Below are 72089 nucleotides of genomic sequence, written 5' to 3' on the forward strand. Positions count from 1 at the left end.
ATCAGGCGATCTTGATTGTGAGCCTAATGACGTCATACCGTGGTTTACGGATGAAATACCTCTCCAATGACAAATTACAATCGTCCCTAACAACGGCCCAGAAAGGAAATAAATAAATCAATGGATCTTAACAATTTATCAAATGGTTTCGTGCTTAAACTAGCGTACGTGATTATTATGACATTGTTTTTCGCAATTAAGGGTAAGTAAGTAAGGTTGGCTGTTAACAAGATGGTCACCAATAGAAACCTGCTGCTGTGTCTGGTGCTTTGCCTGATAGAAAAGATCCAAGGTAGGGGATCAATGCAACGGCATTGCTTTTGAGTGTTTATTGATTGGCTGTTAAGAAAGCTTGCTTTTCAAACGCAAACACAACGATGTCTCAAGAATTTTGTAATGGAATCAACAGAGCGAAGCAAAGAAAGAACAGCAAAACTTGCTGACTCAATGACACTTCGAGGTTTTAAATGTTATAAATCTTCCGGATTAGCTAAAAAAAAAAAAACGGTTGGAAGTGGTCGTAAGATTGTATATACGTATGATTTACTTTTGCTTTCCTCTGAAAAGAGCAGGTCATTGTAATGCGAAAACAAGTTTTCGCCAACCGAATGCAAATTTTATCGCTGTGAACTGCAACATGAAAATTTCTTTTACGGCTGTCGTCACTACCATAAAGCTATATTTCTGTTGCGGTCATAATGTCATTGCTGTTGCAGGATAAGGAAAGATAGGCAAAAGGAAATGCTTTTGTTTTAAATTTGTCTCTCTGATATTGTAACCTTGTCAAAACGAAACATTTAATTAATTTATGGCAGACAAGCATGCTCACATGCAGCACACGCGCAACTGAGTTCAGTAAAATTAAATTCCCCTCAATAATGGCTCCATACCATTCAACTTGTCGAAAGCTCCCTCTTATTAGGTAAACATCAAGAAACTGGGAGGCTCAAAATACGCAGAACAGTAAATAAACTGTTCAATTTTGAAGTCCTTCTTTCTACTTCCCCGGCAAAGTAAACAAGCCGACTACGCGAAATACAAGACGCGAACGACCTCGTACATGCTTAACGACTTGCCAGAAAGCAGGGTAAATGTTTTCAGACCCTCAGATAAAATTTGGAATTGTCTTTATAGATTTTATTATTGTAGACACGATTTGCCGGTATGGAGTCTTTTACCGTTCTTCTCATGGACGGCGATGAAGCATTTAAATTTGAGAAGATGATGCCGTAATAACTTATACAAATGCGGACCTTAAAGTTTCGTTGAAAAATTCATTTGTCATTATATATGAAAAAATGAACTGACTAAGCAGATTCTACTGACGAATATCGAGCTAAATTACTTATGATATGTGTGGTGTGGTAGAAAACTAAATGATCAGCTGATAGGCTGCAAGAAAGACGTAGAACGATAACTGTATTGTTTTCTGTTCATTCTTGTTCAATTTTCTGTGTGTTTTGTAATCGGTTTGGCTTTTACTGAGGCTGGCTTAAGCAGTATAGCGTTTGTGTAAGGAATTTCTAGTTGTTGAATATTGTTATTTGTTTTGGAGTTTGAAAGGTAGTTTTTAATTATTTGTTTTGTTTTCCTTGCTGTTTCTTTTTACTTCTCGCTAGTGGAAGGTTCACGTCTTTGTGAAGGTAAATTTAATTGCTGACCTCAGACCACTTTCTACAATATATAATAAATTATTGAATACTGCTCATTAACTGACACCAGTCGGGAGTTAGGTTTAAGAAGACGAAAACGTAGGTTTCCATAGGGTTGTGTTAAAAAGTGGAATTTGGGTAAACGAGAACATTTACAACTCTGCCCGCCGGGCTGTCTTTTGAGTTTGCAGCTGCTCAGTGGGGAGTTTGCCTGTCAGAGCAAAATGACCGTAAATTCTAAAGCACATATAAAGAGTAAATTCCTGACATGCTGGTCAGTTTTTTAGTGCGCGTACTGATCAATATTATTAATTTTATGACTGCATGAAAATTTGTTAGCCTTATTTTATCTGGAAGAGATTGCTTGAAGATACTATTTGCTGTAATCTTTGCAAGTTTTTTCTTGTGGTAATTAACTCCATTAATAAACATATTAACTTTGTTTCCTACTTTCAGCTCAGGATAATTTTGGATTTGTGGAACCCTTTCCTGAAGATATCTATGCAGTAAAGTTCAGTTCAGCCGAGGTTACATGTGTGGCTTTTGATCCAACCGGAGTAAAGACTCCCGACAGAATACAGTTTATGAGAAAAAGTAACTTTGATATATATAAAAAACTAACAGAGAATGAGAATTTGTACTTTAGCAACCGAACGGAGGAGGTAGACCAAGGTAGGTAAAAAGTTTTTATAAAATGAAACTCAGTATTGGACAGTTTAAATTTGCGATCGGTCGATAAAAAATAAACGATGTATCTGATTTTTGTTCGAGTTTATTTCACTTGAAAAACTGTAATATTGGTTTCGTTGGTGACTGGCCATGACTCGCTAGTTCTTTTACTCCTTATAATCTAGACCCTAGTCAAAAAATTGGCTCCGTTTTGATATTCTTTCCTCTGAATTTATATTAGCCTCACTAGCCTCGTTCACGGTGAAATGTTTATTTGATATTTGGACTCAAGAACGTGGTTAGTGAGGGAAATTTGAATGTATTTAAATGGCAACCATTTTTGCATAGGGTCTATTCTTGTTGGATTCCCAGTATTTCTTCACTTTACATGTCCAGTAAAATTTGATTTAATGCATTCTAAGCTGCATTGAACCAGAAAACGAACAAACAACCAAAGTAAGAATATCAAAAGTCATCAAAATAAAAATGTTTGTAGGGAACTTGACAAGTTTCCCCTCAATAGATTTCTCTCAGTAAGGTAAAAAAAAATAGAAAAAGTTTTCCATATGATACTTGTAGATATTTAACAAATTGAATGTGGTTTAGCGTTGTCTGCACTCTTATCGACAACGATATTTGTCATCATAGTGGTGAAAATGTTTTGGACTCCACAACAAATTTTGACCACTGTGATGACGAATATCGCTGTAGATAAGAGTGCAGCCAACGCTAAACCACATTCGATTTTTTTTTTTACCACAATATCAACGTGACACAGGGAAAGAACAAGCGTTGTCTATAACTATCTCGCAATCTGATTGGTTTACATCCCAAAATGAGCGTTTCTGATTGGTTAATTACAACAAGAGAAAACTATCATAACAATTCTGAATCGAGCAAAACGACTACGCAGTTCAACGTTCATGCATAGAAATACAACTTTTACTGTACTGCAAATATTCAAGCAGAATTATAATGACTCTGCGGCAAAACATACACATTGGCATTTGCAATGGTACAGCCATGGAAAAAGCCATTTGGGAAGGCCATAGCGCTGGCGTTTGTGGCAGAGTCAGCGGGAAATCGAACTCGAAGCTGACGTCACTGGAACGACTGCTGAACTCGCTTGTTTACTGACTAGAGTATTTGAGAGGATATTGGAGCAGTTCTTCAACTGGTTTACAGTTGTTCTGGAGTTATAACTTTAAATGCTTTGCTCGTTTGCATGACCGGAGATAAGCATGATGTGGCGTGAAGGAACGCTGACAGGTTGACACTCTTATCGACAACGGGAAATTGGCCAATCAGATTGCGAGATTAGAAACAATTGTGGTGAAAACATCAATGGAGCAATATTCCGAAAGATGATAAGAGAATCAACCTCTCTTCATAAAATTAGGTTCAGTGCGAAGAGCCTTCTGGCATTTCAAAACTAATATGCGAATGAAACATTTACAGGTGGCAAGATATTGAAGAAGCTCTTTGTTACATTGCACATTCGCAACATAACAGTGGCAGATGATAGCCTTCGTGGTCCACTGGGATTGTACGAGTGTCACGCGTTTGCAGTGAATGATTCTGCAGAAGTACAGAAGCGTAGCTTTGACGTCAATGTCATTTATTGTAAGTGGTCTAATTAATATAAATGGAAATCAAAGCTAACCCAACACGGCGGGAAGATGAGACTTCAAAAGCCTTGATTAAGAGTTTGGCAGTTTTAAATTTGATGGACAAAACAACAACAACAACAGCAACAAAAAAAATGACTTCTCTAAGCTGGTGCGATTTCAAGTATTTTTAGTCAGCATTATGGAAATCATGCGGTTTGTTTACTCCTTTTGTTACTAAAAGCGGCACATCATAGCAGATTAATCAAATTTTCTAAGTGTTATGTCTTTTAAATGGTTTCGCATAATTAAAAAGGTTTTGAGATCTTATCAGTAAGTAAGTCCAATATAAAAGAAATCATTATCAGCTATCCCATGATATGTAGTAATGAATCCACTGTTCTTCGTCTAGTTTGTGACGTTATTTTCCCGTCAAAGGTGCCAGACAATTAATCTCATTTTTATTTTTATTTTTCTGTTTTAGTGTATTACTCAGATTTTCGTCTTATTTTCTGGCAGCTATTCACGCTCAACGTCAAAAACTTAGTCTTCTAAAGGTCTTTGTATAATTGAAGAGTGAAGATGTTAGTGTCTTATTGTCCATTTGTTTTAGAGATACACATCTCTTATGCCTGATGAAATAAACTGTATGAGAATGCATCTTAAAGTTCGTGTGCATTGTAATTCGCTTTCAGGGGGAGAACTTCCAAAAGTATCTGTCTCTAAGCCCACAATTCTGCAAAGGGGTGCTGACTTTACAATCGTCTGCAACTTGACTAAAGCTCAATACTCTTCAGCCACTCTGGAAAGAATTTCGTGGTTTAAAGATGACAGATTAAAACAAAGTGTGCGAAACCCTGACTCGAGTAATCCTGAGAATTCTTTGGGACCTTTGGTTATAAGATACGCTGGTGTCAGAGATGGTGGCAATTACACCTGTCTTCTTCAAGTGCTACTGCGCAATACCAAGCAATATAACGTGTCAGATACCACAGTGATTAGAAGTGAGTGACCAAGGTTGAGGGATGTAACAGTTTATGCTTTTCGAGAACTCACATAATCCAACACCCCCTCCTCCTCTCATAATGATATACACCCTAGTGACATTTGTGGAATTCCAGACTTTTCCGCTTTCGTGAACATTCTCAGAACACACCAATGAAATAAAAAAACAAATTCCCGGAAATTCCCTTGGAGGTAGACAGAACTAGGTTTAGAGTCCTTGGGAACTGGGAAGGAATCTGTTATTGTAACCGAATCCTTTTATACAACAAATGAACATAAAATTTCGAATATTAGACACTAAAAACATAAACCACCAAATCTCAGATGTTAAATACCCTCGGATAATAAGTTCTTCCAAATGTAAACCCCCAGGATATTTTTTTTTGGCGGCGGCGGGAGAATCTTGCTAACGCCTATTTTTGCTCCTGAAAGGTATCTAAATAAAGGGGGGAAGTTAATAAATTTGATGTAGAAAGAAACTCATGCTAGATGATAAATGGGATTAATAGAAAATTTATATGCCCGTTGCCAATATTGAAATTGGACGTTTATCCCTGATAATCAAGATCACGTTACAGTCAAACCAGGAGAAGCGACCCCTCAAGATTACATTATGAATTGATTATTTGAATATTGAACTCGCTAGTCGTTTCAAGAACGCAATAATGAATTGATTATTCGAACATTGAACTTGTTAGTTGTTCCAAGAATACGGCTAACGGGTTCAAAATTAAAAATAATCAATTCATTATTGTATTTTTGAAACGACTAGTGGGTTCAATATTCAAATAATCAATTCATCAACGTAATCTTGAGGGGTACGCTTCACTTCGTTAGACTGTAAAACCTCGTATGATTAAAAAACGATCACCTTATAAGCTTTGGCACATTTTTTTTGCAAATAATCCGTTTGTATTGATGAAAGAGTCAACGTTTGTTTTTTTTTTCTTTCCAAAGTTGCTCCATGGTTTGATGAACCAGAGAGGGATCTTAGGTTCATGAACAAGAGTGTAGGAGACAGCGTTACATTTGTGTGTGGGGCCCAAGGATTTCCGTTGGAGATTGAATGGAAGGTGTCGAAGATTGTTGAGGGCGACATGGTGTTCCCACCGACTTGCATAAGTAAGGGCGGTAAACTTTAATACAATCATTTTTTGAACGAATTTTGTTTACATAATCAGTGAATTTAGGATTTTTTTTGGCCGAAATGCATATTTAAAGGTTGTTGTTTCTAACGAGTGAAAGAACGAGTGAAAGATAGATGGATTGTTTTTTATGTGTTATGGCATTTAGCTAAAAAAATAATTGTGAACGTACCCAACACTGTTAGTTTAAAATATTTCGTTTTAGCTCCAAAACTGGGGTAGTTTTGGCAAGTAAAACAAAATTTTTATTTTGGGGCTCAACTGGCTGTCTTAAATTAGAGCTAAAATAGTTTTAATTTTAAGGGCTGAACTGATGTACAATAGTTTCAGGGTCGGCTGTAAAGGGTTTTGACTGTTCGCCGCTCAGTGCGACCAAATCAGATTTGCATCATTCCTTGGAGAATCAGGGCAAAATAAAATACATAGATTAGGTTTCTATTGTTAGGGCTCTACAAAGTTGAGATCTGTTCTGGATTAAACTCTGTATAAGAAAGACACAAACCATCTTAAATGGAAATTAATCCTTTTGAAAATAACAAATGGTATCATTCCATTCCAATTTGACTGGAGTGAAGTTTTCCTTGCAACTTTGACGAGGCCAAAAAATTAAATAAATAAATAAATGAATAATAATAATAAGAAGAATAACTTCACAACCTATTGTATCAATTGCAACATTAGAACTGCTGTGTTTTATACTATTAACTTCAACTATATCAGTTTCCAAAAAAAAAAATAATAACATATATACATGTATCTCAACGAAAAAGTATCAAAAAGTACAGCTAGAGACATGGACAGTAACTTAAAATGCCAATTCACGTCTAAATTGCAATCATAGAAAAAAAGTCAAAACCGTTAATTTGCTTATTTTAACAGATCAAACAGCAGATGGAAAGTATCACATACAACGAAGCGGAGTTTACAACTATTATATGCTGACGGTATCTAGACTCAAGTACAGTGATAACGGATTTTATTTCTGTTGCCTTCCTACCAACTGCTCGTCATCTTTTTCGAGCGGAGACCAGTGCCAGAGCTTTACTCTCCAAGTTAACGGTTAGAATTATTCCTTTGGCTATGTGATCTCCATCTAATCGTCGCACTCACCTTTGGTACCTAATCTAGATCGGGTTTTATTTCCGACTTTTTATTGGGGGTGGTGATGGGTGTGTGGGGCTAATGCGGAATCCGCTGTCCATAACTCGATAAATGCTAAACACTTAATCTTAGAGGATAAATGCCAAATCAAAAGATGCTCCCGTTGAGGTCGACAATGGGATTTGATGTGAGAAACTGCAAACGTGAAATTCATGTTGACGTTCGTGCCCTTCCCATTTTGGGCAACCTTTTTAATGCTTTATTATAAAATTATCTGTATCATTCGTATCTGTGTGTATTGCCCAATAAAGTTTGATAGAAAAGTCATAATTCTAAAATGTTGTTCGCCAGAAGGCCAGTTTTAATGTAGTGTAAAGGTGTTGCTTCTCACGCCGTATATATTTGCATAAAGCAAAATTTTATATATTCTTTATACTTTAGAATTTCTGTTAAAAAAAACAGTAACTTTCCGAAGTGTTGTTCACTTTCTAGCTGTAGCACTCTTTTGTTGTTAATAATTGTTTAGAATGTTAGCCTTGCAGTGTTCGAAAATAAGATCCGGCCTGATCACAAATAAACTACGCCAATTTCTTCTTTTCGTGCGGAATGTGATTAACTTAATTTACGTGATATTTCGTTTACTCCTTTCAGCTTTGGGTAACTTTAGGATCGTTCAGCCATTTCCTCAGAGCATCTACCCAAATGAGTTCACTTCAGCCCAAGTTACCTGTGTGGCTTTTGATTCATCGGGACAAAACATCCCTGAAAGAATACACTTCATGAGGAAAACGAGATTTGGTGCCTACATAGTGCTAACGGAGAACGACAACTTATACTTTACACATCGAATGGAGGTGGTAGATCAAGGTAGGTGCTTTATTTTCAAGAATAACAATCACCAAAAGAAAAGCTATAAAAACACTACTCCCCGGCTTGAATGGCGTATGTTACGTCAACTGTTGTCTTTGAGGTCAACAAAATGAGATATGAGATCTCATGGGGAGACTGTTTGACGTCATAATTTCTCAACTGCCTGCATCGCAGATTTTAAATCTCTTGAAACCCTTATAATTAACTAAAGATGATAAAAACCAGAAATAAAGCCCCAAAACGACAGAACATTGCAAACGCTAAAATAAGCCATTTAAAACACTCAAATGTCAAAATAGGATAATTACTGAAACTTTAGATTCTGGAAACAACCACAAAGATTTGTGGTCAGTTGTGGTCAAAGTCATTTGATTGATTGCACTTTCCCCCTTTTCCCGCTTGAATAGAAATCATTTCCCCCGGCACTAGAAGAGAGGAAAAAGCCCGGTCTTGATACTGTGGAACCATGTCTTAGTATTACAACCTCGTTAATCCGACCACCCCGTTATTACGACCGCATTTTCGCGGCCCGAAGGTGGTCGTATTAACGTACGGGGTTCCACTGTAGATTTAATGCAACACTTGGGTTAAAACCTGTTTTGCGTCACATCACATTTAGCCGTCCTTGAATAGTTACTTTATGGATCCTATAAACTGTTTAGCAGTGACACTTTTAAACTCTTTTAAACGAGTGAAAAATAGCATGTAACAAAGTAACGTGATAATTAGCTGAGAGTACATGTTCAATGACTTTCTGCAGGTGGCAAGCAACTGAAGAAACTCTCTGTTACTTTGCACATTCGGAACGTAACATGGGAAGATGATAGCCAATTTGGTCCACTGGGAAGGTACGAGTGTCACGCTTTTGCAGTCGGTGACTACAAAGCAAGGATACACGGGTTTAGCATCAATGTCATAAGTAGTAAGTACTCTGAAGTGCAAATTGAATCCAATTTTATAATGTTTACTTAGTTTGTTTTCTGGCTGACATCCATGTCAAACGTTCAGTTTGTAATATTCTTTCAGTTGGTCTCTAGTGTCCCAAATTAGCATTGCAGCATACCTTGACATCCTACAGTCGAACCTGGGGAATTACAAAGTTACTGCCAAATACAGAATGCACAGATACACGTCAAATAGAATAAAAACGCCTTTTAATATAACATTTGATGATTTCGTGTACTGTTTATGCACAAAAGCGCTCGCAAAATCACTTCTTCGGTTAAGAAACCGCAACGATAAAATGGTATGACAAAGATAAACATAGCATAAACTTAAAAAACAATATAAAATTAATAATTTAAAACATACATGCCAAGATCCTAAAGTTTGTTCTTCCCAGGAAAAATCACTTAATATTTTATTCTCAGTGCTCTAAAGGTACCTTGCATGTAAAATGTTTGAGCAGTTTCGACAAAAACACAGAGAAATCTCCGTGACATTGCTCCTTTAAAACAATGGGAACAGCTCAGCGGGAGTTAGTAAAGGGTGATGATGGAGGTCAATATTACAGTATTTAAGGGAAGTAATCATCATCATCATCTATCCTCTAATTGACTATTGTCCCTACCCCACGGTCTCAGTGCGCCAGAGACAAAAAAGTTTGGCTAAGACGGACTAATTGCCCTCAATAGCAGTCTCGTTAATATTGTATCTGAAAACTGAAGTTTGGCGTTCGTTTAATTTGTTTTCAGAGGTAGACATTCCCATCGTATCTGTCACTAAACCCATGATTGTTGAACATGACGTTGGCATAACAATTCATTGCAACGTGACTAAAGGCCTATCACCTAGGACAAAGCGGAAGCGAATATCGTGGTTCAAAGATGGCGTATTAAAACAAAGTGTGGAAAATCCTGATCCAAGCGAGCCTCTAGTTATCAAAAAAGTTAGTGTTCGAGACGGAGGCGTGTACAGTTGTCTCCTTGAAGTGCTGCTACGCAATGTCAAAGGATATCACGTGTCAGATTCAACTGTGTTGAGAGGTAATTTGACATCATAAAACCGTTTAAGTTTTTTTAGGAATTAAGCTTAACCAACAGTTGTGGCGGCAAGCTAATAACTCGGGGGAAAGTTTCCTATGAGCCCGAAATTCCATAGAACACAAGTTGAGGTGAGCCTCGCTCTCACTCAAAGGCCAGGTTATCAAGCACCCCAATATTAATATATGTGACCTGATAAAATAAACTAGAAGAAACAATTTTCAATCACCTAAATTAAAATTTAGCGTTATCAGTGATCAATTTGATCTCGTTCAGACCTCAGACAGGGTTTGTTTGGTCTTCTGGGGCGGACCCCCCTCCATATCTTCGCAACTATAAAAGCTATGACAGTGAGACTTGGAGGATAGATATAGATTCCAATGGTGTCTCCCTTGAGGTTGGGAATGCGAGGTGATGACGCCACATGACGTAATAGTTAGGTCATGATTACCAAATGGCGGTGATCTTTGATCCGCCATCTTGGATTTCTGGGTTTTCCCAAAACTTCAGAATAGCGCCGAAATTGAACGAATTGTAGCATTGAAACCAATAAAGGAACACTAATACGAACTAAAAATATAAAAGTTACGAGAAGAAAAATGGCTTTCCTTCATTTTAAAAAAGATTTTTCTATTTTCTGGAAAAAACTGTCTGTCAAAAATCTGTTTCCATGGAAGCATCAAAATCAATCAACACTAACCGACTGCATCAAATGTTTGCCGGATAAATTTTGTAAAATGTCGTGAAATGTCAAGGTGTTTGCTTAAATATTAAAAAAGCTATTTAGGTTTAAGTAGCGTCAGGCAGAATCTGCCCCACTCCCGACACAAATTTATCAAGTGATAAATGGTTTTCCAATTAAGAGGACTTTTAAACATTAACTTTGACTCTTTCCTTAGTTGCCCCGTGGTTTGAGAAACCCAAAAAGGACCTTTATTTTATAAAGAGAAAAGGAGACAGTGTTTCATTTGTGTGTGGGGCCAGAGGATTTCCGTTGGAGGTTGAATGGAAGGTGTCGAAGATTGATGGAGATGCCATATATCCGCCAACTTGCATTGGTAAGGGCTGCATACCTAAATTCATATTGTGAGGTGGAAATATTTGTATTAATTTTGTTGAATTGAGTGGATTAAGAATAAAATATTTTGTCCACATTCGTTACAAAGACTGATATTTCCTAGTGAATGAATGAACGAAGTAACTGATAGAAGAATTTTTTCAAGTGTCAGGGTATAAAGCCTTTTCATGATAACAAAAACAGTATTTGTGCTTAATCGTTTAAGCTCCTATAATGCCACATTGTTATCACAAGGCCCGTTCGCGATTTTGTCACGCCCAAAATTGCGATAAGAATGGCAAGTATAAACTTGCGGAGTCTTTAACGCAATTTTAGCGCGACTTGTGCGTGTTTTCTGTGATAGGCCACAATTTTTCATAAATTGCCACCAAGTTATGTGAAGGTTGGAACAAAGTACACTTTCGATTTACATCGCAAGGCCGCGAGATAAATTGCACGAAAGTTCACGTGTACTGGGTATCGTTGTGTAACAAATGCGACATCAGAGTGTTGTGTAGTAGTTTAAAAAAGAAATGCTCGGATTCCTGAATATCATAAGCTATATAAACGCCGTTTTATTTAACATGCAGATGGATCAGATGGAAGATACCACATTAAGCGCCGCGGAATTTACGACCCTTATGTGCTGACGATATCTAATCTACAGTACAGTGACGGAAGTTACTACTGTTGCCTCCCTTCCAACTGTTCATCAGATTGGCATCGGGTATTCGACGAGTGTCAGCGCTTTTCGCTCGTGGTATCCCCAACCGGTCAGAAGAAAGGTGGTTTACAACCCAATCCAGACTTTAAAAGTTTCACAGGCTTTTGGTAAAAACTTTTGTTTCTTTCTGTAGATGTATGTACATGTGTTTGTCTACTAACAATAACTTACTCCAAAACAAATCATTTGTTAAGGGATTACTAACTGTTCTCAAAATTACATAAATTATGCCTCTCTAAAGCGTTTAGCTCAAATTCGTGAGCACCAGTTTTTCCCTAGATCACCATGGCGTTATTCAAAGGTTTTTTTTATTGCTATAAAATGCCAATGAAATGAACAAACTCCCAGTAATTTAATGTTTCTAAGTCTTACTTTTTTATTTTGTTCAGCCCAGAACAGGGATGAGAGACAGCCATCTGGGAACATCTTTTCATAAAGATTACTTGTTTGAGAGATTCGAACTAATTATTAATATTTTTCTTTACCATAGTCCAACATGCAAAATATACAAAGGTTATCTGTTTGCGATGTTAGTTCTGAGGTAAGTTAACTTGATCCCATATTTTCTGTGAACAACCTAGTTTTTTGCTTGCCATTTGCACAAACAAACGTGAAAAGCGGGAAATGACGTCATCAATATCCTCACTAGTAAGGATATGGAAAATACGCTACTCGGGTCCCGGATGCAGTCTCGTATGAATTTTACAGTCGTATATTTTCCAGTTAATCACTCCCGTCTATATGATAAACGGGTTAAAGTGTACTGTGAATTTCAAATTTGTTTTTAGACCCAAATTGCCAAATGAATTTAGCTCTGGTGACCTAGGGGCTGATTCACGACCCCACCCCCCGAGGGCCATTTCATAGTTTAGGGAGAAATGGCTACGAAAGATCATTTAGGCCCACTATGGGACTCATTTAAGCCTTTAGGTACATTTCAGCCCTTGCGAGTAGGCTGTTTTGGCCCTTATCGAGGAGAGCCAAATTAGTCCTCAAAATAGTTTTTTTATTACCCGTTTTTAAAGGGGGCTTGAGTCTTTAGTAGTATTGAGTTGAAATTCCTTTTTTCTACATTGCTATAAACAACCCGCTCGGTTGTAACATTATGATTTATATATTTTCTTGCTCTTGAAAACTCTGAAAGCAACCTTACTAGTAGTTTATCGTGTTTCTCTATTTCTTGCCTTTTAGCATGATTGCGATCTATGGAAGAAACGAGCTGTGACCTCAAGATGAAGCAGAAAAGACAGTGGCGCGGCTGATGTCTTATTAGTTAAACATCACGATGCTTGTAGTGTGAAATTTGCTTTTGCCTCATGCTTATGCTGATGATAATGGTAATGAGACAATAATGCTCATTAAAATTAACTCAAAACCAGAATTACTGAACCGGAGAATACATATACATCTTACTAAGCCAGTTCGAGGTCCGTAGTCTAAGTTACGGACCGAGTTTTTTCCCGTTGATTTATGACACGCGCGCTTCGCGCTTGGGCCATAAATCAACAGCAAAAAAACGAGGATCCGTAACTTACAGTACGGACCGAGAAAACGAGGTTAAGATAATTCATTCATTCTTAAGATATTTATTATATCTTTGAGGTTAATCGGGCACGCGGGATAGGAACAACTTTTAAATTTAAAGGCGCATACAGTAAAAAACGGCCGGCAAAATTGACCAATCACACCGCGTGTACTAGAGATAGAATAAATTTGCATATTAAGGCAGTGTGATCACCAAATCCAGATCTGTAGCCATGATTACCCTGTTTACAAGACACCAGGAATAAAATAAACTTAGTCTATTCTATTTGAAATTTACATATTAATTAATAAATTTTAATCCCTAAGTTACATTGATAACAAAATGTTGGAAAAATAATTTTGTAGAAGCTTTTTTTTAAGGAAAAATGTTTGAAAAGCCGGTGTCTACCAGGGTTTTTCAAATGAGTATTGCATCATATTTGGAGTTTTTTGTTGAAAGTAAAAGTTTTATAACAGTTAAGAATAAATGTTGTACTGGCTATCAACAGACGTTTGCAATTATTGCACTTTGAATTTTACCTAATTTCCGAAAGCTTCCTTTTGAGGAAACCGTAGTACTTGCTAAAATCGACCAACATTTTATGTATATTTCTCTTCCTAAAAAAGGACAAGTATAAGCCTAAATCAATTGCTTTATGAGCAACTCCTAAATGTAGGGAGTATATTTTATAAATATATGTGGTCGTTGCATTTGGCCGTCATATGTTGTCTTTGCACTTATTTCTTGTTACAACAAGATTGTTGAACAGAAATTGATAATTGTGAGAAGTCATGGAATTTTTTATGTGGTTGTAACGGTCGATAGCTGTAGGTAAAAGGGCTGTTTAACGAGACAAAGTCTTTTTTATTTTAAAAATATTCTTGTAATAAAAGGTCAATACTCGAAATGAAACAGCTAAGGAATAGAATGACCGCAATTATTGACGGTACAGTTTTACTATCCCCAGTTTCCTGTTTTGGGCGGTAAAATAGTAAGAGAAATTTGAGCTTTATGTTTAAAACAGCGGCATACTCTAGCTCCCCTCCACTCCCGCCATCATCGCTATTTCATTTACATGTATCATGTCTTAGCCAGATTACGATTATGAATATCAAGCAATACCAATTATAGCGCTAAAGGAAGACAACAAAGTGTAGTGTAGTTCCGATGCAAACCCTAGTGCGTTTTTTCTTTGTTTAGCTTTTTCGTAAAGCACCTTCGGTAGAAATATTTAATCAAGAGATAAACAGCTGCAAAACAACACATCAACAGCAAAATGGCCACGGATATGACATCTAAGAGGTAAAGTTGATAGAATGGAAGATCCAGTCCTCGCGGTCTGAGGTGCGCTAAGCCACCTTGAGCCTGCGTGTACTCCACCCAGTCAGCAGCCTGCTGTATAGGGGTGCGAGGATGCAGTCTAATAGACTTGGAAATTCGAGCAGCTGACTCTTGATAACTGAAAATTTTAAGAAGAAGATACATAGATATATCATCCATTAGGATCTGCAGATTTTTCCGTGAATGCCATGTTCATGTTTTGTATAACTAGTGGAGAGAACACTGAAGATGTGTTGTGAAATGCAAATAAATAAATAAATGAATAAATATCAACAGAAATTTTAGTGGAAAAACCTTGGAACCAATGACTAAGTTAACCCACACATGGCGTCCACGGCTTCAACGCAGGTTCACATTAGTAGGAGCCATCCTCGTTCCCACAGCCAACGATCTTTTGGTCAGCGGTTGTATCGTACAACAATTTAAAAGAAACCGTTGGGGCTCTGGGACAAGAATGCGGTGAGAGCCTGAGTGCTCTCACAGGTGCATCCTCCCTGCTTCCCCTAAAGGTGATTATTTGAACTAATGGTCAAACTGGTGCGATCTAATGGAATCGCGTGCCGATTTATTTTTGGAGCAATAGCCATGATGTTTCTTTTAAATTTATGGACAGTATATGTTTTTTGATTGTCTTAACACAAAGGTGTTTTTCAAAGCTTTTGACCATGCACAGCCTAGGACTGTACTTCAACCTGGAAAACTGTAATGTCACGATTATTATGTTGGAATCATTATTTTTTTTTAATTATCTCTATAAATAATTGTGTGGTCAATTTTCGTTTTGGATTCCGATAGCCCTTACTAAGATCTGCTTTTCCCGCTTAGTCGCGCAAAATATCTCTGTATTAGGGGCATCAGAGCTTGGCATAACCACAGTGCTGAGGTAACTCTATCACTAGTAGTAGTAGTGTTACTAGAGTTACCTTATCTTATTCAAGCCCTTAGTGTAGAGCCATCCTAAGACAACATCTTTTTCAATGGATTGTGTAAGTACCTTACCTTGGATTGTGCAGAACAGTGTTTATAGCGTTGACTAAGTTATTTTCCGTGATTTGCTCTTTGTACAAAATTTCAGCTATCCCAAAATGCTTTGCAGCGACGGAGTTTTCAAACTGGTCTCCAAAGAAGGGCACGCAGATCATAGGAACTCCATGGTAACCTGCCTCTAGCATTCCATTCATCCCTGCGTGTCCAATGAACAGACGAGTTTTGGGATGACCGAGAACGTCGTTCTGTGGAAGCCATGAAGAAACTTTGACGTTGTTACCAACTTTCAAACTTTTGAGTTCTGTTTTAAATAGAGAGAACCATGAATTACTACAAATAATCGGTATCTTGTTTACCTCTGCAATTTAATGCCATCGAAATAACTTATCCTAGCAGCACGCAGGACATTTGGCACCTATGAGCCAAGTAAATAACCTAGGAGGCCAAGAGACTCCTAAAATCACAGTAGTTACTATATCAACCGCAAGAACGGTCATGCGTTGAATTCCCATTACATGAAGGGTTCAGAAGTATTTCTGTAACACATATACTCGAGACAATTGAATGCAGGTAAGAAAAAACAAAAACCAAAGCAAACTAAAAACAAAAAAACGTGTTGCTATTTTCGTAAGTAGTCATGCATGTTTTTCATCTGTCTCCTCAAAATGTCTAAAGAACATAGAGAAGGGTAACATTCTGTAGTTCAAAGTGGAATCCCGTTCATACGACCGCCTTCGGGCCGTGAAAATGTGATTGTAATATCGGAGTGGTCGGATAAACGAGGTTGTAACACTAAGGAAATGAATGGAATTCGTTCGGGGCACTTAAAGTGATCTAATAACGAGGTGGTCGTAAACCGGGGTTCCACTGTACTATTTTCTTTATTCACGGCATCAAATACTTGAAAAACTTTGAAATTTATATACTGAGCTGAAGGGTTCTTGAAAGAGAATTGTAGAACTATAGAGAGAATTAAAGTAAGGACGATTTTAGAAATTTCGTGACATCAAACACCATTTTCTATCACCAAGAAGTCGATCTAAACGGATTTTTGCCAGACGCACCTGTATTTAGTTTCCAAATAACTCGCTGTGGCAAGCTGGAGAACGCAGCTGCCATTGCAGCAATTATCTGATCGTCTATTTCATCAAGAATGGATCCAAAAGACACAAGTATGACTCCCTCGTCCCCGGTTCCCCTGGCAAACTCTTCTAGGTCATCTGGAAGTGGTTTAGCTGGACGTGATAGAAGTGGACCAACCATTTTATGGTCTAGAAAACAAGAGCGTTGCACAGTTAATATATGATGAAGCCACGGTGGGTGGCAGGGCTGGCGCAGTGGTAAAAGCACTCGCCTCCCACCCATTTGGCCCGGGTTAAATTCGCGGACTCGGAGTCATATGTGGGTTGAGTTTGTAGTTAGTTCTCGTCCTTGCTCCAAGAGGTTCTTTCCCCTCTCCTCAAAAACCAACAATTTTAAATTCGCCTGGAAAGTGTCCCCCAATTAGTAGCTGTGCTAAATAAATTAACACTTAAATTAAGTTTATACAATAAAGAATTGAAAAATTGTCAAATACTTGTGAATTGTTCGTGGCTAGTCTGACGCGGCGTTTCGTCTCGGCCAAGAGACTCTTCAGAGACCTTCAGAATTTGTAGGCAAACTCGTTGAGCATCGCGCTTAAAGTCCCGTTCGCAAATTCTTAAATTAAGTGTGTTATTTAATAAATTATTACTTTTTTACTTAAGAACTTCAAGTTCAAATGCATCTTCTAGTCCTCCCTTGACTAAAGAGAGGATGAAAAGAAAGAGAGTAATCTTTCATAGATAATGTATGGCCCCTTGTATTCCTAATTCGTCCACTTATTTTTGGACCAGCAAAAGCTCTGACAATGAGAATTGGAGGATAGATAGTTCGTCAACGATGTGACGTCATACGACACGGGAGCTTCGTCACTATTTCAAAATGGCGACCAGCAACAGCCAGCACTTATTTACACAACAATCTTTTAAAACAAATCGAGCCACCACGTTAGTAAAGCCAGAGAGGTGTATTTACATTTGCATGTAAGTGAGTGGATCTGCTGCTCCTCCTACCACCTACCACCCCCCCCCCCCCCCCAATCAAAAACAAAAGCGAAAAAAATACTGCACGACAAACAACAAATATAGAGCCGGTTTTCACATGACGTCACGGCGGCCATGTTGGTGTCCCATAACAAAAACAAATGGCGGCCGTGTTGGTGTCCCAAACTAAACCTTTGGGAATATATTGAACTCTATTTTTATGCAAATATTTTCTTTTGTTTCAGTTAAACCAATATGGCCGGTAGTCACGTGAATGAAAACGCTCTTTAAGATTACATTGCAATTATCTTTACGCAAACAAAGGCTGGTCGGGAAAATAACAGTGTATTCAGGGTACATCCCCATGAACTTCTGTTGCGTTGATATGAATTTTTTTTAACTTACTGGCCTTAAAGGTTAGTTAAACTGTAACTGTTTTTCCGTTCCAAACCCAAAGCACTATGCACCGAACGATTGTCCGTGGTCCCCTGTTATGGGGTGGCTGATGAAAGGTGCATAAATGTGGTTGAATTCCCGTCCCCTTCCAGGCAAAGATAAAATTCCCGATTCCCAGGATACGTAACATGGTCAAATGCCCGGGATATGATATTTCTTACATGGCAACAGCGGCCGAGGGTATTCGTATGCTTCGCTCTGAACAAGAATAAGATCCACTTTCTGAAACGTCTGCTCCAAACTTTTTTCTTCTGTTATGTTGTGCTTTTTCTTTAAATCCAAGTAGGCGTTCCTAAAATGGAGCGGGAAAGTAATAGTATTAACCAGCCACCGTAATGTGTTCTCTGCTCTCTGAAAAAAATTCATGTTGTCTGTCATTCTTGAGGTGATCTGAGGAATGTAGGAAGGAATCGATGCAACGTTATACGGAAAAGTCGCCGTGGCTGTCGTAAGGGAGCTCTGTAACACCGTCACGTGTGGTATGGAGAACTTGTCTGCGATCAGAGACGAGCACTGGTACATGCCATCACCGATGACCAAGTCAGCGGTCTTGACCTCGTTCATAATGGTTTTGTCGCTGAACTTTGCATCACAATAGTCATGCATCATTTGAGGTAGATGATTCAGATTCTTCATATCCAATGTTTTTACTGCTTCAGAACACTTGAACCATTTGATATTTGCGTCTTTTGCGGCATATGGGTTACAATCACCGACAAAAAGTACAACCTGTGGATCAAAGATTCATGTTTTAATAGTTGGCTTTCTCTGTTGAAGCTTAAGGTGGCGTGTGGCACCTCGGGGTTCATCGATGTGCTTTTATTTCAAGACTATACACGTGACGTGTATGCTTGTTTACACATGCGATGTTGGTCCAATTTTTGTTTTATTTTTTTTTTTTTTATTTAATTTATTTATTTAATTCAATATTTATCCAGGGGCATCCAATTTAGCAGAGCTAGTTTAAATGGAGCCCTGACACAGCACAAGACAAAACACAAAACATTGAAACAAAAAAAAAGCAAATAAAAAACTAGAAAAATAATTAAGTTATAAATGCAGCATGTACCGCGGGCGTTACTGCTTAAGGTGGTACTTTAGTTTGGTTTTAAATTTACTGAACGCCACTACCTGTCTAATGGTTCTCGGGATGGTGTTATAAGTTCGAGCACCGTTTATTCTGAAGCTCCCCTGATATTTAGCAGTTTTTGCGAAGGGAGGGCGCAACAAATCACGGCTTCTGGTGTTATAGTCATGGTAAAGATGCGCGTGCCTAAACTCTGAAAGTAAGTACGAAGGCGCTATTCCGTGAAGACATTTATGGACTAAAAGGCATTTGAGATAATTTCTGCGCGCTTGTAGGTTGGGCCAACCAAGTGTTGATTTTAATTCCTCAGCCCCGACTGATCGACCTTCAATAATGCATGCAGCACGTCTATTTAGCTTATCTAGGTAATCTTTGCTTCCAGCCCCACAACTGTCCCAGACAGGCGAACAGTAATCAAATAATGGCAAAACTATAGTATTGTAGAGCATTAGGCAAGTTGGCTTGGGGAGAACCTTACGCGCTCGACGCAGAACACCTAATCTTGACGAGATCTTGTTACCAATATATTCTATGTGGTCCTTCCAAGATAGAGTGTTGTCTAGGAGGACCCCAAGGTACTTGAACTTGTTCACCCTTTCTAAACGCGTGTTGTTGATTTCTATAACTAGATCGTCAGCCTCTGCGGTCCTCTGATGGGTACCAACAAGCATAATCTTCGTTTTCTCAAGATTAAGTATTAAAAAATTAGCATGAAGCCAGCTTAGGACATCAGTTAGGCCATCAGTTAACCGAGCTTGAATTTCACTGACAGACTTGCTTGCAAAATAAGTTGCAGTCTATACAACGGGTGACTTCAGCGCCATTTATCGCCATGATATCGCAATGGTTTCGAATTTGTTTGGAACTTGAATTGATGTGAACGTGCAGCATTTCTAATCGGTGACCCTAAAAGCCGGCAAGGTGGAACGGTGGAATGGCGGAAAATCAACCCAAATCCTTAAACACGGAACGGCGGAAAATCACCCCAAATAAACTGTAACCCTAACCCTGTGTTAGGGTATGGGGTCATTTCCCGCCATTCCGCTGTTCCGGCTTTTAGGGTCACCCTTACTAATAAATCGTGCCAAAATATTGAGCTGAAATATATTTAAATCGCACCTGGTTTAAAGCGGCAGCTTTGGGCGCGAAAAATTATAGGTAAGTTCGACAAATGTTGTACAGTGGAGTTTTGTACAGTACAGTTTTGTGCCGCGGTTAAACAGTTTAATTTTCCTGAGAACCGTGCAAAGTTAGCAGATTGACATAATTATCAGCCATTTTAGGTCAGAGTTGTAGTTAATTTGTCGTTTGTTTTGTCAAAGAGGAAAATTTTCCGGATTGACCTGATTAAAACGGTCTTTCACCTGTTTATCTCGGCATTTTGAAAGATAACCTGCGGGGATAGCTGCAAACACCTCTCCGATCTTTCTAGGAGGAATCTGTGCTCGGCGCATTCTCTGCTTTACACGCAAAGTATAGCTACATAACAAATAACAAAATATGAATACCTCGTGTCCTCTAGCCAGTAGTTCTTTTCCTAACCTCGTAAGAACAAGATAGTGACTTCGCCCAAACAGGGGAACCAGCACAAATTTCGCCGCAAGACAACTCGGCGACTGAATCGTGAACAATAGTAATATTAGGCTGCAAGTAAGACAACGAAGTAATGCCATAACCCGAATCGTTGTTTAAACTGGGGTTTAGCAAAAGGTACTGTTCGATCGAGCTTTGCCAAAGTTCAAGTATTTTTCCTGCGGCAGAAGGACGTAAATCGTCTCTGTCTTATCTCGGATTTTCCAAGCTGTGTAATTACTTTATCCAAAAAGGATCACTGCTTATATGCTAATCACAAGCTTTGCATGACTAATCATTTTTGTACGTGACACTGTTTGCTCATAGTTAATTGACGTACTAGTTATGAGTACCTTGCTATGACAACAATAAAATGACGCTGCGATTTCTGTTGGAAGGGCCCCGACCGTGCACAATCCTTTGTTTTGAAGTCAACACTACACAATGACCACAGTTCAGTCGACAGTTGAATATCTTAACAGGAACGCCTCGATTGGTCAGTTGCTCTAACTCATTTCAAAATCTATTGTGGTTTGTGCACGGTCAAGGTCAAAATGCTAACAAAAATAAATAACAAAGCAGTTTGTCAGGGTTCATGACCATTGCCTTTTATTACGCGGGATGCCCTTGAGAAGACGGAGTCAAGCTTTCGGTGGCGTATCTTTTTTTCGCTGTATTTTTTTTTCTTTACCGCATTCAAACATTATAATGAATAAACTAATAAACTGGCGTCATTAAAACCTGGATTAAACTCTCTTCTTCCCTAAAAGGGATATTTTTGTCTTCTATTGTTCCAATTGTCTGTTGCAAACACGGCCCAATCAGAGCCATTATCTGCGGGCATACCATATTTATAGGTCCTGGCCTGAAAGATTCAATCAGTCAGTCAGAATGGCGGCCATATTGGTAAATTTTGAAGACTTTATAAGCCATTTTCAGAAAGAAAACAAACCTTTTTGAAGTGGTAAATCGAAAGAATGACTTCTAAGAAGTACTCGACAGTTTACACGGCGGTGGAAATTGGAGAGTTCAAGGAGAAAAAATTACACTTCGAGGGACAGATTCTCGGAACAGAATTTGAAGCGAACCCGAAAGGTCATAGCTTAGATCAGTCGAGTCCCGGTCACGACGGTGGTAGAATTTCTTTTTTCGAAGGAATACTTTGTAACTGACACTGGCAGTCCAAGCTCACTATCCGATGACATGAACATGAAATCGATGTATAGACTTTGTACGTTTTTATTTTGATGAGAGGTTTGGTATGGTCATGAAAACACGCCATCTTTCTGACTAAAACTTTTCAATTAGCTCAATCGCGGAGGGAGGATAAAATTAAAAAAAAAAATCAGCGAAATGTACAATGCGAATAAATGACAGCGCTTATTCATGATGGCTTTCTTGTATCAAGCTTAAGCTTATATTCCCTTTTTTCTTCAACGTTTTCGCCAAATATTTCAAATCAGGGCCATACTACTAGTGAAACTTGTTTCTATCCACGGGCTCACCGATGAATGCCTCACTGAGTTAATAATTTATTTGCATGTTCATATAAACAGATATGTGACTGTGTGTAATATTCAAAGAGGGTCTCAATGGGGTGATGGCTTTTACGGCTAACGGTTAAACGTTTGGCCATTCTACGGCTTTGTAATGGACATATATAGCATACTACTTCAGTAACAATATTACTATATGTATAGAAATGTAATGTATATGAAACAGCATGTACGGTAAACAAGGAACGACGATGCCATACATCAAAAGTATATTTAATTGTATGAGCTGATATATGCCTGTTAAGCCTGTTAAAATAACAACCTTGCTAGCTAGCTTACAATGCTTCAAGAAAATCGATCAGATTTCTTTCAAATGCTGAAATAGAGCGATGTTCTTCTCCGATTTTAATCTTGCCTTATATCTTTCAATTGGTTTCTCCTCCCCAGCTCGATATAAACTACATTCGAACCTCCCGTAAGCGACCACCCAAAATGCCAAGACTGAGTCGGTCGCTTATGGGAGGTGGTAGCTTATGAGAGGTCAGACCATACGGGGCCTTGATGTTTTTGCCATTAGCATATGGTAACTGCTGAGTCTTACTCCATTCGCCAATTCTCATCCAAACCCATCTAATAATGTTTAGTAGCCTCGAAAATATTTTCACTTCGAATTTCAAGATCGTAAATGGGTTGCCCCTGATAATCTTAACCAATATGGCGAACGAGAGATAATTCTCATTATAGCTACAACTTGAATCTATTGTTCCTGATTGTTACTTGTGTGTCGTCTGACCTAAGTTCGCGTTGTGTTCAGAATGCAATGTAAAAGTTTCATCCATACATTATCAGCTGTCAAGTGGTCGCTTACAAGAGGTTAAAAAACAAAAGAAAATCCCAAACTTTCTGCTCTAAAAGTGATCGCGGTCGCTTACGAGAGTGATTTGACTCGAAAATTTGTGGTATTTTACAAAAAAAAATATTCCGCTGTCTGTCAACTCATCCCACGCGCGAAAAGCAGACACTTCCGGATCTTAACTGCTCTTGGTGATCAATCAATGATCAATGATTACTTGTAGTTAATTAGTCATGTATTAACAACTCTATTAAAATTAGTTACAAACAATTTCAAAACAGGAAATCAAGACAAGGCAAGATAATAATAATAATAATAATAATAATAATAATAATAATAATAATAATGATAATAATAATAATAATAATAATAATAACTACAATATAGCGCTTATCCAGTCCTGTTCTAAGCACTTTACAAAGATGAAAAGAATTCATATCTGTTTAAAATAATTCGTAAAAAGATGAGTCTTAAGTTGGCGTTTAAAAAGATTTAAATTGTCACAAAAACGGATGTCAACAGGTAGTTTGTTCCAGAATTCTGGGGCCGAAACAGCAAAAGCTCTGGAGCCATACGACTTGAGATTAAAGTTGACAGGATACAGGCGAAATGCGTAAGACGACCGGAGCGTTCTTGAATTAACTCAGCCCAGTTTTGCCTGGCATAGGTTGAATTTACATAGGCATTGGAAACAGTCCACAAAACACCAGGAAAGGTGAAATCGTTGTCAGCAGAGAACATGGCCGCCTCTTCAGGGAAATTTCTTCTGTTTTTGACGATTTTTCTGGAAATGACGGTTTCTAGGATGCTGGCCAGTTCCGACAAATGGAAAGATGGCGTCTTACGAACCCTTCCTTCATTCTCCAAAACATTACGCACAAAAGAAATTGCGTCATAGACTATTAAATTAAACAGACAAAGCAAAGAGTGCCAGTTTGTTTATACAGTTCCTTTTGCGCAGCTCGTCATTGTCAAAGGTTTTGTTACGTTTTTGGCTCAATTCTCCAAGCTTAATCCCAATGCAAAATGAATAGCAAAAGATCAAGCAGGAAGTCAAATCGTTTAGCCGAATATCAAATGGTTCCCATTAATGTGCAGTAGTTCAGCGGAAGAACAAATGGCTTATTTTAGTGAGAAATGGATAAACGGAATAAACAAACGAAACTAAATGGTTAAGGGTGATACTATACGGTTTTATGCAGGCCTGTTGTCCTTGCGTGGTAACTTGATCACGTGGTGATACTTTCTTGATGCGGCGTGTATTTGAGTTAGAGTTTTCGTGCAAGCGATCATTGTAACATCACGCTCGAGTGCTGTTAGAGTTCTCGAATTTGTTAACCGTTCCATAACTCTCGTGGAGATTTATTGTTGTTTTGACATATCGAAGACCGCCAAAGATAGTGAAGCTTGAAATGGAACAGTCTGTGCGGTGGGTCTGATTTCAATGAGCGAAAATTTGGTGCGAAAGTAACAGCGATCATAGCTAGTACAAGCCGCGGTATTTGTCATACTTTTACTCGATAAAAGCAGCGCACAATTAAGTCAAACCATTGTACAACAGTATCGACATGGAAAAAAAATGCTTTGTTTATAGTGGAAATGCGGTTAGCTACCCAAAGCTAGTTTACAGGCATTCCACTCAGAAATAACAGGAAACAAATAATAATCAAATCGAACGTAACATGTTTAAAAAAAATCCCAACTGGCAGGAGGCAAACCAGCTGGCTATTTACAAGCGTGCCCGAGGCAGGACTTGACTTGGAAGATACACGGTTTCCACTCACAGAGGACCGAAGGCAGCTTCTCATCTGTCTAAGATGTTCATTGTTTGAGTAAACCATTTGACCAAAAAAAAAATATTCCATTTTGAAATACACTACTGAACCATTTCTGCTTGCTCTTTGACAGCGTACAGAGAAATTCATTTACCAAATTATCTAGGATAACAGTACATGTCGTCTGCGTATTGGCTAATTTTATTTAGTATATTCTCAGCTCCGACTATTGCATTTCTAGCTCTCTAATTGGCTCATTAACTCCGACTATGAGCACTTTAGTCGGAGTTTCACCTAATATGGAAAATAGTGCGCCAAGTTTAAAAATTTTCCGCACGAAGTTTTTAACTTCAGCTCTCCATAATGACCGATACTGGCAGGTTTCAGGAGCTGTCTCCCACTAAACTTCAAGAGATACTAGACAATGCTGTTCCAGAAAAAACGAAAAAAGCCACAAAGTTCGGCATGAACATATTTAATGGTAGACTACGTATCTGGGAGTTTTACTCCAAAACTAGCAACAGTTGTTAAGTTCACTGTCGATATTTTGATAATTTTATAACTGCGTAACAACGACAAAAATTCTCACCTTGTTATATACAGAATGGCTGTCAAGTCCTGTTGCCACAAAATTTTCGAAACGAATTGAAGACATGTCCAAAGAGGAGCTCAATGAATGCCTTAAATGTTACTATACCTCTGCAAGGAAGAAAGACGGCACGTATTTCAAAAACACATCCTTGAAGTCCATTCGAGCCGCCATAGATCACTTTCTTCGCTCGCCACCAAACAACAAGCCTTTTTCTATCATCTTCGACGCTATGTTTACCGAAGCCAATAAAATTTTGGATGCCTTTGTAAATTAAAGGATCTCAGAAAGACGGGTAAAATAGCTGGAATTGTCCACAAGAAAGCAGTGTCAAGAGATCAAATCCAGAGGCTCTTTGAAAGCGACGAACTTCCGAAGCTGTCTTTTTTCCTTGCATTTGAACGGTTGAATATTTCAAGGTTGATTTTCGTTAACAGTTGAACACAGTTTGTCGTTTGTGTAGCTGTCAAATTTCATTCAGATCATCCAGTGATGTAATAATCAGGTGATCACGGCGCGCATGTGACCGGAAGTTGTATGCTCTTTTGACCGCTTGGTAAAATTGTTGAAATAAAAATCGGCGGCAAAAAACCCGATTTGAGAATATACTAAAACATATTCCATTCGACCTTGTTGGATATGAAGTGATCATAACCAACTCGCGCGTATCACTTCATATCCAACGCGGTCTCATGGAATAATTGTTATTTAGTCGGGTGTAGCTATGGCTATATTTGAGGTCAAAAATGTGCAAAGACATTACCTGGGAAGGGTAGTCATGGAAACGAGGTCGCTAGGCACCACGATACGAGGGAACGAGAACTTTGTAGATTTACACGAGGTACGTGGTTCAACTTCATTCTGTACACGGCAAGAAACAGCAGTTTGGTTTTACATGTGTTTTAGCTTGCTTCTCGGTACGTTCATATTGCTTACTAATGCACGCGCTGTTTGCTACGCATTAATATAGAACAGTTAGTAAATTTTGGTCGAGTCGTTTGGCGAACTTAAACAGAGATCTATGAGAGAGAAATGTTTGAAAGCCTATGAGATGTCGTTGACTTGTAAAATGTTTTTGAATTGTGAAGTGTATTTGAAAGCCCATTTGTAAATGATGAATACTACTATTGATAGCTGAAATAGTCACTGTTGTTTAAAATTTGGTGGAAAGAAAGATATGTTAACGTTGTTGTGGTATTCCTTGTTGTACACTTAGTAGGATGCATCGTGTCTACAAGACGACAGTAAAATAACAATGATCAAGAATGGACGATAAACTTATATGGACAATGTTGAATATAATTCTTTTTTGCATCATTGGTTTCGTTTGTATTTATAGTATTTATATCTTCCGTAAATAGATATAGTTTGTGGCTTGCTAAGCCTTTATTACCGAAGGTGTTTTCGGATTGCCTAATGCATCTGTTATTCTGTATCAGCAGCAGAAGTTCAGTCGCCGCGTGGCACTTTACTCCCTAAATACTCAGTACAAACAAACCCAAAAGAAGATCTGTGAGATTTTACCCTGAGGTCGTTTACGAACTGGGAGATATATGTTTCCAAATACTAACGATTGTTAAATTGACTAGATAAGCTGTCAATAGTCTTATCAGCACAAATCAGACCAGATAATTTTCAAAGTACGTTCTAGAAAAGATGTTTTATTTATCAAAATTCTTCTAATTTCTTGTGACATAAATAGAGCTATCACAGTAAAGAGGTCTTTAGACTCTTAGCCGAGAGAACAGCTTAATACTGAGGTAAAAGGAAACTAACATGGCAAATATGTTAAATGAAACTTTTTAATATATTTACTATCAGTCATTTTCAATCTCTTCCAAAACGAGTATTCATTACAAAATTATCATCAAAACAACAGGCGAAACCATTCCATGACAGCAAAGTTTTACGATGTCGTTCTGTACGTTTATTTTGTGACATCACTCCTAATGAATCAGTACCGTATATGGAAATTTTCCCCTTAAAAATATTGCTTTTCTGCACCTCTAATTTCAAAAAAACTATAAAAATACTACTATTTTCTACGATTAATAGCCCGAAATCCTACTATGGTAGCCCCAATTAATCTCTTTTTAAAATTTGTGTATTGTTTCTTACTGCTAATTAGCCAGCAGTTCAGCCGAGACAACAGGAGCCAATGAAAAGATATCCCATTCCGAGTCTGTCTTTTGGTCGAGGGTCGAGGGTCGAGGGTTCCAAGTCGAGGGCGAGGGTTCCAAGACGAGGGAACCAATTTTTCCTGTTTTTCTTTTTATCCAAATTATAAAAAATATATAAAATAACTTTAAGGAAAAATAAATAAAAAAAAATTATAAATAAGAAATAAAAAAAAACAATTTTAAACGTGGTCATTGTCCCAGAGGTTTTTTTTTTTTTGGGGGGGGGGGGGGGGGGAGTGGGTGGACATCCCACCAAAAACTTGATCAGGAATAAATTAATTGCTTAGATTTGCCGCGTAACTACGTTACTACGAATCGCAGAGTGTCGATGAAACCCATTTGTTTTCTTCTCGGTCACATTTATCAAATTTCGTTTCCCCACGAAAAGTCGAAAAGTCAAGCTTTCCAGTAACTACATGGAAGTTCCATTTCGTTACATATAATGAAACGCAGCAAAGAAATATGACCGTAAAACCCCGTTGACACTTCATTATTGTTTTCACGACATGTGGGGTATAATGAAACTCCGTCAATAACCTGGGGTCAATGAACCGCTTTAGTTTTTCTTGACATTTCCAAGCTACAGAGCGTCGGTGAAATTTATGAAATTGAACCTGTCTACAGAGGTTTTTTCTTTTCGCAGGGAAATTTGGTGAGACAAGCGCGAGGTAAGGACAAAAAAAAAACCAACACTTTGCGCAACCGGTCAATAAATCCCCCACGGTTTTCATTTACATACACGCGCGGGACCGGACGGTCTCTATGGAGTGTAGGAAAAATGAAAGGACAATTCATAAATAAAAAATATTCATTTATTTATTTTTCCTTAAAGTGATTTTATATATTTTTTTATAATTTGGAAAAAAAGAAAAACAGGAAAAATTGGTACCCTCGACTTGGAATCTTGGAACCCTCGACCCTCGGCCAAAAGACAGACTCTCCCATTCCTGTCTCGTTGCAGTTTAACGTTATTATTTCGCCAGGATCATTAGACATTTTGACTAAATCTCGTTACGTAACGCAACATTCGGAATGAAATACTAATTATTGTTCTGCAAGTATCATAATACCAACTTGCATATCCTGTGCAACAAATGTCGCAGGTCGGTCTCTTTATAATTATACTAGTGATTTCAGTATGAAAGTGGGTGCTGGCGAAGGGGGATAAAGTTGTGGGGATTTAATTAAACAGTGAATGGGTTTGGAAAAGGGGGTCGACTTTGAGGGTAGGGAGAGTAGGTTTCAGTTGGATGAGTTGTAAAAATCATGACTACAGCAAGCATTGGTTTTGAAAATGGGTCATGGCAGGTTTAGTGATTTGTATAACCCACACTGGGGAAGAAATGTTGAAAACGCTTCTTTTTTGTGGGATGGGGGTGTTGGTGAAGTGAACGGATCAGCCGCCTCAAACAGCACAGATTTTGAATTATTTGGCTCCACGAGCAAAGAACTCGAGTGAAAGTGCAACGAGTCGTTTGATTTCAGAGTGAAGCCATCATCTGATTTTACCGTTGCACAGTTCGCTTCGACGAGCGATCGACATGTTTTAAATTCTTTTGCCTCAACGGACACACTTACGGACCGAAAGAGCATGACTGAACGGTCGAATTAGCCTGCACAAACTCCACAGATTTTGAATGATTGGGCTCCAAGGGCGAAGAACTCGTGTCAAAGTACAACGAGTCCTTTGATTTCACAGTTGAGTGGTTCGCAGATTTTGAATTATTAGTCTCCACGGTATTTTTTCTATTTGCTGTCTTTATTTGCTTCTGTTTTAAATCATTCATCAAGGTCACGAACGGAAAGAGATCAATTTGTGTTTGGCTGCTTTTATAGATCCACCGCTTGAGAATTGAGATCACTTTCCACAGGAAAATGTTACCACGATCTTACGCACAGACGGTTTCGAGGCGCAGTTGACTTTGCCATAAAACAAATAGGTAAGTATTTCTAAATATTTTTATTTGCTAGATGCCTTCATTTGCGTGTGAATATTCATCAAGGTCAAGAAACGGATCAATGATGAATCCCGTGGAAAGTGATATCTTTCCGTTCGTGACCTTGATGAATGATTACAAAAGCAAACGTCAACTGCACCTCGTGATTCTCAAGTGGAAAGTGAGGTATGTATCCCGGATTATATGTCAGCCATGTGATTTGCGCATGATTGTCGTCTCAACCATGCCATCCCGGATAATGCTCTACTGCGCAAGCTTCGAGTCTTACATCTGACAGACAAAATTTTGGATTTTTTCCTCTATTGACAAGAATAGTGTGCTGTCTCGCTAACGCTCGCCAGCAATAATATATCATTAACAATATTTAACATGTGAACTCAAATAACTATTGAAACTGCTCTCGACAGTTACGCAGTCTTCATATCTCATGATTAGTTTTGTCTTTTTGTTGTTTCACATAATTATATTGTCATGGACATCTGAAAATTTGGCTTAAATTGTTGTCATCTCATGCCACGGAATTAAAAACTGTTTTTCTGCAGTTATCACCATACCGAGTGACATATCATGTAAATTTGCTATCGTATGCCATTTATTTGTATTAAAATGTCGTCATAAACTACAATATGGTGGATACGTCCATCAATAAACCCAATGTCTGTGATAGGAAATGATAAAGAAAACGGTCTTGAGAGGGATGAGTAACAACTGCAAGTATTTTCACAGGATATGTCCGTTGGTATCATAATAATAGGCCATTTTCTCGATGTCGTCATTCACTACAACTACCAGAATCTTTGGGATTGTTGTTTTCTCTTCCAAATTAGGATTTTTGTTAGCTAAACTTCATTGGGATCACAAAATTTCAACAACAAAGGAAAAACAAAGAGCATTCTGGCAGTTGTTGTAAAATATCTCTTATGTCATCGTGAAAAAAATTATTCAAATAAGAAATTAAAATTCGATATTTCAGTTTTGGCTTTCATTTCCGTCGAAAAACGAATGCCCTTTGAGTCTACGCATGCCATATATTAACAACACTTAATTCAGTTTGTAAATGGTTTAAATCCAGAACTCATGTCAAAATGCACGTAAATTATAATCATTCGGGTGAGTGTAGTCCTGAGAAAGGCTGTTTGAGGGCTGACATTGATTGACGTTTAGAAATCCTGAGCTGACATATCCAGAGCCAGGACTTAATTAGTTAGAAAAAAAAAAAAAAAGAAGAAAAGAAAAACACATACCACTTGCATTGGCAACAGTCTACGCCAAAGCCTCTGAGTGATATTAGCGGAGAAAATGACCGTCTCTTCAGGGAAGTTGCTGCTGTTTGTGGCCATTTATCTGTTAGAAAAGGCTCAAGGTACGCTTAAACATCCTTAGCGTGCTTTCCATTTGCTAGAACTGATCGGAAAGCCTTGCCGGGAGGTTCATCAAATACCAGAACTAGACTTTCTGACAATGGTCGAGGTCTGGGCCATTTTGAAGGGATTTGAAGGACTGGCAAGTACTCAATTGTTCGAATGTTACGTTGTATTTCTGAACAGACCTTTTCTAGGATCTCCCCGGTCAGTTGTAACAAACGGTAAGATGGCATCTTAAAAACCTTTCCTTCTATAAAAAGTAAAGTCGACTTCAAAAATCGCGTCATAAATTTATTTAACAACCGAAAAGTGTCAGTTTGTTTTTGGCTGAATCCACCAATCTTGACCCCACAGCTCCAAATACGATTGTTGTTCTCTTTCCCACGAAACATATAAGCTAACTCTTGATAGACTTCAAAGTAGACTGTTTCTCACGCGATCTTGTTTGAGGTAGTCTATGTTGTAGTCAGCGCTGGAAAGGGAAATGGAAGAGGGAAGCGGCTGAGCGAGGTCGGCGAACCGAAATCGCGCCCATTTGAAACACGTCGCCCGATAACAGTGGGGTACCATGATTTTTTACGAGCATTTCAAAGCGTGCCGCTGCTGGCGGTATCTTTTGTCTCGCAGCATGAATCCTCAGGAGTGTTCGTTTATTTGCTTGCACAAGAAGAAGGAGGTTACGTAAGGAAACGGTGACAGCGCCCTTTGAAAGGAACGTATTAAAGTCCTAACATCGAATGTAACGCTTTCCAAACTATTTTCAGTTTTTCCAAAATTTCAAATTTCCAAAGAAAGCGTCATTTTTATGCTATTTGTGCGGAGAGGAATTTTTAAGATTACCTTTTTGTCGATTCTGACGGAGTAAAAAGATAACACATCAAGAAAACTTCTTTTTAGCGGAGTGATTTTTATTGTCCTCATAAATTAGCCATTTAAGTAATCTGAAGTCTTATTTGTCTAAATCAAGGGGTCCGAAATTCGGACTTTTGGTTCAACTAAATCCGCAGAAAATGCCTTTTTAAAAATAATTCACTTTAATTTCAGGGGTCCGAAATTCGGACCCTTGGTTCATATAAATCCGCAATTCGGACCCTTGGTTCAACTAAATCCGCAGAAAATGCGTTTTTAAAAATAATTCACTCTAATTCCAGGGGTCCGAAATTCGGACCCTTGGTTCAACTAAATCCGCAGAAAATGCGTTTTTAAAAATGATTCACTTTAATTCCAGGGGTCCGAAATTCGGACCCTTGGTTCATATAAATCCGCAGAAAATGCGTTTTTAAAAATAATTCACTCTAATTCCAGGGGTCCGAAATTCGGACCCTTGGTTCAACTAAATCCGCAGAAAATGCGTTTCTAAAAACAATTCACTTTAAGTCTAGGGGTCCGAAATTCGGACCCTTGGTTCAATAAATGCTTAAAAAATCTATTGTAAACATTAAAAACAAAACGCTGCAACTCCGAAGATAGGACAATTGCCTTAAGCGAAACCTCAAATCTCTCTTAAATGACTTGTGCTTACGATAAAAAGTGAGGTCAGTGCTATCCGTCAACAAAATTGCAAGGTTACTTGTCACACTATTTAATCTTAGTAGTGATCTCATCGAAGGAGAATTATGGATGACATTTATAGGGGACACTGTTTGGTGATGGCCCATTCTACTATAAGATAAATGTACAGTGTCTTAATATATAAAGGTAAATTCTGAACAAAGGAGACATGTCATTTTTACTGAGAATGTCAACTTATTTTCTCCGACCTCTAAACAGCTGCTCTAAACTATCTACATCAGTTGAAACATTTTCTTTCATTCAGACTTGTGCGTCTTTGACGGATGACAACAGCGGGTGTCTTATTTAACCACCTTCTCTGCATGTTAGTGCACTGGAACGTATTTCCCTCCATTCCGTAAAGAAAGAAAAAGAGAAAGAACGTATTAAAAGCTTTATTCCAAAGTTAAATGTAACATGGACGAAGGAATAACAGGCACAAAACTGCTAAATGTCCAGCGATACAAAACTAGGCCGAGTCTAGGCTCCGGTATAAATACATCCAAGTATTTTGAATCTATTTGAAGCTGTTTAAAGTATAGCAAACACAACTGAATACTCCTTTCAACTTGAAGTTATACATACCAGAAGAAACATAGCCATTTCTCCCGTCCGTAACGGACTTGAATCTTGAACGCTGCTATCACTAGTCTATCGGTGATGCTATTGTCCATCCCAGCACGTACATGACGGCTCCATGCACTGTCCATGCTCCTTCCCAAATCTGGCCGTCTAAATTCAAATAATCTCTGTCTTTCGCTTTCACTTTTTCGTTGAATACCATGCTATTGGAAACTCCAAATTGTATTACTTGAGTTGATGAGAATGCGGGTCAAAACGTAACGACCACGCTACAAAAGTAAATGAATGGCCTTTGTAATAGCAACGATCTGACCGCCAAAATGACCACAATGTAACGTTAACAGGGAGTTCTTTGTATCAGTAGTTGAGTCACACAAGGTTCTGTGACATTTTGTTTTCCCCCTTAGTTTTGAAATAAAAGGGCCATAGCCGTGTCTTACTGGCAAAAAGCACTAGACCTAGTAAAGTGAAATAACTGGTGGGCCCAAATATCTTTTTTGAGACAATTTGAAGAGTTTGTGTGCAAACTACCGGACTGTTGACAGGTTGGGATTGCGTGGTTCAAAATTATCTTTTCGTCGTTGGCAAGCTGAGCTGGTTTCAGTGGTTTATTCGGCTCCGTTTTGGTGTTGACTCCATTCGAAAAAATGCAGGAAAATGTCATGTTGTTTGATGGAAAAGCTGATGAGCTAAACGTATGGCCTCGATGAGACGAGAGACAACGAACGGAACGGCATTTGTCATGGCTCATGGCAAAGTGCTGTTAATTTGTACGCTGGTCTTTTACGCCGTACTCAAGGTAATTATAAAGTTTCCTTCTCACATTGTAAGTCTAGCACTTGTAAATGGAACTTTATGAACTCAAACTGGCGATAAGGGAAATCTCTCAGGTCAATTTTAGTGCGTCTGTGTTTCAAGCTTTTTATACTGAGTCTTAACTGAAGCCGTTATTCCTTTTCAAATCGGGCGCGTATTAGGTTTTTGATTTCCTGTTTCTGAGATGTTTGTAATACTTCTATGCCATCCTTTCTAAGGCGAGACAAACCGGCCTTTCGATGACCCCTCGTCACGAATTTAGTTTGTATGAAGGAGACATACATACCGTTTATATCGTTCGTGGCCTTTGCATGGCCAAACATAAATTTTCAAGAAGCAATTGTAAATGCGTTGTCATCTGCAAACCATAAAACGGTCACTTCACTAAACAGAGTCGCGCTGTTTTTCATCGCACAGAAGATTTAGCGGTTTAGCAGGTTTAGCTGATTTACCATTTTTCATAAATGAATTGTTGTTTTGATATTTCGTTTTCAGGCTTACCGCACCTGTTCGTTCAGAGAAGAATTCGTATTCACCGCTGCCTGACCTCATTACCGGCGACGTGATGTGGCTCAAGTATAATTGTTTGCGCCATGTAATGAACTATAGACGCCAATGCAACGACTACTTTCATCTGGAAGATGTTCATTTAAAGAAGATGTGCAAGGCCAGGGACAGAAAGCCGTCTGGGGGCAGAGAACATATTTTTAGACTAACATTATTACTATTTTGTTGTTGACCAGACGCGAACTCTGCTGAACCCTTAGCTCAATGAGCGTTCTGCGACAAACATGTTTATTACACGGCACCGCGTTTTTTTTTCACGATTATAGCTAAGTCCGAAAATATGGAAGCTTGGTTTCTGTATAAAGTTAGCATTGTATTTTGCAAGTTTTTAGCGGATTGAAAAGTGGTTCAGTTTCTGAGTGAATGTAGTATTGCATCAGTTTTGCATGATTTAAGCGGACTGAAAACCAAGGGTCCGAGTTTCTGAGTGGATGTAGTATTACATCAGTTTTGCATGATTTAAGCGCACCGAAAACAAAGGGTCCGAATTTCGGACCCTTGGTTTCTGAGTGAATGCAGTATTGCATCAGTTTTGCATGATTTAAGAGGACCGAAAACCAAGGGTCCGAATTTCGGACCCTTCAGGTTTCTGAGTGAATGTAGTATTACATCAGTTTTGCATGATTTAAGCGGACCGAAAACAAAGGGTCCGAATTTCAGACCCGTGGTTTCTGAGTGGATGTAGTATTACATCAGTTTTGCATGATTTAAGCGGACTGAAAACCAAGGGTCCGAATTTCGGACCCTTGGTTTCTGAGTGAATACAGATCCATCATATCTGAAAGCAAGGGTCAGTTAGAATCTTAATTCCTGGGGCACAAATTTAGCTATCCGCTGAAATTATAGTTTTGTGCAGAATAATTCCGAAGAAAAAGGGCTATAATATATATTCTAGCGGAATTTTCGATTCTGGAAAAACTGAAAATAGTTTGGAAAGCGTTATGTGGTTGATTTAGGATCATTTCATTCAAAATTTTCGCTTGGAATTGCAGTATATTGCCGTAAAACCACGCTTCGTTGATTGAAAATTACATTTTCTTGATTCCGCCGTGCCGCTCGATTATGCAAATTACTTTCAATTCACTGGAGACTGTGATTATCTGTTTTCCTCCTTTTTTATCGCAAGGATAGCATACATAATGCCCATTCTTATTGGGAACTGTCGTTTGTCATCAAATAACCTAAATATCATCACTTCCTTGATAGCGCAGGGCAATTTTTTACTTATTTTAGTTTATTCATGCAACTTCTGCTGATAAACTTCGCCTTTCGTCCTTTTGTGTTGCGTTATTTTTCTATTATGTTTCAATGCATAGATGCGTTCCGCGAATTGTCACTTTAACAAAACCATACACAAAAGACTGCTGTGATTGACATCCAAAATGAAGCTCATTTGCATTTTACGAGCGACTTGTTTCAATGGGCGCGATTTCGTAACGGCAACAAAGCTACATTTGTTCCGTTTTGATTTAGACTGCAAGCAGTCCCTTTCTGGATCCACGGACTTAAAAATGTTTCCTCTGATTGGCAGAAGGTGATCCACGCCATTCTGAGTAACTGTTAACAAATTGAAATCAACATTAAGAGCATGCATATGCAAACCTACATAGAGCCCATTAATTGAACATGTTTGCATATTGAAATTATAGCTGTGCCAGAGAGTTTCCAGTCGTGTTTTGAACTTTCCATACATTTTCCTGTATTTTTTTCGCGCGAACTATTTTTAGTAACAGTCACGGCTGTTTCGCTTTACAGACAAATGTATGGAAAGTTCAAAACACGACTGGACGCTTTCTGGCACAGCTACATCCTTCCAATTTTTTTCCTAAACTCCTTTTCCCAGTGCCAAAAGTTCCCAATTCATGAATTTTTCAGAGGTGATGTTTTATGAGAATTATTTGACATTGGATTTCCATACAAACACTGTTATTTCAAGCCTGTTTGCCTACTCGTCAATATGGCGTCGAAAACCGTGGTAAGACCTATTAACGTTGTCGGATTAAAATCAAGCTAAAAGACAAGACCGCAATCTTTTGTGGGGTTATTTTTTATGAATAATTTCTTCAAAATCATCCCTGCACGTGCAGGTCATTGTACTGCTAATTACAACCTATTGTTTTCTCCAGGGATCACTGATTTTGATGAATTTATTCATAAACATCCCACGTAAACTTTCGGTCTTGTCTTTTAGCTTCATGCTTTGAACCGACAACTTTAGTTGAAATGACCGTATCATGATATGCAAGAATAAATGTCAAACCGCATAGAGTGAGCAGAGATGGTTCCGTCCACAACTACGTTAAAACATTGACAAATGGTTTAACGTTCAATGCAAATCTTAAATGGTTTGACGGACAAAAGCTTAAGGAGTTCAGCTGATTGGAGAAAATTGATTTTATAGCGCAATGACAAATGGTTCAACCGAACAGCAAGTCAAATTGTTTAGTCGCATAAAAAAAACAAGTGGTTCCGACTAATTCGGAATTGGTTAGCGAAAGAACAATTGGTTTGTTGGAATGTAACGTGCAGGCGCGTAGCTGAGGTTTCGATAGGGGTGTTCGTTGAGCCCAAATCTTGCCGGAGGCGCTCTTACCAGGGGGGTCCGGGGGCATGCTCCCCCCGGAAAGTTTTGAAAATCTAGGTTCCCAGAAACCTCATTTCCTGCATTTTGAGACCCATTTTAGGCAAATAACAACTTTGTTTTACAACAGCTTTTTAAGCTATATAGATCATTTCGACGGCATTATTGTTTCAACTTACACAAGAAAGTTCAATGTACATTCTGTGCCCTGTCAAGTTCTGATAGCTATCCGATCTGCTGATAGTCATACACCAAGCTGGTAAACTGCATCATTCTCAGGTGTAAGCCTTCGAACAAATTGACTGTCTCGTCAATATTGACAGGCATATCATATTTGGTATGCATTAGAGCCAGGGCGGACAGCCTACTCTCTCCCATGGTACACCTCATGTAGTTGTTCAACCTCCTCATTGTGCTTATGGAATGTTCACATTCACATTCGGAGGAAAAGAGTTGTGGAGAGGGTAGGTCATCTTGATAGAGATCCACCAAATCAGTGAGCTGCTGAAAATTGATCTGGCTTTCTCTAACTGACAGAGGGAACTAGCCCAAGCAGTATACAGACTCTTAAAATTTTGAATGTCCAAGGGTTCTCGACAATTTTTGTTTTTATTGAGGATAAGCCATTAAAGAACGGGTTTATATCTCTATTGTTTTGGTTGATGTATTTCGACCGCAGGAACTTTATTTAAAAGCTTTTCTTCCGCCATTATTGATCTTCAAAGGGGGTTCGTTCGAACCCCCTGAACCCCCCCTCCTACGCGCCTGACGTGGATTTACGGAATAAAAAAAAAAGTTTTACCTTGATAGGATACGACAGGTTTAACCTGATACGTTTTTAATTTTGATGCGACCACATCAAGAATTTCCCGTGACTTACCAATAGCAGAAATTTAAACGGGATTTCGATGACAAAATCAACGAAATTAGCTCTGAACTATTAGCGTTGGAGGGAAGCTCTTCCACCTATACGAAAATGACGTACTCACATTCTAACCAGAGAAATTGAAAACCAAAGTTTCATCCCTGTTACCGACCAAAGTAAAGTTGATTTCCTACCCGGCTAGATTAACGCTTGCTAACATTTATAACTAATCGCACCTCTTTGAGACGCTTCGGCGGCATAATCAGGCAAGTTTGGTCGAGTCATGGTTCGTATTCTGGAGAGACGCAGTCGAGCCAAAGTATAGACTGTAAGCAGTCCCTTTCTGTATAGTCGAGAGGTCGGGCGAAATAGCCTTCTCGTTTACTTCTCCTCGGCTCCAGTCTCGCTGCGCTGTGAGCGCAGCCTCTCGCAAAAATTGATGAATGAGAAATAATGTTTTTCTGAGTTTTATACAGTTTTAATATCCAAATTTAGCGAAAAATTTGGGAACTCCGACTCCTTTGTTTCCATCTTATGTTTCAGTACTTGTCGGCAAACATCGCGCAGTTGGCGAGCACCCTCCAGTCAGTTTTGGCGGGGAAGTTTGTTACTCTTTCTACGACAGGAAAACATTTGCTAAATCTCAAATGAATCAAGAGGTTTCTGTTTTTTTTTTTTGGGGGGGGGGGGGGGGGGTAAAACGTCTTTTCAGTTTATCGTACAGCAACATCATTTTTCTTGAGATTGGCAATGAATAATCAGGTCAGGCGGCTGGTATGTCGCCTGATAATGCCCGCGGCTGGGAGATCGCCCGAAAAATGAATATTTGGTCGAGAAGCGAAGCTTCGAAGGCAAATCGGTGCAATTTTGAGGACAATCTCTCAGCCAAGGACATAATCAGGCGACATACCAGCAAGCCAGAAAGGGTTTATTTTTATTTTATAACCTTCCCATTAATTTTCATATCGCACAAAAACCGCTCGTAAAAAAGCCATTGTTGATCTAATGGCGGATGCGCGCGATTGACGTAAACGAGTACATTTGATTGGTTTACAGTAACTTAATTTTTACTGTGATTGGACCAAAACGTGACAAACTGTCGTGTGAAATAAACTCTCGCAACGCCCCTTAGATCAAAAACTCGAAAATTCGGCGCATTTTAATATGGTTGACAGTTCTGCAGGCTCCATTTTTCAACTGCGGTTGGCGTTTTTCTCTCCTTCCTCCATGCCAAAATGGACGAGAACGGTTAGTTTATTTTATGGCAAGTAAACACAGTGTACTAATTCTCTATTTTATAAAATGGCTGTTTAAGTTTAAGTAGGACTGAATCTGAAAGTCTGCTCGTAACTTTTTTCATCTTCAAAAACGTTGACAGCATATTTTGTTCACTTTTTTGTACTTTCCGGGACAGCATTTGGGACCACCTTTTTAATGCCACTGGACTGCACAAAACGAGATTGTTTTTCTTCCATGTAAAATGATAAAGATGAAAAGGTGAAACTCTTGAGCTGGCTTTATCCCGCTGGCTTTGTTTCTTTTCGCCGGAAATAATCGGAGGACGAATATCGACGCAAATGGGGGTTATTCCGTGTTATTACATGGCTACAATAGTACGCGCACTCTGATTGGCTGATTGCTGAGCGGGCAAGATTTTCTTGTAATGTCCGGGCATTATGAAAATTTTGCTCGGCTCGACGGCTCTTTTGAGTTGTAAGTAAAAGCTACGAGCGCATGGGCGAAAACAATAAAAAATATGGACAAAGTACAACTATATTTTCAATAACTGAAAGAAAAACTAGCATACAGATACTTCTTTAGTATGAGGGACGAAGAGAGCCACAGCGAGAGCTAGTTTTATTATCCAAAGGACGAAGAACAGGCCAAAAGTGAGCAAACAACATGAGCAAAGTAATCACTCACGAAGGCGAAAATTTCGGGAACAGTCCAGAGCAATTACAAAAGTTTGTTCAAGAACAGAAAAGTGAAAACACTGTGAAAAAAAAAAAAAATGTCAAGTGATATGAAGTGTTTTACCGTTTTCCGTGGCGAGATAACAGGCAAATGTTCAGATTTTGGAGTTACCAGCGAACGAACTTGACTGCCTCCTAGGAAAGTTCTTTAAAGATGTAAGGAAAACCAATGGTGAGGAATACAAGTCAAGTACTTTGACGGGACTGCAGAGAAGTATCCAGAGATTTCTGTCTAATTCCGTTATGTTATTGAGAGCGACGACGAAGATTAATATTCATTGCGAGTGTCACTGAAATCACTGCAAGTTCTCCCCACGTGTTTAAAATTCATTCACAAACTGGGCCCATCTTTGCTACAGCTTCTAAAATTGTTAGGGTCAAACACTTGTGCATGAAAACACAGGTCAGTGTGATTTTTTTAAATTTAAGTGGTTAAATTTGCCCTAGTTCTTGACGTAATAAAGACAAAAATTGTCTCATTGTCAAAGAAACTGTGTCTTGTGGTTTCGATCGCATCGCCAGGTTCGTTTCGGTTCAGTTAACACGATCTCGAATGACCTCTTGCGCGCGCAAGCGGATGTGGAAAATTACTTCCGGTGTTTTTATTTTATTCTTTTTAAGGATAGCGCTAAAAAGGCCGTATAATAAATAACTTATTAACCTCGTCCGCTCGGTCATTACAGGGAAATCTCAGATCTCGGCCTTGATGTATTGACCTTGCGCAAGGCCTCGGTCTAAGATTTCCCTGTAATGACCTCACTCTCGGTTAATAAGTGGTAATAACCATACTGTGATTTTGCACCGCGTGACATAATGTAGCCAATGAAGTTGCGCGAAAATTAATGAGTGGGTTATAACGTAGGATATCATTACAGTAAACTAGGCTTCTGATTGGATAATTTCGACTGCATAAGTAGCAACTTTATTATTTCTATCGACATACATGCATTAACAGTAAATGTCTAAAGACGAACACGTAAGTCGTGCATATAACTAACCTGGACTATGATTTTTCGTTTCAGCTCAGGATAATTTTGGAATCGCCGAGCCTTTTCCAGAAAACGTCTATCCAGTTGAGTACACTTCAGCTCAGGTGACCTGTGTGGCTTTTGATTCAACCGGAGTAAAGACTCCCGACAGAATACAGTTTATGAGGAAAAATGATTTTGCTATATACACAAATCTAACAGCAAATGAGAACTTGTACTTCACAACAAGAATTGAGTTGGAAGAGGTTGTTGGCCCAGACGGAGGTAGGCACTTGATTTATAAAAAAAAAGAATCGTACCGGTGTTTCAGTGGGATGATTGCATTTAATTACATGAACATTTGAATTTGATTTCAAACGAAAAAAAGAAAAAGAAAAACCACTTTATTGAATCGCTATTCCATTTCCATTCATAATACTGTGGGCCCACACCTATAAATTCAACATCACCTTCCTTGAAGAAAGGTGGAGATAGGGTCGTTGGGACTTGAATGCTGTTTTACAAATCAAGAGCAAATTTTGCAATTTTGTATTTTTTTTTGGTTTCCAGAATTTACATGTATGTTTCTTGTGTATGAGCACTTCCGCTTATAGTACGGAGTTTGAAGGAAGGAGTACAAATGGATTGATAAAGCAAAAGAGTGTTATAATTCCAGTGAGAATAGAGGTGACCCTTTTCACAAGTATGTGGTTTAGGGCATGGAATTTGGGCTTACTTGTCGAGGTAAGTTGGCGGAACGTTGATCGCTGAAATAAGCGACGAAAATTTTTAGCATGCGTTGCTTCTCGGTGAGAAGCAAGCGACGAGTTCAATATGCGAAAACATATAAAAATAGCGAAATTCATGAATCACAGAGTCATGATTTTTATGCAAAAGAATTGAGTCGTACGGGAAAGTAACTTTACTGTAATTTTGAAAAGTGAAGGTTGCCATATTTTAATTTTCAATAATGAACCATATTTTATTCCCATATAATATAGAGTACTTAACCGTTACTTATTACAAATTCTACAGAAGCAAAGATGGCAACAAAGCTCTTTGTCACATTGCACATTAGAAATGTAACGCGGGATGATGATAGCCAGAAGGGTCCACTGGGGAGATATGAATGCCACGCTTTTGCAGTCAATGATATCAAAGAAAAGAGGCATGGATTTACTGTCAATGTCATCAGTAGTAAGTATTCCAAGGTTTGACTGTTGTATGTTCCTCATAAAGCATTTGATGCAGTCTTATATCTCCTAGCAGACGCCTTTCTGTTATGGAATGTTCTCTTGGTCTGAAAGAGTGCAAAATTAAGTCTGATTCAATTCCTACGAGAAAGGTCAGAGTTAATTTTCACACCGATCGGGGAGTAAAAATCAAAAACAAAATTGGTTTTCTGGAAAGATAGTTTCACTTTTAAATGGCATGGGTGAAAAACATATAAAGTTTAAGTCTGCGATCAAAACACCACGGACATAGGGTATTTTTGCTGACGTCATTGTTAAAAATATTGCTCACTAGCATATAGCAAACTATACCGTACGGAAAATGGACACCATAAATTTAGAAGAACGTGTCATACTTGCTAAGCAGTAACCTTATGTATCATGCAATTGAAGTTTAGTGTCCATTTAATATATTTCAGAGCTAGAAATCCCTACGGTTTCTGTCGACCCTAGACCCAGTGTTGTTCATCACGGCCATAACATCACAATAACATGCAACTTCACTGAGGGCCAGGGATCTACGACGCCGCTAAAGACGGTTTCATGGTACAAAGATGGCGTAAAAAGACAGTCTGTACGTTGTCCTGACCTAAGAGATCCTGATGGGTTTGTTGGTCCTCTGGTTTTAAGTAACATTGGTGTCAGAGATGGAGGCAATTACACCTGTCTTCTTGAAGTGCTGCTGCGCAATAAAAAGAAATATTACGTGTCCGATACCACTGTTATTAGTAGTAAGTTGGCATATCCATTTCTATATAGCTTACAACCCCGCTGTGACAAAACAAGCGCTCTCTACATCCTATTGTTGTTGTTGTTGTTATTGTTGCTTTTTTTAAACTCGTTTGTCTTTGTTCGTCACTAATGGTCGAATGCTGTTATAATCTTGTGATGTAAATAAACCGATGCTATTTCAATTACTTGTATTGTAGTATGTAAATTAGTTACTGATTTTATGATGATAATGATGGTAGGTTTGTATTTTTATCTTTTTCTTTGTGGCCCGGCCCCATAAGCTTTCTAGCTTTAATATCTACCGTGGATAAATAAAGTTTATTGATTGATTGAATAAAAGGCTGAGTATAAAAGCCAATGCAAAAAATATAAAGAGACAAGAACAACAAACAAAAACAAACAAACAAACAAACTAAAGGAAAACAAATGGAAGAAGACAATAATATTCGATTGTGTAAATTAAAATTGACCGTTTATCTGCCGATCCGTATTATGCCGTTTAGACGTCACGCGATGCCTGAAAAAAAAAAAAACAACCAAAAAACAAACAACCAACAAAAAACAACAACAACAACAACAAAAATCTTATATTTGTTTGGCACAAATATTTTTTAAATAGTTAGTTTTTGTTATGGACGAAATAATTATTTTTAATTTGATTCTTTTGTTAGTTGCTCCATGGTTTGATGAACCCCCAAAAGATCTTCAGTTTAAGAAGCGTAAAGGAGGCAGCGTTTCATTTGTATGTGCGGCTCAAGGATTTCCTTTGGAGGTTGAATGGCTAGTGGAGAAGATTGAGGATGACATGGTGTTCCCGGCCGCTTGCATAAGTAAGGGCGGTGAATTTATTTTGAAATAATGTTATGCAACCATTTTTGCTGGAATCTTGTTACGTCGAACAGGAAAAAAAAACTACGATTAACGTTTCGTCGGCACCAGCTAGATAGACTATGTTCTTCATGTATGGCTGAATATCTTTGCTGGATGATCTTTTTTGGGACATAATGCTCAAAACTTGCAGTATATATTTAGGCCGGGCATTTTTTCGCTACCTGTGGCAGGGAAAGTGGAGATTCCTTTCCCCCTCCGTTACTCTAAGAATATTCAGGCTTTGAAAATGAGACTTACAAGAAAAATAGTACGTCCAAAGATGTTTCCTTTGAAATTACGTCATGATTGCCAAATGGCGGTCATCTTAGATTTGCCATTTTGGATTTCTGGATTTTCCTCAACCAACATTAACTGAAAAGTAATGGAGGAACAACCTTGAAAAACTGAGCTAAAACATAAAAGTTACTGAAAGAAAGGTAAATTTTCTGTATTAAAAACAGGAATATTTCCTGTTTTTATGCGAAACCTGCCAATCAAACTTTGATTGCTATGGTAATGTGAAATTCGGTGAATTATAATCTACCACATAAATTTGTTTCCAGGGCAATTCACGAAGTTTCATGACGTTTACTCAAATATTGAAACAGTTATAAACGTTGCCAAAGTTGGCGCGGGCAGAAACCTTCCCCTCTCCCCACCTTGGCCTAGAGAGGGTGAAACGACGTTCTTCTTTAAGTTACTGGGATTGTACCGATTCTACTGTGAGTTCCGTAACAGAGGCCTGCATGTTTATGCAGTCCTCCTTGTAAGGTGTGGTATGATTTGACCACACTACTTTGTACGGCTGCTTTCCAAACAGTACTTCCTTTATAACAAGGCTTGCGATTGGCTTGGCCCTGGTGGCCTGGCCAGTAGATTATGAACCTCGCGCACGTACTACAAGGGCTTGAAGATCTTAGTTTGAAATAAGGTCGTTGTAGGAATCAAGATGCCGTATTAAAGGCGAACTTAATTAAGTTAGATACCTTGAATGGAGGTAAGGAGTCTGATTCGGACCTTAATAGTTAATTATAAACAAGCACATTTATGTACTATTTTTGCCAAATATGTAAATTTTAAAACTGCATAATAATAATAATAATAATAATAATAATAATAATAATAATAATAATAATAATAATAATGATAATGATAATGATGATGATGATGATGATGATGATGATGATGATGATGATGATGATGATGATGATGATGATGATGATGATGATGATGATGATGATGATGATGATGATGATGATGATGATAATAATGATAATGATAATGATAATGATGATCTTCCTCCGTCATTTCCTTACCGTCATTTCCTTACTTTTTGTCATTTCCTTACAAGAAAATTGTCATTTCCTTACAGTAAGGAAATGACAGTGTCATTTCCTTACAGTAAGGAAATGACAATGTCATTTCCTTACAAAAAAGTGTCATTTCCTTACCTCAATTTTGTCATTCTCCTTACATTGTAATTTCCTTACAGGAACATTTTTTCTTTTTGATGGGGAATCATTAATAAACACACAAGTAGCAAAGACTTACCTGTTTGTAGTAATTTCTGACTAACATTATCTTCATTCAGTGCTTTTTGTTAAAATTATGGCTCGTTTCCAATCAACGATTGGTCAGCTTTCATCCAGTTAGATGCCTTTATTTACAATAGGTTTTCTCGTTCAGTTTTTGGCAAAAGTAAGAGCTGATATCATTATAGGCCCTGGCAATAAACATAGACTAATAGTAAAATATGTTGGATGTGATTATATGGAGGGGGCCCAACGGATCGTTTCGGTAAATTATCTGTTCGAAAGGCCCTTAATCCCCTACAATTTCCTGTAGGGAATTTTCACCTCGACCGTTCATGATACAGGAAATTTAAAGCCTTATAAGTGTTTTCGGATTGATAAAAATGTCGTTTCGCATACCGAAAAAGGTCAGCTAAGATTTTCGGAAAGGAAATAAGACCTAAGGTTTTCGGGAAATGGACAAAAATGCCTTAGTCATTTCGAAAAGAATCAAGTTCCCGTAGAATGACCGAACAGATAAAAATATTATAGCGCGGCCTGAAATGAACTTACAGAGCTTTAAAGGTACTCCAGACAGCCTAAAATAGCGTTTCAAAGGATCTGAGAGAAAACTGTCGTTGGGTGCCCCTGATTATATTTTACACATTACAACCAAATAATAATTGCAAAGCTGTGCTTAAATGAAATCAACAAATTAAAGTTAAAACTACTCCGGTATACGAACATGATAGTTAAATGGCTTTTTCCGCGCATTCAATTAATTGTTATAAAGGGCAATCTGAGGTGGATACTTTTCCTTGTCCTCCAAGAGAATGAAATAATTTAGTAAAGCCAAGATAAGCCAATGAAACGTAATTCAAGCACGCTACTAGGAGCATTACATATTGGCACTGTCGCAGTTGGAATCGAACACTCGGGCAGTTCAAAACCTTGCAAGATTGGATACGTAAGTTTCTATACCCCAGTTCTCAGTGAAGGGTTTTGTTTTACTGAAACTGATAATAATAAATTTGGTGAAAAAGAGAAAGGCAGGGAGGTTGCAACTGATGTCACCGCGCTCACCAAGAAAAGAAAGAAAAACAGCGACAAAGACAGCGATGTTGGTACGGAAGCAGAATCTACCGACCGTTCTGAGGTTTAGGAATCTAAGTCAAAGAGTTCCGAAGACGACCCTGCTCAGGAAAAGTTTTTCGAAAAGGATCAAATAGACGTAGACGACATGTCAACATTCGGCTCAGATTCTGAGGGCGTTGAAGAAGAAGCAGCAAGCCGAAAAAGCGATGCTAAATGGGAGGACTAGCTATTACCAACAAGCCGAAATGCACCACAGTCTTCGAGAGAAATCCCTTGGCCAGTTCTGTAGGTTCTAGCGTCATATTGCGGGTGGGGACACACTTGTCGCACAAGCACTTAACAACACGTGGCACGTCCATATTATACTCCAAGAGTTGGACTCACATGGAACAGGTTTGGATTGTCTAGCGCGGGACACGTCCTTTGACATTTGGGACAAGTGGGCCAGTCCAAGACTAAGAAAAAAAAAACATTCAAAGGAACCAACATCAGGCTCTACTTCCGTTCCTTGGAGAGCTTTTTCCAAGCGAAGACGAAGACGAGCAAGAAGATAGCAAACTGACGGAGAATGGGCTACTTTTTTGTCGCTGGTCCTTTGGGAGGCCTAAAACATGTCTCAGGGGACGTTTTCGGACACACTGATTCCATTGGAAGCTCTTAAAAGAATATTTTTCTTGCGTCCAAAAATAAACATTTTTCCAAATGGTAGGTCCAGGGTTTTTGGTCAAAAAATAACCAAATTTTAACTCGGCATTTTTGACTTGTTTATGTTCCTAGGGATCTCGGTATATCATAAAACTTCCTTGGGAATTATTTTTAAGTGCAAATAACGCCCTGAAAAATACTTTTCTGTTTAACTTTCATCCTGACTTTATCTATTGACGGCTATTTCTTTGTCCCTGGTCCCTTGGGAAGCCTAAAAAGTTTTTCAGGGGACGTTTTCGGGCACACTGATTCGATTGGAAGCCTTTAAAATAATATTTGTATTGAGTCCAAAAATCGACTTTTTCCCAAGGGTTCAGGGTTTTTTTGTACAAAAATGAACCAGTTTTGAAGTTGATCATTTCTGCGAGGTTTGAACTTTGTTGAAATGAAGAAGCATCTTTTTTTGCAAAGGTATTCTTACCCGTTGAATAGATGTCAGTTTCATTCAGATTTCATGTCTCCATCTTTAGGTCTAAGGGATTTTTTTATGTTTGCACCTTTAAGTGTACACCATTGTTCTTGTTAAATGTAATTTTTGTTAAAACACATAGGGGCGAGCCCCAGTACTCAAAACTGGCATCCTACTGTGATTTTTATTCTAAGCACCTGTTAACCCTTTCTAGGCCCGGGGGGGGGGGGGGGGGATTCTGCCCTCTTTAACTTTGAACCTTTATAACCTTTATAACTTTTTTAATATGCAAGCAAACACCACCAAACTTAGGAACTATTTTGCAAACTTGCCTGGGAACAAATAAGTATAGTCGGTAAATGATCTTGACATTTGACGTTGCCATGGTAACCAAATTTTCGCAATTTTCACAAAATTCTAGCTCCGCAATTGCTTGGAAGGATTATTTTTCAGAGAAGCATAGTAATTATGATTACATCATTTCAGTAAATATCAAAAAAACAGGACTTTTCAAAAAAAGTAAAATCTTCCTGACCATGATATTCTGAAAACTGTCATTTCCTTACCTAAATTGAGACCTATTTCTTTTGTAAAAAGATCAGAAATTAAAAAGAAGCCACGACATTGAGGAAAAGCTTGCGTCTCCTTCCGTGAATACTTATTATGGATGTCAACTCAAAGTTCTCTTTCACTGGGCAAAGATATCAACCAACGCAGGAATTGTCATTTCCTTACAATTTTTACAGAAAACACAGTTACCTTTCCTTCGCTGTGAAGCCATTCCTTTGCAACAAATGCTAGATTTCTTTGCATGGCCTTTAGTTGTGTATGTCTGGCTTTCAGCACCTACTATGGTGAATTTATATGACTCAAATCCAGCACGATGGAGGGATATGTACTTGCGAGTTATTTTTGGTTGAAAATTGAACACCTAGAGTGCTTTGCAATGCGAGAGGATTGCACTAATAACAATTAAGTCTTATTTGTCAACGAATGTCGTATTAATAGGCAAGAAAAAGTCTTACATTTATAGGTAGGTCCAAGTAGTTGCGTGCTTAATACAAAAAAGATGCGAATGTAAAGTTCCTTGAATTTAGAATAAAATTGTCATTTCCTTACCTTTAAAAACAAAAAAAAAAATTGTAAAAAATTTGTTAACCGTCCTAAAGTGCTTATTTCTTGCCTGGCACTTTCATTCGTCGTAACCTTTCTTGAAAACAAATGGGACTTGTTTATCATCCAATCTGAGGTTCATTCTGAAGAAGGAAACGATATTCTAGAAACTGTCATTTGAACATTTGGTCTTAAAACTTTCATTACTTCTATAATACTTGTGCCATTTACATGTTAACTTCACGAAATGTAACATACATTGTTAGCTACTATGTCACAAAAGACCAGGCATTATCATCTATTTTTAGCCCGTCTAGCGACATTTAACTCAAAAATGGCAATTCAGTCTTGAGGTTGACTTCGAAACCTGTACTAGACATAATACTTGCACTGGATTCTTTTTTCGTCAAAAGGTCGCTTTTCTGAAACATTGATGATAACGTGGGGAATACAAATGAAGCTGTGGGGAATGACTTTATCATCTGTTAAACAAATTTGCAAAGTTCTAGCAATTTTTCTTCCTAGATTCCCCAATTTTCGTCATTTCCTTACCTTTTGGAAACTTCAATACGCCATTTCTCGGTGGCAGTTAAGGCAAAATTGCTGTTCTTTTAGCACAGATAACAATGGCACCAGAAGTTTGCTCTGTGAAAAAATTAGGGGTTTCCAATGTAAAATGCACATTTTACAAGCGATTTTATGATTATCACGAGAAAGGTAAGGACATGACTTTTCAGGAACATTATAATGATAATAATAATAATAATAATAATAATAATAATAATAATAATAATAATAATAATAACAATAATAATAATAATAATAATAATAATACATCACGAAAGTGATATACAGTGGGGCCCCATAAGTACATGAGTAAGAGAATTGTAGCAGAAATGCACAAACTATGAAGCTAAAGGTTGTTTATTTAAACAGCTGCATCAGATGGAAAATACCACATTGAGCGCCGCGGAATTTATGACCCTTATGTTCTGACGGTATCTAATCTGCGGTACAGTGATAATGGGGCTTACTACTGCTGCGCTTCCACCAACTGCTCATCAGACCTTCCCACTGGAGACCTGTGCCAGCGCTTTAGGCTCCAGGTCAACGGTCAGAGGTAAGATCAGTTTCTAACAGAAGATCGTCGTCTTTAAATTGTGACAAGATAATTTTAAACCGTTATCACTGAAACTTAAATCAAAATCACAAATCACAAAATTGGCTACTGATGACTTCGACTGAGAGTGGTACAATTAAATGACACTAGTCTAGTTTGGAACAAAAAGATTTGATAAAAGATTCCATTGTACATTTTATAGTTTCATGACATGCTAACGGGACAAGCTAGCTAGTATGGGTAGCTGTAAATGTAAATAAATTAGTCAATAAAAAAATCCTGGTACCTTTCCACTATTTCCAAATGTCTCTGTTGCGTTTTGTTGGAGTTGACTCCTAAACTTCCAAGATAAAAAAGATAGAGACTCCTTTCGAACTTTTCCCTAGTGAATTTATTGATTGCGCGTATCACCGGTGACCTTAAGAGGACTTTTTCAGAGATCACAACCAAACATTTTATGTCTTTTCATTTTAGTCCGCCATGCCAAATACACAAAGCTTATCTGTTTGCGATGTTAGTTCTCAGGTAAGTCTTAATATTCATGCACGTAGGGTACAATCATGTTAATTTTACTGCTTTTAACTTTTTTAACTCACTCTAAGGGCATGTTCGCATGGGAATACATGGAATAGACGGTATTTGTGTTCCAGAATAGACAGGAAATTGTTCTCGGTTATTATTGCCGCCAATGGCAGCATGAAGGAAATATGGCTTACTTAGAATGAGCGGATTTTTAGAAAGGTTTTTGGCTTAATTGGAATGGGTGGAATTGCATTCTTTTGCGAAATAATTTTGTGTGTATTATCAATGTTAGTCCTAAACCGGACTAAAAATTGTATGATTACATGCCATATTAAACAAAGCATACAGTTTGTACAAGGGAAAAAATATTAACTATTAGTATAATCAGAATAATTCCTCGGGTGATTAAAGAGATTCTGTTGATCTGATTGGTCGAGGATTGCGTCATATCCTGCTATAATCACCTCGCGCAAGGTGATTATAGCGGGAGAACTAATTTTCAGAATGGCCGCTTAGCGATTTGTTGATGTTTCTGAGGAAGAAGTAAATAGGATGAAAGAAATTGCAATTCTGAAAGGCTCTAAAGATGCAGCTAAGTCCAGGTTGACTCTTTTCCAAGGCAAGCTTTGAAAATTTTGCTAATTGTAATAAAAAACAAAAACGTGTAAAATTGCAGTGGAAATGTTGTCGATGTCGATGGCTTAAAAAAAATGAAAACAACAAATTAAGTTAAATTCGCGCAAGATTTCACAGAATGATTTTCACCAACAAAACGAATTTAAGACAGAATTTAAAAGCATGGAAATAAACGAGATGAATAAATGTCTCTCTAAGTTTTACGTTTCAGTGAGGAGAATAGACGGCAGTTTTTATAATCTGAAAACTACAGTAGTTTGTTGTCGGTTCAACCGGATCTCGGTCACCATCTAAAGTCACAGCCTCACAACAAAAAAATTTCATCTGCGACAACCGTGTACCTTATATTGAAGCCGATAAAGGACTTAAATTCCTACCTGAAGCAGCTTATCTCCGAGGGCAATTTATAAAAGTACGTTAACCGGCGAAGCCATCAACAAGAAAAATGTGCGATAAAGTGCTATCGCTTACACTTTGTGATAGTCGAGTTTTACACCAAGCAGCCTGGTTCATCTCCATCTGTTTTGGTAAACGGGTTGGAGAAACCCAACACTCAGCATTCAACATTTGGAAGTCAATGCTTCGTCTCAAGGAAGCACTAGTTAAAGAATATTGACGGTCTGCTTAAGGCATGGGCAGTTTATGGATTGAGCATGTGAGCGGCAGACTGCGCGTTTCTGTTCATTGACGCGTGACAATTTGAAACTAACAAACAAACAAACAAACGAATCGACATTTCTCGGACGGTTCTTGTTTTTCTCTGATAATCACCTGGGTAATTATACTGAAACAATTGTTCGTCTCAGGCTCAATAAATATTGTTAGCTAATTGTTAATTAATATATAGTCATGTGCATAACTACGTTCTGAGCTCAACGTTAAATATAGATTTTTGGACCTTGAAACATGGTTCCAAATTCATAAAAACGTCTCTAATTTTTGGACGGTTCCCCCCAAAACTATATAAACTCTCAAAATTGTTCGAATTTCTGTCAGTGATATTCTTAAAAATTGATAATCATCGTAATTTTCAACTCAGTTTGTTTGAAATGGTAGCTATCTGGCAGGATTTTACAGGAGTAGCAAAAATGAGCCACCTTTTAAGAATTTGTATGGTTTTGGGGAACGCAGTCTCAAAATTAGTAGGACTTTTGTATGCATTTGGAACCATGTTTTGAATGTCTTACTTGGTTATTATCCAACTAAACAGCACAAATCTTGGGTAAATGACTAACCTTAATGTGATCTTTGATGTGGTTGTGTCAATTTATAAGTAGGATAAAATTTGCAACTCGACCCAGTCCCCTGCTCAACCTCAAGGTGGCCTATAATTCAGTGAAAAAACTTGGCGGTGGCTGCATATTCAAGTTTATATCAACTTCAAATAAGAAAATTCGGACATTATCAAACAGTTCCATTACAAATGACTACGTATTTTTTTTCTGAAGCTCCTGTTCAGTTGTCCCAACAAAATGCGCTCCTACAAATCCCCAGCGCTCGAGTGACCGCTGTTCGCAACTCAACTCTCAACTTGCAGGTAATTCCATAAAAGGAAAAGACGAGAATGAAACTCGATTAAATTTCAAACTATTTTATAACTTTTATACTGCCATTTATTGTCCGGTATGTCTAACTTTGGTAACTATTCCCTACTCTAGAGAAAGCTAAAAGCTACCTCACATGTTAGTTTATGGTATTTCTCTGTTTCTTGTTTTTTAGCATGATTGCGATCTATGTAAGGAGCGAGCTGTGACTTCAAGATGAAGCAGACAAGATAGTGACAGATATCAGTTCAGCATGGATGATGCTCGGGAACCGTAGCGCTTTTTAGTTTTAAATAACACTTAAACGAAATACTGCTTGTTAAAGTAAATGCAACAAAACAATTACCTAACTGCAGTAATGGTAAGGCAGTCTAATCACCGTGATGCATATTGGTGGAAATGATTGCTCTGATTATAAGACAGAATCAAAATTAAATCTTTTCTAGTTGAAACCTTTGCAGATTAATAATAATTAGTACTTTTTTGAGCCTTAAGTTACATTGGTAACAGAATGTAGAATGCAGTACTGTTAATAAAAAAAACATGCCTCTGTAGAAGCTTTCTAAAAGAAAAAAAAATACTGTTTATCAAAAAAAAAACACATGCTTTTGTATAAGCTTTCTTAAAGAAAAAAGTTGGTGTTTAGTAGTTTTGTTGCAGGTTTGTTCAAATGAGTTTTGCATCGTATTTTAAGTAGTTTGTGGAAACCGAAAGTTTATTTTTTAACGGCGAAGAATAAAAGTTATCTTGCTATCAACACTCCACATGCGCTGACTTTGAACGTTTGTTACGACGTTTTTAATATTTGTGCCAACAACAAAACGATGTAACTTTAGTTCAGAAATTTATCTGGGACAATTTCGTACGTTAAGTCAATGTTCACTGAATGTGATGTTGCCTTGGCAAGCAATTATTGACAAGCAAGGTCTTCAGTAACCGAACTACTTTTGGATTCTAATTTGCCAAAAATTAACTTTCTTAAATTAAACTTCATGTGTTCTTTCCATTTTGTTTACATTCTGGTCATGTTTGGTGGTTTTGTGACGTTTTGGTGACATCAAGAAATACTAATGGCCTCCATTTTGATGTTATGACGTATTTCAGAATCATATGGCATCATCTCTTCCCCCTGCGGACCTGAAAGGAAAAATGAACATACGCACTATCTAGCTAAATCTCGTTGTCATAGTTTTCCTATTTGGGAAGTAATGGAGGCCGCCATGAGTGGTTTAAATCTGGGAACTGAACTGGGTGACTTAATTTCAAGTCGAGTGAGTTTCACAAAGCCCATTTTTAACCTTCCCCACACAATGTGCTCAGTAAAAGACTTTATAACGTACGATGATGACGACAGGAAAGGGGACAACATAAGCATGGGCGTTCGTAAGCCACAGTCGGTAACCGGAAACCGGGAAGGGCTTGCTTTGTTTGTCGCCAATTAAGGACTGAAAGTCACTTCTGTTGGTGTCCGTTTGCTTGTCATTCAGTACAAATGTGATGGCGTTTAAAGTGTCAAAATGGAAACATTCAACTTATGCTTGCCATCCGGCGACGGCAACGAGAACGTCAGAAAATGAAAGGTTTAATGAGCAAGACAATGGATCTGTGGGCTAAAACTTTAGTACATTCTAAAGCGTATGAATAAAAGCTAATAAAATGATTTTAAAAATTCAAAGCTTTGAAGAAAACAACCCATTGAACTCCTACAATGTCTTTTTGTTTAATAAACTGTATCGAAAAGTAGTACGAGGAAACCAGGTTTTATTATATTTGTGATAGATTACAAAGTTCTCTCAATGCGCTGCACCGAAAAACAAAGGTTCTTATCAGCTGTTTACAAACACGCCACAATGGTATGGTCTGTACGAGAACGTTTCATCTGAAATTGTCAACAAAAATTTGCTTCTTTGAATTAGTTTGTACAAACTAAAACTAAGCGACGGAAACTCGAGTTTGTCTCCAAGTTGCACACGTCATTTCATGGACGCACGGCCGTGCGCACATTGAGAAATGTACCTTTGTGACACCAATAGGAATTAGATAGGGAAGCACGCGCACTATGTTATAATTCTCATTTTGAGAAAAAAGTATTCGATAACGTAAACTTCATGTAGTTTATTTCTTACCAGCAATTCCCAGCCAAAATGGTAATGGCCCTTTTATTGAAAGTCGAGAGAGCGAACAAAACACGCGAACAAGCAAAGATTCACACTAGAATAGGCTGACAAGGGGGAAACTAGGGCAGGTTGGAAGAGGTAGCTGAAGAAAAAGGCAATTGATAATAATGAAGATAATAGTATGGGCGAAGAACAAAAACTAGAATCATAATAATTGTTTTAGTTAAGAATTATAACAGATTTAGCTTATAACTTAAAAAGACTACAGGTCACTCTCATTACAGGAGAGATCTTCGCCATTGCCGGTGGTTCTGTTTAATCATATTATGAAAAATGAAAAGAAACATTTTAGTTATATAAAAAAGGTAGTAAATGTCGCGAAAGACGATAGAATGGTTGGCGATGGAGTTTTAATTTTCACTAGAAAATACACCGCTCGAATCATTCATGCTAGACTACATCGAGGACCCTTGTGGCGTGTTTTCCATATCCTCACTATTGTTATTCGTGCACACAGCCAGTGAAAAGTTTTCTTTTGTCTACATAATAAAATTAAAAAAAAAAAAAAAAAATTACGCGGTGACTTGAAGAAATGAATTTTATTTTCTCGTGGTTAAAACAATACACTGTTAACTTTTTTCAGTCTTTGTTTCTCTCTTTTATTTAGTGTTAATAAGTGTTGTTTGTTTCATTGCGCTTAAATATCCTTTTCGGTATGATGATAGAACAACAAAGCCTCCGTTAACGCTGGCTATTACATTTTCTTGGGTAATAGCTGGGGTATGCATTCTTTCAGAAGGTTGGACGTCAATTTGATATCTTCGTTTGCCCTTTCATTTTAACTTATTTGTTGTTTGTTGGACAGGGAAATAGAAGTGATCGGAAAGCTTTGCCAGGAGGCTTATGAAATACCATTCTTTCTGATAATGCAGGGTAGAGGTCAGGGCCATTTTGAAGAGATTTCAAGGACAGACACGTAGTCAATTGTTCTAATGTTACGCTGAGTTTCCGAAAAGACTGTTTCTAGGATCTGCCCGTCAGTTGTAAGACATTCAAAGATGGCATCTTACAAACCTTTCGTTTTACAGAAAGTCAAGTCGACTTCGAAAATCGGGTCATAACCGAATAGGGTCAATTTGTTTTTGGCTAAATCCCCAGTCTTGACCCCACAGTGGCTCCAGATCCGATTGTTATTGTCTCTTCCACGAAACATGAAAGGTTCAAAATACACTGCTTCTCGCGCGATCTTCTTTGAGAAAGTCTATGTTGTAGTCCGCGTTGGTAAAGGAAATGGAAGTGGGAGCGGTTGAGCGAGGCCCTTCGAAGCGTGGGGAGGTGTGCAGCAAAGCCACCATTTGTTCCTTTTTGTGAGTATTAATTACGTGTCAATCACGGTTTAAATACGTTTCTTCTGATTGGTGGAAGGTGGTACACGCCATTCTGAGGAACGTGATGGAGCGGTTTTTATCACATTGAAAACAACATCAATAACATGCATATGTAAACCTGACCAGGACCTATAGCTTGAACATATTAGACATGTTGGAATTTGACATTTGGCTTTTCTGTTTATCAGGATATGGGAAGCTGTATCGCTAAAACTCAAGAGCTGTTGCCAAACCGCATAGACTAAACAGTTTTGTTCACGTCCTCAACTGGGTTAAAAAGAATTGAAAAATTGTTTAATGGTCAACGTAAATCTTAAATGGTTTGGCCGGAATTTAAACTCGAAATTTATCAGTGGGGTGTCCAGTACTTTTCAAGACTTTTGAATTAGTAATTAGTAAAAGGAAACTAACATGGCAAATATATTAATGAAACTTTCTAATATTTATCAGTCATTTTAAATCTGTTCCAAAAAAAGAGCATTGATAACGCACTCGGTTGGTTACAAAATTACCATCAAACGACAGGCAAAAAGTATTCCATGACAGCAAAGTTTAACGATGTGTTTCTTTACGTTTGATATTTTTAAATCGCTTCTAATGAATCAGTACAGTGTAAGGAAATTTTCCCCTTAAAAATATTGCTTTTCTGTACCTCCAATTAACGAAACAGTATAAATATAGTCCTGTTTTCTACGATTAATAGCCCAAAATCCTACTATGGTATCCCGAATTAACCCTCTAAGATCTAGAGGGTCTTGTTTTTACTGAAATCTTTTTTAATTTGTGTATCGTTTTCTGTACGGTATATTTGTTTTCAGTACAGTGTATGAAAATTTCCCCCTTTAAAATATTGCTTTTCTGCACCTCAAATTTCCGCAGCAATATGAATATGCTATTCGTTTCTGCGATTAATAGCCCAAAATCCTACTATGGTAGCTCGAATAAACACTCTAAGAGCGTCTTGTTTCAATCTCCTTAGAGTCTACTGATATCTCTTTATTTTGTGTATGGTTTGTTATTTAACAAATAGATTCCATTTTGCCGTGCGTCTGTACTCTGATAACGCACAGATGACGTCAAAACGTGGTGAGAACAAAGAAGTACGCTACGAGCCGCAGGCGAGTAGCGTGACTGATGTTCTCACCACGTTTTGACGTCCTCTGTGCGTTATCAGAGTACAGACCCACGGCAAAATGGAATCTATTTGTTTTATACAATAACCAAGACATTTCAACACATTTCGTGAGCGAGCATTGCGTTGCCTGAGCTGAGTCAAAAACTTTCCAGCAAACTCAGTTTTAGACTACTACACACATACAATTGTGATCTTCTAAATTAGAGTATAATCCGAAAGAATTTCACTAACAATATTTTCAAAACTAACCTTTATTCCAGAAGGAAATCCTGACCCCAAAATATTACAGCGCTAGCATGTTAGTCGCTTCACTGCGATTTGCAATCGATTACTCGCCATTACCGGATTTCTATCGGCGACATATTTCGACAAATATTTGCTTCCTTTTCACGTCACAACAAAGTTCTAGCTTTTTTATCCTGGTTGAGGTCACTCTCAACGGTCTTTGTCCAATTTTTTTATTGGGCAGTTTTCCTTTCCTGTGAAAATTCGCCTGTGTTTGTCCGCTACTCGCAAAAACAGTTTGCAAAACTTTGTTGACCATTCACTCTGGCTGGACTCTAGACTCTGATCACGTGCGCCGGTCACACCACTCGATGACGTCAATCGTGCGTCTATACTCTAATCACACACTCCTCTAGACCAATCAAAACGCGAGTTTTACACAGTTCATTGTATAATGCTAATTAGCGAATAGTTCAGCCGAGACAATGAAAGGATATATCAGTCCTGTCTCGTTGCAGTTTAACGTTAATATTTCGTCAGGATCATTGGACATTTGGACTAAGTCGTCGAAATCGGTTACCTAGTGCAACATTCGGAATGAAATACCTATTAAACTATTGTTCTGCAAGTATCATAATACCAACTGGCATATCCTGTGCAACTACACTTATCCATGTGTGCATCTGTTAATGTACTAGTTTGGTCTCCTGATAATATATCATTAACAACATTTTAACATTTGAACTCATGATCAAATAACTATTGAAACTGCTCTTCACAGTTATCTACTCTTCATATCTCATGATCAGTATTCTCTATTGTTGTTTCACATAAAGATATTGTCATGGACATGTAAAATTTTGGCTTAAATTGTTGTCATCTAATGTCACGGAATTAAACAAGTATTTTTCTTCAGTTATCATCGTACCGACTGACATATCATGTGAAACTACTATCGTCCGCCATTTGTTTGTATTGATGTTGTCATTAACTACAATATGATGGATATTTCCTTCAATACACACAATGTTTGTGATAGGAAATAATAAACAAAACGGTCTTGGGAGAGATGAGTGACAACAGCAAGTATTTGCACAGGATATGGCCGTTGGTATCATAATAAAAGGCCATTTTCACGATGTCGTCATTTACTACAACTACAAGAATCTTTGGGCTTGTTGTTTTCTCTTCCAAATTAGGAATTTTGTTAGCTAAAGTTCATTGGGATTACAAAATTTCAACAAAAAAGGAAAAACAAAGAGCGTTCTGGCAGTTGTTGTAGAATATCTCTTCCGTCATCGTTAAAAAATTGTTCAAATAAGAAATTTAAATTCGATATTCCAGTGTTGGCTTTCATTTTCGTCGAAAAACGAATGCCCTTTGAGTATACGCATGTCATCTATTAACAACACTTAACTATTGTAAATGGTTTCATCCCAAACGTCGTGCCAACAAGCACGTAAATGATATTAATCATCCTTGCGAGTGTTGTCGTGAGAAAGGTTGTTTGAGGGGACATCGATCCGACTGACGTTTAGAAAACCTGAGCGAATATATCCAGAGCAAGCAGTTAATTAGTTAAATATAAAAAAAAGATTGAACAGGAAAACACATAACAATTGCATTGGCAACAGTCTACGCCAAAAGCCAAAGCCTCTTAGTGATATAAGCGGAGAAAATGACCGTCTCTTCAGGGAAGTTGCTCCTGTTTGTGGCCATTTTTCTATTAGAAAAGACTCAACGTACATTTAAACATCGTTAGGGCGCTTTTAATTTGCTAGAACTGATCGGAAAGCCTTCTCAGGAGGCTCATTAAACACCATTCAGAACTTTACTTTCTAATGATTGTCGCGGTCTAGGCCATTTTTAAGGGATTTGAAGGACTGGCACGTAGTCTATTGTTCGAATTTTGCATTCTGTTTCCGAAAAGACCGTTTCTAGGATCTGCCCGTCAGTTGTAACACCTTTAAAGATGGCATCTTACAAACCTTTTCTTCTACAGCAAGTAAAGTTGACTTCGAAATCGCGTCATAAGTTTATTTAACAACCGAACAGTGTCAGTTTGTATTTGGCTGAATCCACCAATCTTGACCCCCCAGGCTCAAATCCAGTTGATATTCTCTTTTCCACGAAGCATGAAATCTAACGCTTAACGGGAGGGGTTCACATTTCAGCGCATGTGAATGAATCTAAATGCTTTTTTCTCTTTCTTATAAACTTTATAGCCCTAACAATCCCTCTCACATACACTTCAGTAATCACATTGTATAATTAGTCCAAAACAAAATGACTGATGACCAAAATTCACAGAAAATGCCAGTGGATTGTATTCATATTGTGGATATTGAATTTAGTGTTGACCCGTGGGATTTATTCCACGGTTGCATGCGAAATAACGCAGTCATACGAAAAAATTACCACCCGAGTTATCTAATCCCTTCCGCAGGATTCATAAGAAAAAAAATTAAATTAAACAGGCTTGGGTCATAGCGAGGAAAGGCGAAAAAGTATTTGGTTCATGGACATGCGCAGAACCGTTAACCCCTCCCTTTAATAGACTTTTAAAATGGACGGTTTCTCACGCGATCTTGTTTGAAAAAGTCTATGTTGTAGTCCGCGTTGGAAAGTGAAATGGAAGTGGAGTTGCCTGACCGAGGCCGGCGAAGGTGGGTAGGTGTGCAGCAAAGCTACCATTTGTTCCGTTTTGCTTTTAGTGAGTATTGATTATGTGTCAATCACGGACTTAAATACGTCGTTCTAATTGGGTAATGTTATACACACCATTCTGAGCAACCTTAGGGAGCGGTTGTTATCAAATTTAAATCATCATCAAGGACATGCAATTATGCTAACCTGAATAGGGCCTATTGTTTGAACATGTTTGAAATAATGGAATTTGACATTTGGCTTTTCTGTTTATCCTGATATGGGCAGCTGTATCGCTTAAATGCAAGAGTGAATGACAAACCGCATAGAGTAAGTAGTGATGGTTTCATCCACAACTGGGTTAAAAAATTGATAAATGGTTTCACAAAGTTCAACGTAAATCTTAATTGGTTTGCCAGAAATTTAAACTCGGAATTTATCAGCGAGGTGTCCAGTACTTTTTCAGGCTTTTGAATTAGTAATTAGTAAAAGGAAACTAACATGGCAAATATGTTAATGAAACTTTTTCATATATTTATCAGTAAGTTTAAATCTTTTCCAAAACCGAGCATTCATAACGTACTGTTTTGTTACAAAATTGTCATAAAAAAAAAAAGGCGAAAAGCGACCCAAGACAGCAAGGTTTTACAATGTGGTTTTGTACGTTTATATTGTGACATCAATTCGATCTAATGAATCAGTACAGTATATGGAAATTTCCCCCTTAAAGATATTGCTTTGCTGCACCTCAAATTAAATTTCCGAAGCACTATAAATAACTTCTCTTTTCCACGATTAATAGCCCAAAATCCTACTATGGTAGCTCGAATTAACACTCTAAGAGCGTCTTGTTTTAATCTCCTTAGAGTCTACTTATATCTCTTTAATTTGTGTATGTTGGTTATTGCTAATTAGCGAACAGTTGAGCTGAGACAAAGGAAAGATATCCCATCCCTGTCTCGTTTCGTCAGGATCATTGGACATTTGGACTAAGTCGTCGAAATCGGTTACGTAACGTATTATTCGGAATCAAATACTAACTATTGTTCTGCAAGTATCATTATACCAACTGGCATATCCTGTGCAACTACTCTTATCCATGTGTCCACCTATCAATGTACCAGTTCGGTCTCTTTATAATATATCTTTAACAACATTTTAACATTTGAACTCAAATAACTATTGAAACTGCTCTCGACAGTTATCTAGTCTTCATATCTCATGATCAGTATTCTCTTTTTGTTGTTTCACATAATGATATTGTCATGGATACCTAAAATTTTGGCTTAAATTGTTGTCATCTGATGTCACGGAATAAAACAATTGCTTTTCTGCAGTTATCACCATATGGAGTGACATATCATGTGAAACTGCTATCGTCTGCTATTTGTTTGTATTAAAATGTCGTCACAAACTACAATATGGTGGATATTTCCGTCAATATGCCCAATGTCTGTAATAGGAAGTGATAAAGAAAACGGTCTTGAGAGAGATGAGTAACAACTGCAAGTATTTGCAAATGATATTTCCGTTGGTATCATAATAACAGGCCATTTTCACGATGGTGTCATTTACTACAATTACCAGGATATTTGGGTTTGTTTTTTCCTCTTGTATTTTAGGAATGTTGTTAGCTAAACTTCATTGGGCTTACAAAATTTCAAAAACAAAGCAAAAATAAAGAGCATTCTGGCAGTTTTAAAAAATCTTTTGCGTTATTGTTAAAAAAAATTATTCAAATAAGAAATTTAAATTCGATACTCCAGTTTTGGCTTTCATTTTCGTCGAAAAACGAATGCCTTTTGAGTATACGCGTACCATCTATTAACAACACTTAGCTATTGTAAATGTTTTGAATCTAGAAGTCATGTCAAAAAGCACGTAAATTATATTAATCATCCTGGTAAGTGTTGTCCTGAGAAAGGCTGTTTTAGGGGTCATTGACTTACGTTTAGACAACCTGAGCGGATATATCCAGGGCCAGAAGATAATTAGTTACAAAAAGATAAGAATAGAAAAACACATAACAAGTGCATTGGCAACAGTCCACGCCAAAGCCTCTCAGGAGTGATATTAGCGGAGAAAATGACCGTCTCTTTAGGGAAGTTGCTCCTGTTTGTGGCCATTTTTTTATTAGAAAAGGCTCAAGGTACGTTTAAACATCGTTAGGGCGCTTTTCATTTGCTAGGACTGATCGGAAAGCCTTGCCAGGAGGCTCATAAAATACCATTCAGAACTATACTTTCTGGTAATGGTCGATGTCTGGGCCATTTTGAAGGGATTTGAAGAACTGGCACGTAATCAAATGTTCGAAATTTGCATTCTGTTTCCAAACTGACCGTTTCTAGCATCTGACCGTCTACTGTAAGAAATTTAAAGATGGCTCCTTAGAAGTCTTTCTGTATGCTCTTTGAGTATGGGCATGTCATATATTAACAGCACTTAATTATATTATTGTAAATGTTTTTTATCCAGAAGTCATGCCAAAAAGTACGTAAATTGTAATCATCCAGGTGAGTGTAGTTTTGCCAAGAAAGGCTGTTTGAGGGGACATTGACTGACGTTTTGACAACCTGAGCGGATATCCAAAGCCCGCAATTAATTAGTTACCAAAAAAAAACATAACAACATAAAGGCACATAACAATTGTATTCGAAACAGTCCAGGCCAAACCCTCTGAGTGATATAAGCGGAGAAAATGACCGTCTCTTCAAGGACGTTGCTGCTGTTTGCGGCCATGTTTCTATTAGAAAAGGCTCAAGGTACGTTTAAACATCGTTAGGGAGCGTTCCATTTGCTTGAAATTATCTGGAAAGCCTTTCCATGAGGCTCATCAAATACCTTTTAGAACTATACTTTCTGATAATGGTCGAGTTTTGGGTCATTTTGAAGGGATTTGAAGGACTGGCATGTAGTCAATTGTTCGAATTTTGCATTTTGGTTCAGAAAAGACCGTTTCTAGGATCTGCCCGTCATTTGTAACACATCTAAAGATGGCATCTTACAAACTTTTCCTTCTATAGAAAGTAAAGTCGATTTCAAAAATCGCGTCAAAAATGTATGTAACACCCGAACAGTGTCAGTTTGTATTTGGCTGAATCCACAAGCTCCAAATCCGATTGTTATTCTTTTTTCCACGAAACATGGGTGGTTACTCTTAACAGACTTCAAAATACACGGTTTCTCACGCGATCTTGTCTGGGGAAGTCTATGATGTAGCCCGCGTTGGAAAGAGAAATGGAATTGGGAGTGGCAGAGCGAGGCCGGCGAGCTTGGCGAGGGGTGCAGCAAAGCTACCATTTGTTCTGTTTTGCTTTTAGTGAGTATTAATTATGTGTCGAACACGGACTTCAATACGTCGTTCTGATTGGTGGAAGGTAATATACGTCATTCTGAGCAACCTGATGGAGCGTTTGTTATCAAATTTAAATCATCATCAAGAACATGCATATGCAAACCTGAATAGAGCCTATTGTTTGAACATTTTCGGCATATTGGAATTTGACATCTGGCTTCCTTTTTATCATGATATGTGCAGCTGTATCGCTTAAATGCAAGAGTAAATGCCAAACCGCATAGAGTAAGTAGTGATGGTTTCATCCACAACTGGGTTAAAAAATTGACAAATGGTTTAATGTTCAACTTAAATCTGAAAAAGTTTGTCCAGAATTTAAACTCGGAATTTATCAGTGGGGTGTCCAGTACTTTTTCAGGCTTTTGAATTAGTAATTAGTAAAAGGAAACTAACATGGCAAATATGTTAATAAAACTTTTTAATATATTTATCAGTCATTTTAAATCTGTTCCAAAAACGAGCAACATAGCGCACTGTTGGTTACAAAATTGTCATCAAACAACAGGTGAAAAGGATACCATGACAGCAAAGTTTTACAATGCGTTTTTGTACTTTTATATTGTTACATCATTTCTAATTCTGTACCTCCAATTTCTGAAGCACTATAAATGTAATAATCTTTTCTACGATTAATAGCCCAAAATCATACCATGGTAGTCCGAATTAGTGCTCTAAGAGCGTCTTGTTTTAATCTCCATATAGTTTACTGATATCTCTTTTTTTCTTATTGATAATTAATTAGCGATCAGTTCAACCGAGACAATGAGAAGATATCTCATTCCGTTCTCGTTGCAGTTCAACCTTATTATTTTGTCACGATCATTGGACATTTTGACTAAATCGTCCGAATCTCGTTACGTGACGCAACATTCATACTATTGCTCTGTAAGTATCATAATACCAACTGGCATATCCTGTGCAACTAATCTTGTCCATATGTCCATCTCACAATTTCTCAGGTCGATCGGTCTCTTTATAATATATCGCTAACAGCATTTTCACGTTTGAACTCAACTAACTATTGAACATGCTCTCGACAGTTATCTAGTCTTCATATCTCATGATCAGTATTGTATTGTATTTTCGTTGTTTCACATATTGATATTGTCATGGACATCTAAAATTTTGGCTTAAATTGTTGTCATATGATGTCACGGAATTAAACAACTGCTTTGCTTCAGTGATCATCATACCGACTAACATATCATGTAAAACTGCTATTGTCTGCCATTTATTTGTATTAAAATATCGTCATAAACTAGACATGCTGGATATTTCGATCAATATGCCTAATGTCTGTAATAGGAAATGATAAAGAAAACGGTCATGGGAGAGATGAGTAACAACGGAAAGTATTTTCACTGGATATATCCGTTGGTGTCATAATACTAGAACATTTTCAGTTTTAGCGGGGAAGTTTTTTGCTCTTTTCACGACCAGAAAAAACAGCGAAATCTTAAAGTAAGAGGTTTTGGTGTTTTTGGTAAAACCTCTTTTCAGTTTATTGCTCGGCAACATTACTTTACTTGAAAGTGGTCATGATATCAAGCGAGATCAGTTCAGTGACTTGGTATCGAAGGATATCAATACAGGAAACTAGGCTTCTGATTCGCTAATTGCGAATGCATTACTAGCAGCTTCATTTTTTCTATCGGCATACAAGATGAACACGTAAGTCGTGAATATAATTCACCTGGACTGTGATTTTCCCTTTTAGCTCAGGATACTTTTCAGATCGTTGAGCCATTTCCAGAAAACATCTATCCAATTGAGTTCACTTCAGCTCAGGTGACATGTGTGGCTTTTGATACAACCGGAATAAAGACTCCCGACAGAATACAGTTTATGAGGAAAAATTGGTTTGCTGAATACACAAAGCTAACAGAGACCAAAAACTTGTTCTTCACAAATAGAACTGAGGTGGAAATGGTTGTTGGCCCAGACGGAGGTAGGCACTTTGATTTATGACAAAAAAAAAAAGACTTTTCGGTCATTGACCTTCATCAGTTGCAGTGCAAGTGATCAATACATAAAAATTTCCGCTTAGTAATTACCGATTGTTCATCACTTGTTAATTTTTTGCTACCATGTGTTAACACGCCCTGTTATGTAATCATCTTTGTAATGTTATGTCATCTTTTATACTGTGAACTTATTTAAGGTAATTGTAATTTATTGATCACTTGCACTGCAACTGATGAAGGTCAATGACCGAAACGTCTTTTGTATAATTTTGTTTTTAGTTTTTTAGGTTTTTCATTGTATATAGTTTTTTTTTTCGCTCGAAGTTGTCCGTCCTCGTTTTTTATACTAGTTTTAAATTCATTCCTCGAGGTTTGGACTGTGAATCCTTTCGGATCCTTCTGGCGCTATCCATTTTCCGTGCATAATATTGTGGGCCGATACCTATAAATTCAACATCACCTTCCATCAAGAAAGGTAAAGATACGGGTCGTTGGGATTTGTATGTTGTATTACATATCAAGAGCAAATTTTTGTCATTTTTTGTTTGGTTTCCAGAATTCACATGTATGTTTTGTTGTTAGTGCGCTCTTCCTTTTGTAGTACGAAGTTTGGAGAAAGGAGTACAAATAGTTTGAAAAAAGAAAGGATGATTTCATTTAAGTAAGAATAGAGGTGAATGTCTTTAGGGCAAAAAATACCCTTTTCACAAATTTGTGTTTTAGGGAATTGAATTTCGGCTCACTTAACATGATAAGTTGCCCAGACGTTGATCGCGAACGTAAGGGATATACACTCGATTGCAAAAACGTTGACACCTAAAAAGCATAGACCATGAACATTGAGACCCAACGGATTTCGGGGTAGTGTTTAAAAATTGCCCCTTGTTGGCCAACAGGACACTCTGGAAAGCTTAGACAGTTGCCATCATCCACCACGTGCAACTAATTTTGATTATCTAGAATATAATATTATGCAAATACATTTAGTATACTTATACCCATAAAACCATTGGGTCTCATACTTAACGGTTTATACTGACATGCAAAAACAAGCCACGAGATTTTGCATTGTTTTCGCACGCGTTGGTTCTCGGTAAAAAGCGAGTGACAGGTTCATGAATAACAAAGCTATGATTTTTATCCCAAAGAACTGAGTCGTCCTGGAAAGTTACTTTACTGTAATTTTGAAAAGTGTAGGTTGCCATAATTTTAATTTATTATATACAATGAACCATATTTTATTCCCATATAATCGAGTACTTAACTGTTATTCATTACACTTCCTCAGAAGCAAAGATGGCAACAAAGCTCTTTGTCACATTGCACATTAGAAATGTAACGCAGGAGGATGATAGCCAGATGGGTACACTGGGGAGATACGAATGCCACGCTTTTGCAGTCAATGATACCCAAGAAAAGAAGCATGGATTTACTGTCAATGTTATCAGAAGTAAGTATTCCAAGATGTGACGGTTATAATGTTACCCGAAAAGCATTTGATGGAGTCGTGTCGCTCCAAGAAGACACCTTTTCTGTTCTGAAATGTTTCCTTGGTCTAAATGAGCCCACAAGTTCATATGTAGTGCCGACGGCCAGATATAAAGGACGTTAACCCTTGTACCTTTGGTGATCTATCTAAACAGGGCTCTAATCTTGAAGTCTAAGCGCAAAGAGCACACATAAAGGAGACATAAATTCAGTATTGTATGTGTCTTAGAGAATACATTACGAATATTAATATATGAAACATATTTTAAAATGCGGATGAAATATCCTCGCAGTTAGCTAGTACGCAACTTAAGTAGTTGCGAAAAGAAAACTTGGAAAAAAATTCAGGCTTGAACGGGACTCGAACCCATGACCCCATGCGATGCCGGTGCAGTGCTCTACCAACCGAGCTATCAAGCTCAGTTAGTAGAACACTGCACCGGCATCAGTGACAAGAACATTGATCTCCCAAGAAATTATAAATTGAAAACAATGAAGTTTAGAAATTAAGCAACTAAAATGTTGCAAAATTTAGTCTGACTCAATTCCTACAAGTACATTAACATTGATATCATCAGTGCTTCAGAGACTTACGCTGACTAGCCATTTTCCTCTGGAGAGCGGAGAGTGAATTTCAAACTTGAAATAAATAAAATAAAATAAAACTACGCGGCAAGAGTTGTCACCTAGCTATGCATCCTTGGTAAAATTTTGATAACTGAAAAGTTCATTTCTCAAGGATTGTTTGACCTGTTGTATTCAAATTTTCAGGGAGTACAGGTACGAAGAGCTCTTTCAATTTATAGAGGTTATTTTTTATTTGCAGATAATTATTTCGTTTATGATAACTCATGTTAATGACGCTAAACATGTTTTCCTTATTCCTGCTTACGCGTTGTTATTTTGACCTCAACCTGGAATGTAAATATGATGGGCAACTCGAATAGGGATGTGAGGCTCAATTTTTAGCTACTAATCTCCTTAAACACTACAAATATTATTAGCGTCGAATCTTATTTACTACAGTAACTGCTCAAAATAATACACGATTGGAAGCATATTCTTAATCACTGTTTGATTGCAGTTACTGCAATCCATTTTGGAGAGTACTGGTTTTGATAATGAACTAGCATTAGTGAAAGTGTGAACACGGAATCTTCTTTGTTAAGTGCACAGTGCACTTAGTGTCAAAATCTTAAAGTCAAGGTGTTAATATGTCTATAGTCTTAAAAGAGCTGCTCTTTTTGACATGTGCGTGTACCCTCACTTAAATTTTCGCATCGGCTCACAAAAATACAATGCGGTGTAAATTTAAGAATTAAAGCGACAGCATTAAACAGCTACAACACAACCACGTTGCTAAACAAAGACAAGAAAATGACATTTTCTTTCATTTCATACTAAACTTTCTACGCCTTTACGGAGATTAATAACCTAATTTCGATATATATGTTAAAATTCAGCCTGAAACAAAAGACATCACTTCGAGACTCCGGGGAATAAATTGTAGAGTTTACATAGGGTTAGTCCAAGGAGCCTCGCAGTGATGTTTATTGTTTCAGGTTGAATTTTAATATATCGAACTTAGGCTATTGCTACATCGGCAGGGATATGAAACCACAACAGACCTTCCAAGACTGCTCTTCTCTACTCAAGAAAACATGACTTCTGTAGCTATTACTTCTGTGTTCTTCTTCTTCTTCTTCTTCTTGTTCTTTTTCTTGTTCTTGTTCTTCTTCTTGTTCTTGTTCTTCTTGTTCTTGTTCTTCTTGTTCTTGTTCTTGTTCTTGTTCTTCTTCTTCTTCTTCTTCTTCTTCTTCTTCTTCTTCTTCTTCTTCTTCTTCTTCTTCTTCTTCTTCTTCTTCTTCTTCTTCTTCTTCTTCTTCTTCTTTTTCTTCTTCTTCTTCTTTCTGTTTCTGTATTATTTAATCACAGGGTTTAACCCTCTTTTTTTTTTTTTAATTTACCTTGCAGTTAAAGTTTGGTGTCTATTTAATATATTTCAGAACAAGAAATCCCTACGATTTCTGTCGACCCTAGACCCAGTGTTGTTCATCATGGCCATAACATCACAATAACATGCAAGTTGATTGACCAGGGATCTTGGGCGCAACTAAAGAGGATATCATGGTACAAAGATGGCATAAAAGGACAATCTGTACGCTGTCCTAACCTAAGAGACCCTGATGGGTTTGTGGGACCGCTGGTTTTAAGAAACATTGGTGTTAGAGATGGAGGCAATTACACCTGTCTTCTTGAAGTGCAGCTACGAAATATCAAGAAATATTACGTGTCAGACACCACTGCTATAAGTGGTAAGTTGGCATACACAGTCCATTTCTATAAAACGTACATCCCCGTTGTTAGAAAAAAGAAAACGCTCTCTACGTCTCGTTGTTTTTTGTTGTTTTAAACTCGTTTGTTTTTGTTCGTCAGTAATTAATTGTCTCAATAAAAGGCTGAGTAAAGAAACCAATGCAAAAAAATGAGAAGAAACAAGAATAGCAATCCAAACAAAAAACAAACTAGACGAAAAATAACGAAAGAAGAGAATATTATTCGATTTTTTAAATTTAATTTGACCGTTTATCTTCTAATACGCATGAGACCGTTTAATCTTCACGTGATACTTAATTAAAAAACAAACAGCACCACCACCACCACCACCACCACCAACAACAACAAACAAAAGAAAGCGCACATGTTATAACGTTTGCCAAAAATTTCTTCAAATAGTTCATTTTTGCTATGGACGGAATTGAATTACATGTTTTTGTTTTGATTCTTTCGTTAGTTGCTCCGTGGTTTGATAAACCCCAAAAAGATCTTCAGTTTAAGAAGCGCAAAGGACGCAGCGTTTCATTTGTTTGTGCGGCTCACGGATTTCCTTTGGAGGTTGTATGGCTAGTGGAGAAGATTGAGGGTGATAAGGTGTTTCCGGCCACCTGCATAAGTAAGGGCAGTGAATTTATTTTGAAATTTCCTTTTTTTGCTGGAAATTTGTTACATTGAATGGGAAAGTAAAATTTACGATTAACGTTTTTTCTTTGGCTCGAATTAGAAAAAAACTTTCTTCTTCCTGTATGGCTGACTAGCTTTTCTGGATGAATCTACCTTAAAATCATTTCCGGGATATACACTGCACTGCTCAAAACTTGCAGTATTCAGATATTCACTGGTCTGTTTTAGCCCTGTCTAGACGGGGCGTTTTTTCGCCTTCTTTGGCAGGGAAGGGGAGATTCTCCCTCCATAACTCTAAGAATATTCAAGCTATGAAAATGAGACTTTCAAGACTAGTAGTACATCCACAGATGTTCCCTTTGAGCCAGGCATCGGAAAATGATGACATCATATCACGTGTGATAATGTCATGATTGCGAAATGGCGGTCATGTTGATACGCCATCTTGGATTTCTGGATTTTCCGTAAAGCTAAGAAGACCACCAAAATTGACTGAAAAGTAATGGAAGAACTTACAACAAATTGAGCTAAAACATAAATGTTATTGAAAGAAAGGTAGTTTTCGTTACATAAAAACCAGGAATAATTCATTTCCTTCGAAACCTGCTAATCAAAATTTGATTACCATGCTGACGTCAAATTCAGTGAATTCTAATCTGCCACATCAAATTGTTCTCAGGGCTTTGCTGATATAGTCGTGAATTTTCATTACGTTTACTCAAATATTGAACAGTTATGTACGCTGCCGTGGTAAGTGAGGGCAGAAACCATCCTTCCCCCCCCCCCCCCCCCCCCCCACCATTTCGGTCTAGAAAGAGTGAGACGACAATTTTCTTTTAGTTACAATTAAACCGGGATTGAACCGATTCTACTGTGAGTTCCGTAACAGAGGCCTGCATAAACCTGCAGGCCTCGGTTACAGTACTTCCTTTATAACAAGGCTTGCTGTTAGCTTAGCCCTGGTTTAACTCTGGCCATTATATCATGAGCCTTGCGAACGTACTACAAAGGCCTAAAGATCTTAGTTCGAAATAAGGTAGTTTTTTGGAATCAAGATGCCGGACTATAGTCTATCTTAATAAAGTTAGATACCTCGCATGAAAGTAAGGAGTCTGATTCGGGCCTCAGTAGTTAGTTATAACAAGCAAAATATCAAATTTTTGTATTTATCTACTATTTTCGCCAACTATGTAAATTTCAGAACTGCGTAAGCACATGGTTAAGATAATTGTAGCCGAAATGCACACATCCGGTGGTCATGACGAAAAATGTGAAGCTAAAGGTTGTTTGTTTTAACAGCTGAATCAAATGGAAAATACCGCATTGAGCGCCGCGGAATCTATGACCCTTATGTGCTGACGGTATCTAATCTGCAGTACAGTGATAATGGAGCTTACTACTGCTGCGTTTCCACCAACTGCTCATCAGACCTTCCCACTGGAGACCTGTGCCAGCGCTTTAAACTCCAGGTCAAAGGTCGGAGGTAAGATCAGTTTCTAACAGAAGACAGAAGGCTCTAAATTGTAATAAGATAATTTTACACTGTTATGAATGGAACCTAAAATCAAAATCACAAATTACAAAATAGCCTGCTTCTGGGAAGTTTTTTTGACTGACTTTCCGAGTGGTAACATTAAACAGCACTAGTCTAGTTTGGAACAAAATGCTTTGATAAAAGATTCCGTTTAACATTTTTTCACTTAAGAGGCGCAAATACTGCCACTGAAGTGCAATCTACCGTTGAAAACAGCTATTTCAAATAACCTCGGATTTTAAAGCTTGATGACATGCAACGCGACAAGGCCTAAAGGTAGTATGGGTAGCTGATAATGGAAATTAATTAGTCAATATAAAAATTCTAGTACCTTTACACTATTTCCTAATGTCTCTGTTAAGTTTTATTGGAGTTAACTCCCAAACGTTTAAGATAAAAACGATAGGACTCCTATTAAACTTTTTCTTAGTGAATTTTTTGATCGCGCGTATCACACGTGGCACTTAGATGACTGTTTTAGAGATCAGAAACAAACGTTTTAGTCTGCCATGCCAAATACACAAACCTTACCTGTTTGTGGTGTTATTAGGCTACAATCATGTCTCGGTTGTTTGCTAAATGAGATTTAACGTAACAGACTTTGTGCTGGTTTTTATTTTTTTTTAACTCACCCTGAGGGCATGTTCGCTTGGGAATACACGGAAGAGACTGTTTTTCAGGTTACAACGTATTTTTTTTGTTCCAGAATAAATAAAAAATTGTTTTCGGTTATTTTTGCCGCCGATGGTAGAATGAAGGTAATATGACTTAATTAGAATGATCGGAATTTTAGAAAGGTTCATGACTAAGTTGGAATGGGAGGAAT

At 37.8% G+C, this 72089-nt stretch overlaps 4 protein-coding genes across 7 annotated transcripts in view; 3 read left to right on the top strand and 1 right to left on the bottom strand.

The window, feature by feature from the left end:
* The first annotated feature begins 202 nt into the window (after nt 1–202).
* Nucleotides 203–14181, top strand: LOC146459934 (neural cell adhesion molecule 1-like). The gene is made up of 13 exons (XM_085088744.1): nt 203–292; nt 2109–2324; nt 3780–3944; nt 4624–4932; nt 5891–6064; nt 6958–7137; nt 7831–8046; nt 8810–8971; nt 9744–10034; nt 10931–11089; nt 11679–11919; nt 12303–12353; nt 13004–14181. The coding sequence occupies exons 1-13, from the start codon at nt 232–234 to the stop codon at nt 13035–13037; spliced, it is 2259 nt and encodes a 752-aa protein (XP_084944870.1). The 5' UTR covers nt 203–231; the 3' UTR covers nt 13038–14181.
* A 175-nt stretch (nt 14182–14356) lies between these two features.
* On the bottom strand, nt 14357–21088 carry LOC146459935 (UDP-glucuronosyltransferase 2C1-like). The gene is made up of 5 exons (XM_085088737.1): nt 20780–21088; nt 18346–18913; nt 16730–16936; nt 15678–15966; nt 14357–14796 (listed from the first exon to the last, which is right to left on the bottom strand). Exons 1-5 carry the CDS (start codon nt 20942–20944, stop codon nt 14514–14516), a joined length of 1512 nt encoding a protein of 503 aa, XP_084944863.1. The 5' UTR covers nt 20945–21088; the 3' UTR covers nt 14357–14513.
* Nucleotides 21089–30881: 9793 nt separating this feature from the next.
* LOC146459936 (roundabout homolog 2-like) lies at nt 30882–53207 on the top strand. 2 transcript variants are annotated; one of them, XM_085088710.1, is made up of 8 exons: nt 30882–31057; nt 41016–41246; nt 41997–42158; nt 42613–42924; nt 43597–43755; nt 49565–49748; nt 50223–50273; nt 52626–53207. In XM_085088710.1, the coding sequence occupies exons 1-8, from the start codon at nt 30994–30996 to the stop codon at nt 52657–52659; spliced, it is 1197 nt and encodes a 398-aa protein (XP_084944836.1). In that variant the 5' UTR covers nt 30882–30993; the 3' UTR covers nt 52660–53207. The 2 variants fall into 2 exon arrangements, with proteins under 2 accessions (XP_084944836.1, XP_084944835.1); XM_085088709.1 differs by lacking the exon at nt 30882–31057 and adding an exon at nt 31111–31279.
* Nucleotides 53208–61993: 8786 nt separating this feature from the next.
* The window catches only part of LOC146459937 (roundabout homolog 2-like), a 12651-nt gene continuing 2555 nt past the window's right edge, over nt 61994–72089 (top strand). Inside the window, exons 1-6 of one of the 3 annotated variants that reach the window (XM_085088716.1) lie at nt 61994–62110; nt 65034–65264; nt 66569–66730; nt 68775–69083; nt 69563–69721; nt 71029–71212. In XM_085088716.1, the coding sequence (XP_084944842.1) occupies nt 62047–62110; nt 65034–65264; nt 66569–66730; nt 68775–69083; nt 69563–69721; nt 71029–71212 (1109 nt within the window). In that variant the 5' untranslated portion in view covers nt 61994–62046. Of the gene's footprint in view, nt 62111–62567; nt 62724–62825; nt 63542–65033; nt 65265–66568; nt 66731–68774; nt 69084–69562; nt 69722–71028; nt 71213–72089 lie in introns of those variants that run through there. The other 2 variants (XM_085088715.1, XM_085088717.1) reach the window with 2 other exon arrangements.

Source organism: Pavona decussata, unplaced genomic scaffold (genome assembly GCF_977016875.1).
Source record: "Pavona decussata unplaced genomic scaffold, jaPavDecu1.1 SCAFFOLD_215, whole genome shotgun sequence".
NCBI classification, from domain to species: Eukaryota; Metazoa; Cnidaria; class Anthozoa; order Scleractinia; family Agariciidae; genus Pavona; species Pavona decussata.

Bases quoted from the DNA above. Each gene is read 5' to 3' on its own strand.
- LOC146459934 (XM_085088744.1), top strand. From the start codon at position 232: ATGGTCACCAATAGAAACCTGCTGCTGTGTCTGGTGCTTTGCCTGATA. The intron at 2,325-3,779 runs GTAGGTAAAAAG...AAACATTTACAG, and splicing joins AACGGAGGAGGTAGACCAAG to GTGGCAAGATATTGAAGAAG. The intron at 8,972-9,743 runs GTAAGTACTCTG...ATTTGTTTTCAG, and splicing joins TAGCATCAATGTCATAAGTA to AGGTAGACATTCCCATCGTA.
- LOC146459935 (XM_085088737.1), bottom strand. From the start codon at position 20,944: ATGGCATTACTTCGTTGTCTTACTTGCAGCCTAATATTACTATTGTTC. The intron at 15,967-16,729 runs GTGCGTCTGGCA...TATTTAAAACAG, and splicing joins TATTTGGAAACTAAATACAG to AACTCAAAAGTTTGAAAGTT. The intron at 14,797-15,677 runs GTAAGGTACTTA...TAAAATTTTCAG, and splicing joins ACTGTTCTGCACAATCCAAG to TTATCAAGAGTCAGCTGCTC.
- LOC146459936 (XM_085088709.1), top strand. From the start codon at position 31,156: ATGGTCGAGGTCTGGGCCATTTTGAAGGGATTTGAAGGACTGGCAAGT. The intron at 41,247-41,996 runs GTAGGCACTTGA...CAAATTCTACAG, and splicing joins GGTTGTTGGCCCAGACGGAG to AAGCAAAGATGGCAACAAAG. The intron at 49,749-50,222 runs GTAAGATCAGTT...TTTTCATTTTAG, and splicing joins CTCCAGGTCAACGGTCAGAG to TCCGCCATGCCAAATACACA.